The following is a 62,995-nucleotide window of genomic DNA, read 5'->3' on the forward strand; positions in this document are numbered from 1 at the left end:
AGATCAGTAACTCAGTACTTGAGTAGCTTTTAAACCAAATACATTTTTACTTGAGTAATTTCTTGGATGGCCACTTTTCACTTTTACTCGAGTAAAAATATGTTGCACTGATCTTGAGTAAAAACTTAATTCAGTTCAGTTTGTGTTTTTTTCTTTCTATGAACAATATGGTATTAAAAAGTCTTCTGTAACTTTAAAATATTGTCCAATTAAAACAGTATTTTAACTATATTGACAGGCAACAAAAGTTGTTTTGGGATTTATGCATTTGTTCAAAACTCTTAAACATCAGTATTATAAAATGTTAACATTTATTTAGATTTTGCACAGTACTCAAGATCTAATTCAAGTTGTGTACTTGACTGTTTTCTATTCAAAACTCTTCATTGCTTACATTTGATTTGTTGGTACAACTGAAAGTTTGGGCTATAACTCATTACTCTTCCAAAAGAAAAGAAAATACTTGTGTTATAATTGTTTTAATCAAAAATAAAGAGGCAGCTAGTAATGATCAACAGTCTTTATTTTTTTTGGACAGTACAAAAACAGTCAAGCGGGCAGAAGCACTGAATGAAACTAAAACAAAGCTAAGTGAAAATCTAAAATGAAACATCAACCGTCAGTAAAGTGGTTATAATATTATGTGTATTGACTTTAAATTAAATCTGAAAGATTTAATGATAATGTTTTCAAGCTTAGTTTCCCAAAAGACCATCAACCAACAAACATACAGAGACACAACTTAAAATATGTTAAAAAGTTTCCAAAGTGTTAAAAGTTAAAATATTGACTTAGAGTACAAGATGAGGATATTTTAAATAATCTCTTACATTCAAAAAAGCAGTAAATTCAGCCACTTGGTGGCACTGTAGAAAGATGTTACATATCCTCAACAATGGTTTGGTAAAAATTTTATTGCCCACATAACGGAAAATTGCTGGTTTACAGTGTCTGAGGTTTACAGTTCTTTGTTTAAAAAAATAGAAACATTACTACTTAAGACACAAGACAAGGGTTTCAAAAGCTTCCCACATCTACATCTGCAGATAAAATTACAGATTCTTTCTAATCATGAGATACCTAGGAAGGGAGTGACTTGATTTTAAAAGAGAAGATGTAAAAATGTAATCCCACAGTTTGTTTCTTGTTTTTTAATCCAGTGTTTTTGTCAGAGCTACAGAGGGAGCCCAGCGTTACACTGGACCCAAAACAATGATCATCCCTTGGCGTTACTAGTATTTAGAGTGAAGGACATACTGGTATCCTGCTGCTGTTAATCTCTGCACTGCTTTAAAAACACAGTACTAAAAAGAGGTAAAAGAATAAATAGAAAAATAAGGCAAATTAAAAATTATTACCACTTTCCCAGAGTTTTTCTGAAGGTGCCCCTTGAGAGGAAATCCTCCTCTAAAAGAGAACTCAGCCAGAGACACATTAGATATTCAAAAAAAGTGACAGGAATCCATAGATGCACTTTGTGTTTAACGAATTTAATTTCAGTTTTTAGAAACCTCACACTTCCAGGTGTTTTGTTCCTCTTCCATCAGAAGTCATTTCTAGTCCAGAGGACTTTGGAATATGAGTCTGACAAAACCAGTGTCTCCCCTGAGAGGATGGATGCAGAACGGGCAGGCGGCGTGGAACGCGTGGGTGCCGTGCGGCAGCGAGATCTGACTCCAGTACGCTGTCGTCTTCTCTGAACAGACGTGGCCGCAGGGGACGAAGGCGTGAGTGGGGCCCTCGGCGTCTACGTAGAAGGCCGGTTCGCAGCCCAGCCACAGCGGCACGTAGGGCCCCTGCGCTCGGCACATGGGACACTCCCTCTCCTGGCACTCCGCCTCCACCTCGGGCGCCCGCCGGCCTCCCCAGCAGTGGTAGCCGTGGACATGTCCGCAGCGCAAGTACGCCCACGGCTGCTTCTCATCCAACACGTCCTTGCGTCGCATGCTGGGGAAGGCCAGGGTGTTGAAGCCGACGGGGCACTGGGGCCGGCCGGCGTTGAACTCCTGCCGCAGCGCCTCCAGGTGTTTGACCGTGGGAGTGCGAGCGAGGCCCTCTGCTGTACGCCACAGGAGGGTGGCGCCGCAGAGGTCAATCAGAGAGCCATCGACAAGCTGGTTGCACTCAGAATCCACCTGCAAAACGCCAAGATGTAGACGTTCTTTATTGTTACACTGGAAGTCTGATAAATGTCCCTCAACCTTCCTGAAAGATAGTTTTTTTTAAAGCTTGAGAAAATTAAATACACTTCACCAGGATCGACACAAAGGTTTTACAAAAAATGGGAATGTTTTCTGTCCTGTTTCTCAAACTCCCTTCATGAAAAGAGTTACTGAAACAAACAAATATTCCAATAATATTGTAATAATATGGGTCTGTATGTTGAGAAATAAACCAGATTAATGTATGTTTAACGAAGCATTACCCACCATCTTGCCTCTCTGCTGAGCAGATCTGGTCTCTCGCAGTGTGAAGACGTTTCCGCAAACAGAGATTTCCCTCCACACACCCGGTCTGGAGTCCTGGGCGAAACCCTGCCGGGGATGCATGACCAGAACTCCGTTTGTGGTCAGCCCGTCCATATGACCGTCATGCATTCTCCACTTGGCTGCCTTCTCCTGTGACAAGAGCATTACGCAAGTCTTAGAAAATAAACAGTGAAGAATCGCAGCGCTAAAATAGACGTAGCTTTCGAGGTTCTTGAATCGTACCCCGAGGAAGATGTTTTTGGAGGAGTCGAACCCTGCAGCGTAGATCCGAGCAGAGAAAGGCGGGTTCCTCTGGCAGATGATGCGGCAGGCGAAGCGGGAGATTGTGCTCTGAATTGTCGGAGCGTCAGTGAGGCTCTGCCCGCCCGGTACAGTGTCTGTGACCACGAAGTCGATGGGATTCTCTGTGGAACGGCCGATCTGTAACCAAATGTACATTTACAGAGCAAAGAATTAGTAAGAATCTGAGATTAATCCTGTCCCATTTCGTTTTATTGTTAGGTCTGTCACAGTGATGTTTCGTTGGACGGTAAATCCAGTAATAGTGCAAATAAACATTCCAAAACATTAATAAACTTTAAATTCTAATGAACATTCAATACTGGAACTGGAAGATACTTTAAATATCCAAAATAAACAAACAGAACATAATAACTCAAATGAATTATGAAGAATCTAAACTAGAATGTTCTTCAAAATAAGAAGGTTTAGTTGAGACAAATGGACCAGAATGAAGACTTTTATCATCCGATTTTTGGTAGAAAGAGGAAAAACAAAAATGATAAATCATGCAAATCATGGGAATTGAGCTCATTTTAAATTGTCATGCGATTAAATGGTTTCTTGCTTATTGCGACAGGCCAATTAATTATTGATAAGTGGGTTGTTGAAATTCAAACCATTTTAAGTGCTTCTCATTTTGTAATGTTACAAGCTGTAGTCCATGATTATAAATTGGAAGGAAAATAATACATGATTTTAAACAGCTTAGAAGTGTGTTTGTGCATTTATATTTAGTTCAACAATTTGTAGAAACACCTGCTGCTGCCAAATCAATTGCTACTCTTTTGTGGTATGATATTACCAGCTTTGTATGGGGGAACTTTACTGCCATAAGTCAAGAGCACACATAGGTAGATATTTACCTACCTAGACAGATATGAAGTCATTCAAGCCTAAAGTAGCATTTCAATGCAAAACATGTTGCAGCAGCACAGACGTCCCCAACGCTAATTTCGGCGTCTACAGCCCACATTTCTACCAATTTATTATTTAAAATAAATTACATGGATGATCAGGGAAACATTTGAGATAAGTAGGTATAATAGAACTTTGCACCAATCAGATGATTGAATAACATAAATAGCAGATTAAAAACCAAAAAAGATTTTGTTGTTGAACAAATAACTTGACATCAAATCTTTACAGACTCTACAATTAACTCAATGATAACTTTTAATGGAGTTCCACTACTAGTTGTAATGTGACATACAGTTAAAAAGTTTAAAGTATGAATATTTTTCATCTTTCCATTGATGTCTGAAACATGCTGCAAATAAAAACAAATAAAACGTAGAAAATGTCCTGCGATTATAAGATTATACCCAACAATCATGGACATCTAACTTTGACAATCATTAATTGATGCACAATTTAATAACACTATTTTACATCCAAGATAAAAGCTAAAATAGCAAGCTATAAAAATAAAGTAAAACTTTAATCTTGATGTGCTGTGAAGGTGAAAATGGAGGCTACACACCTGAAACATGTCTGTGTTGCTGTCATGCGTGTACTCCACCACTACAGTATGCGCCCGAGACAGTGTGTATGATATACTGTGCTGCTCCTTGTTGCTGATAGCCTTTAAAAACACACAAAGGGTTACAAAATATTTAAAACATAAATAATTGAACATGTATAAAGCTTTCCTTGAGACTTAGAGACAGATGAGAAAATGTAGCAATAAGGATCTTCCAGCTGCCTTTTATTTCCATAGTCACAGTAGTAAAGGTTGTATCAGAGGCTCTAATCAGTGTGATGCAAATGGACTCGTGTGTTTGAGTTCTCACCTTGGCAGCCTGAGGAGTGCAGGATGTGTGCACGGTGCTGGGTTTCACGCCATTCGACTTGTTTCTGCGACACAGAGCAAAGCGGCTTTTCCTCCTCCCTCTTTCACCAGATGGCAGAGAGCCATTACACCTGAACACAGACAATAACAGCAGCTTATCTTATAACTCACTATGCCAGCAAATGTTTCCGGATGACATAATCAGACAAGAGGACTGGAAGATAAACCAATTTAATCAAATCTTTGGTTTTTGATTATTTAATTTCTGGAAAATGTGTTTGTTTTTGTTTTAGATACGTTCACCTCAGGTTTCCATAGATCAGAATAATGTTAGAACGCCCACGGCGGTGGCCATCTTGTTTGATAAGAGTGTTTTACAGCTTCTATTTATTTAAACTTTGAATCCAGGTAAATTAAGGTAAATATTCCACCAGACAATGGAATATCATTAAGTTGTAATAACACAAGATAAACATCGTTCAACAATAACTTCAAAATAATAACAAAAAGCATATTATTACAAGAATAAAGGCAATAATACGAGAATAAAGTTGAAATCATACAAGATCAGTTGTACAATAATAAAGTCATAATAATATGAGATCAAAGTCTTACAACAGGTTTAAATAATGAGGATAAAGTTGTAATATTACAAGAATACAGGCAATAAAGAATAAAGTTGTAATAAGATCAAAGTCGTACAACAATAAAGTTAAAATAATATCAGAATAAAGTCAATTTCATAAAATGTGAGAGTAAAGTCGTAATAATATGAAATCAAAGTCTTACAGAGTCGGAATAATATCAGAATAAAGTCATATTATACAAGAATAAAATCGTAATGATACTTAATTAAAGTTGTATAACAATAAAGCCAAATAATACGCGAAAAATTCACAAAACTGGGCGTGCCGTGGTGGCGTAGGGCATAGCGCGACCCATATTTGGAGGCCTTGAGTTCTCGACGCGGCCGTCGCGGGTTCGACTCCCGGACCCGACGACATTTGCCGCATGTCTTCCCCCCTCTCCTTCCCTGTTTCCTGTCAGCCCACTATCACATAAGGGACACTAGAGCCCACAAAAAAGACCCCCTGGAGGGGTAAAAAAATATATATACATAAAACAAAAAAAATTCACAAAACTGTCAGAATAGTCGTAACACTAGGAGTATAAAGTCGTAATTTTATCAACACTCATAAAACGTTACATTTAATTTTTTAAGGAAAAAATTAAAAGTGAAGTTAAACTTTGGTATCCGTTTTATAAATAGGGAAATACTTCCCCTTTAAACACATCAACATCAAATAAACTGCCTATTTGGAAGAAAAACCACACAGACTGAGCTGATTACATCAGATCTTGATAAATGTGATAAAAGCCACTTTTTGAAAACATTTTCTGTCATTTGTGATTTTGTTTTTAGAAAAACCGAGGGGAAAAAAAAGAGATTAATATCGGAAATTTATCTTGGCATGAAAAGATAAAATTAAATTCTTGACTGCAAGAATTTTATTTTATCGACTGCTTGTAGATATGCAGTCACATCTACAAGCTCTTTAAGATATGTTGAACTATTAGTGTTTCAGGGTTTTTATGTCTATATTTGTGGAAATCCCAAGGAAACTAATCTTCATGTACGGATTTAAAGATTTCCATAGCAACCATCCAATCATAAGGCATAAATAAAACTCTATCCTCTTTACAGTGTAAACACAACACAGGACTAAAGTTACAAAGTTGGGCTCTATAATGCTGCATAGAAGCGTTTCAACAAGTCTGGGCCTCTACTATACAGCAGAGGCCAAGGAGTGACATAAGGGCAGAAGATGGATTAGCCAACAGCGCATGGTGTCAGGACATGTTACTGTGGATATAGAGCAGATATCTAACATACAGATAAAGGTGTTAGTTCTGTGTCTGTCATACAGCGACAGTCTTCAGTCAGAGGCTTCTTCAGATTTGTTGCAGGACTGACTGCTTCCTTGAGCCATCCTGATCTCAGCATCAACATCCACAACCACTCTCTGAAGAGACTTGGACGGTAGAAGTTATGACAACATTTAATTTCCCTTTGAGATAAATATTTTTGAATCACATTTAGAGACATGCAGCACAACTAATACCAACACTCAAGTGGTGCAACAAAGCTGGCTCTGAATCCAGTAAGTCAACCCTACAGGATTACGGACTGAATATGTGCACACTGGTGAAGAGGGTGGAGTTGAAAATGGAAGAACAATCATAATGAAGGGGCAACCAAAACACCTGAACACTTTAGAGTAGGAATTAAATTCTTAAAGCATGCATTTCTGAGGGTGCATTCACACGGCCCTGTTTAGTCCGCTTCAAATCAAACTCTAGTTCATTTGTCTAGAAAGCCCGGTTCATTTGGGGAGGAGCAAATGCACAAACTCTGATGCGGACCAAACAAGTGAACTCTGGTCCACCTAAAAACTTAGGTCTCGGTTTGGTTAAAGTGAACTCTGGCGCGTTTTGAATGCCAATGTGAACGCCAAGTGGACCAGAGACCACTCCAAAAGCAGGAAGTGGACTATAGTGTAAAAGCATTCTGGGTAAATACAAACAAAACAATCGCACGGACGTGGTCTTTTACCAAAGGCAAAAGAGAAATCCTACAACCGCCAAAGTCTGCCGCCATTCTGTTTTTGTTTACATTTCATCATTTTCGTGTTTTGATTGTTGATTCTATGTTGCTTTGTGTTTCTGTGTTTGATATGACGTAAAGCACTTTGAAATGCCTTGCTGCTGAAATGTGCTATACAATAAAATTTGACTGATTGATTGATGAAGAAGGAAGTTGCACTCAGTGTCTTCTTCAGATGTTTTTGTGTTTTTCCTCCAGTGGTTCTTGGTGCAGCGCCACCACAGGTGAGGAGGTGAGCAGGTTTTTCAAAGGGTTTGGTTCATTTGACACGGTGTAGACACCGTCACCTGTAGCTGACGGTGCAGGTCAGCTACACCTGTAGCTGACCTGCACCAGCTGAAAATGTAGCAAATGTTGCTACACCGGTTGTGTTGGCATATCTCCCAGCACAACCAGTTGGTCTCTAGATGGCATCTAATAGTTGCTATGGAAACGATGAACCCAAGATGCCTCAGTTTGGACATTTTTCTTCCCTTTCCATCCTGTTCATTGTGTGTGGTGATAAGATGAACATGGCTGGCTCCTTGCCCAGTCTGGTGACCAGTAGGCAAAAGAGAGGGCCACATTTTCACGTCATATTTATTCCCCAAGAAAATAAAGTTATGGATTACTAATTAAAGGTTCCTAGAAACTCAGATGAGCTGAAAGTAAAATAAATTGAATAATTCAGTTCTATTCATTCGTCAATAGGTAACTTAAATCACGAGGTTTAGGATTATTACATAAATTAGCTAATCTTGAACAGAAAATGATCTCCAACAACTAGCAAATTATAGCTAAAACTATAACATATTTCATGCATTTGCAAAGCATCTTGGACATGCAGTTAATTTAACATGTTGTCTCTTTATAGGGTTTGGATCTGTTGGAGGAAATATCACATTCTTAAATGGATTTTACTCAGTAATCCTTCTCCTAATGTCAGTTGGTGCAAATTTTAACAAAGGTTTTCTCTTCTTTGTAGAAGAAGAACGAACACTTTCTATCCAGATTCAAGATGAGGCTGCAGAGATTTGCAGATTCATAATCGGTCCACTGAAACAACAAGGACAGCAAACAAATCTAACTTTAATTAGTTTGCTAAACACCACAAAGAAGATTATCAACTTATGAACTCTATGACATTTAAGATGACAGAAGCTTTAATTCAAAAGTCAGTTTAGTTGGAGGTTATCTTCAGAGCCAGACTTTAAGCCGCAGGTCAAGTAAACAGGAGCTCAGTTAAAAGCCAAGCTATTCTCTTAATGGATAATGCTCACTTCCTGCAATTCAGACCCAGAAACACCCCCTTCTTTTATAGACAAGGTCAGACCACCCCCACTTCCAATGTGGCTCCACTGAATCACACCAAACTCAGCTTCTGTTTGTATAAACTATATGGCTCTTTAAAATGAAGCCTTATGAGCAGAATAATTGCTGGGTTGCAAAGCCTCCCAGACTGTTTAATTTCATATGGGGACAGTACAATGCAAAAGCAAACAAAAAGTCTCACACCACAGTAGCCACAACTTTCCTGACGTCCTTTGACTTCCCTGAACCGCAGTGAATGGCTCCGAGTCAGGAAGTCAGCTGAATTCTTTGCTGTGGTCGGGTTTCTCAACACTTGACTGGCTTTAAGCTGAGTTACGCAGCAGCCAAACAATAAACCGATAGATTGAGCCAAGACCCAGCGTTATGATTACACGAGTGCTCGTTTTCATAAATACGAGTGTAACCAAAGCTTTTTTGGTCTGTGTGATGCTAGAAAAATAAGAGCGTTTCCATTAAACTTGTAATGAAAACACATTGCAAGCTTGATTGCTTGTGACAATCAAGCGGTTTTTCAGATGGGAAGATGCTCTTTATGCAACAGTACAAACTGTAAATTGTTTCTAATAAATTACTGGTTTCCAGTTCTCATCCAGATGTAGTATTTTGTAATAGTGCACCAATTTATCGGTGTCAATTTTCTTAATTCTGGGGGATCAGAGATCGGCCAATTTTTACATGTGAAGCCGATCTTATCCACCGATGCCGTCAACCTCGGCACAGGTCTAAAAATCAACCACTGTGCTTTTCTTTTCTCCCATGAGAGAGGTTTGACTGACAAACCGCCCGACCAGGTCATAACTGCGCATTTACAGTTAACAATAGTCACCCCATTGTTGCCAATTCAGCAACTTTCTTGATATAATGAGCAACACTTCAGACAAAAAAATGGTATCGGCCAAAATTGGAATCGGTAAGTTAGGTTTTTTAAAAGATGGGTAATTGGCGATCGGCCAGAAAACTGCAATCGGTGCACCCTAGTATTTTTCATAGTTTCTGTGTTTTCATTACATTGCAAAAATACAAAATCTCACCAAGTATTTTTGTCTAATGTCTAGTGCAAATATCTTGGACCATTTGAAGATAAAACTACTTTAGAAGTAACTTTTTAAAGCAAAATATTAGCTTATTTTAAGTAAGTAATCCTTTAGTATTGATTTTAAAAAGTACTAGTTCCACAAGCAAATTATTTCACTTGTAACAAGAAATACAAGTGAAACTAGAACTTTTTTATATTAAGGAATTATTGGTCTGAAACAAGCTCCTATATCTTGCTAAAAAGTTACTTGTAGGTTTGTTTAGTTTTATTTCAAGTGAACTAAGATATTGGCAGTAAAAACCAGACCAAAAATACAAGATAACATTTTTAGTTTTTGCATTGTAAAACCTGGAATTTCAATGAGTCCAAACAACAATCTAGTGCTGTCTCTTAAATTTATCCATGAATTTCTTAAGAGAGGAAACAATCTTTAACAGCCTATTTTTTTAACTCATAGCACCTGATGAGATCCATAGATGTTACTTTTTTTACACCATAACTCATCAGAACTCAGTTGCGAGTTTTAGCAGTGAGAAAAATGCTGATATTCTTGCAATGCGTCAAGTACGACAAAAGGGATGTTACGTTTTCTGTTGGCAGTACAAATACACATTTTTCTAATATGGGAACTAAACTGGAAACAGACTGAAAAAACCCCACATCATTCTTTTCTTGGGATTATGGCACATTTACCAATCTTTAAAAAAAAAGCTCATGTTTGATATCTTTTTATATTTAGTAAAGTTGTGACATCTGTTTTTCCCCTAACCAAGACTGAGACTTCTAGTGAAACAAAAAACCATATCTCAAAAAAGTTTACGTTTTTATCTCTGCTTGCTTGGACAACTTTTAATTCCTTGTATGCAAGTTTAAATTGAGTTTTTAATTGTTTCAACCATTTGTCTGCCAATTTATTTTTTTTATTTTTTTTAAACTGCTAAGTACTGTAAATTAAAATACTGTAGTTTTTCAAAAATCTAGAAAATGTATTAATTTACTGCAAATGAACATCCAACCTGGGAAAAAAAGATATGTGGCATAGTAACTTTCAAAAATGCAATGAAAGCAGGTTTTTGTTTGAGCATTTCAAGTCAACTTTAAGGTTTCTGTCCCACTTATTTTATTTTGTTCCACTTTAAAATACTTGCTTATATCTAAAACACAGTTATATTCAAAGTAAGCCTTACATACCTGGCGTATGCTGGCATAATGCAACACAAAAACTAAGCACATTTTTCTCGATTAAATCAGTTAATTTGTTAATTTTGAGAATGCTCGCTACAGCTTCAGTTTTCCTTTTCTTGCGGTGTCAAGTTTATTGAATTTTAAAAAAAAAATGTACTTCTTGTTTCCATTACTTTGTTAGTTTCACTCATAATAACAGCCTTGGTTCAGATCAGTCATCTCTTTGTTGTTTGTACCGAATGTTGCGTTCTGAATTGACCTTAGTGACAAAGTACTGAAGTTCTGGCCTTCCTCCACTTGGCATCCTGTTTGTTACAGGACAGATTTTAAGATTGTTTTAGTCATATATGGTTTGACTCCTGTTTACTTAAAGGAACTTTTACACCACTATAGTCCAGCCAAAGTACTTAGTGCCATTGCCCAGATGATCCTGGACGTCCTGCAAACCAAACATGAAACCTGGCTTTCTTTCATAGTGAAGTTTGACACCTTGATGTGTTTTATTCTGTATTTTAACCTAGACTTTACATTAGAACATTTGGATATTTTTCTTCCCATTTTAGCAATGCATGTTTCATTGTTTGTGCCATTTTAATTGACGTTTCTAAAACCCAAAACAGTCAGCATCTTACCCCAGGACGATGAGCTCTCCATATCTGACTGGTCCTTTGGTGGAAGCTGGGGAGGGCGAGATGTTTTCCTGACCCAGTGAAAACATCTGTGCAGCCTTTTGAGTGATCATGTGTGAGGACTTTCCCACTTTGAGTTATCCCTTCGAGGAATGTCAGAGCACCTCCATCTGATGATGAAAATCAATCATCAAGTTTATGAAAGACAATAATAATCAAGCAAGTTTCCCCAACCAACCATCATTCTACATTTTTCATTTAAAATTCAAAAAATCTTTTTACATATTTATGCAAAACACACAAAAAGAAAGGCTTCAACATGGCCCCACTCACAGCTTCAATACTCCTCGATACACCCACACTGTCTTTGTACTCGGGGCAACACTGGTAAACAATGTATGCATTCACCCCAGCACACTGAGTGGGGTTGTGAGGTGTAAAATGGAGGCGATTTACGTCTGCAGCAGGGTGACTCACTAAGCAGCACGCTGGTATTGATGTAAAAATGCTTTGTACCGAGAAAAAGAAAGAAACAAGCTCAGCATTCATGCAAAAGCTTATTTATGATGTCATGACCCGCAGAGGGTAGAAACGCAAGTTATGCTGCTGGCTTATATGACAAATTCTGCAGTAAATCTGTAACTCCGGTTCGTTCTCAACAGATGTCTATCATCTATTAACATCGTTATCTTCCCATTTTTGGACATGGAGACTGTTAGCAGGGAGAGATGCTTGGATTTTCAAGATATACTGTGAAAAATATTCCCAAGTCAGGTTCCCTTGGTCTGGAGCCCACTATGGAAGAACCACTGCGGTGTGTGAAAATGTTTTGTTTTTTAATATTATACAAAGTTTTTTATTCCATCCATTCATTCATTTTCTTACACCCTTATCCCTAGTGGAGTCGGGAGGTGCTGGTGCCTATCTCCACCAGCTTTCGTTCCGGGCGAGAGGCGGGGTTCACCCTGGACAGGTCGCCAGTCTGTCGTAGGCAAAGTTTTTTTTTGATAACTGCAATTATCAAAAGGTTAAAAAAAAAACACACAAAAAAATATCCAAACCAATTGACTATAAGGCCAGTTGTGACGGTTGCCAATTATCATAAGCAGCCCGAAAATTGGCAATATACAATGTTTAATTATGTTTGATATATTGATATTCATTTTATAGCTTTATTCTTTGAAAGGCACCTTCAAATAAAATTGTTATCAATATGTATTTTACTTTTCTGTGGAGGAATTCTGACCCTCTCTTAGCATGATTTTTTTAAATTTCATTTTATTTAACCAGGTAAGTTGATTAATATCAAATTATCATTTTCTACAGCAAGCTTTTCAAAAAACATTTTTAAAAAATAATACAACATATCATACACCAGAAAACAAAAAAATAACAGAAAAATAAAAATGCAACCGTTAATTCAGATTTATTGAAGTCTTCCAGCCTGAACAGCCCGTTTTTTGTCCCTCATTGACATTTCAGGCATATCGTATGGTTGCCTTCATGTGCCAGGGTAGTTCTGATCTATATGATATCCTGATTGTGTGACTTTATTAAATAAAGACATCCAGCATCAAAGTTCGCAGGTCGCATTGATGTAAAGGGCTACATTCACACAGCAGGCAAATACGACCAAAATCCTATTTTATTTCACCCAAAAATAAAAAAAACAAAAACAAATCTGATTTTTGCCACTTCCCTAAAAGGTATCCAATAGTTTTCAAAGAACCTGAACAGCCATGTGGCATTTTATCCATCTTTTACATTGTCGATGTGAGACAAGCGTCATAATTCTGCTTCAGAAGAAGCCAGGCACAGTAAATCTACACATAAAACAATGGCGGAAAAATTAACGTTTCATTACAATCCCACCACTTACGGTTCTGTCTATGCATCCAAACAGATTTATCTACTGCAGTCAATGCTCCACAAAAGACCATCGCTATTCTTTTTTTAGCATCTTTTATCTTGTTATCTAGTGACGATCCTGTCAACTTTAAAAATCAATCCATCAATTGCTACATCTATTATTACTTACACGGGCGTGAAATTGATCACTGTCCTGCTGAATAACTCAAATGTTGGTCAGTCAGTCATTCTTCTAGAGTTCCTGGATCCATTATTACGGCAACAAGTCATCCAAGTCTGAAGGAAGCAAACTATCAAACATTAAACATGGAGATGGCAGAGTGGATTAGAGCGATTGTGGCTAAAAATGTTTTTTTTTTCTGTAGGATTCTCTTTAATGAAAATGTATATGTTGAGCGACTGTACCCTTGGGTAATTGTTTTAAAATCAGAATGTTGTAGATTATATTCCAGCTTTCTTGCCGTCACATGTCGATGTGCAAGGCCAGGCACTTATCCAAGTTGAAATCTGTGAATTAGTGCATAAATGTGTGTGTGTAAATGTGGCTCCTGTGTAAAGTGAATTGAGTGGTCATTATGTCTGGAAAAGCCCCATCTAACCTTTCGCATTTAGTGAAAAGCTGCTAAAGATCAGAGAGTAGAAAACTGGTAATTTTATCCAAAAACCACAGCAAAGACTCTGAAGACATTTTTGCTGCAAATTATCTCAGAATACAGAGATGAAAAAATAAATAAAAAAACTTTGCTTTCACTAGAGCAAAGTGACAGGAAACACAAGATTACATCAGAAGATACTGAACGCAAAGCAAGTGAGAGAGAAAGATGATACGTGTGAAAAAGTAGCATGAGGGGGCTGAAAGATAAAAAAAAATCCTTTGAAGAAATCAGATGACTGTTTAAAAAAACACTACTACTATAAATACATTTTAAAAGAGCTTCCTGTCAATTCTTCCTTTTCAGAAAGTTATTTCACAATGTCAAGCAAGTAACTGAAACCTATTTAATTCAAATCAAAAAGTAAAAATTTGTGTATACATTCATTTAATCATTGACTGGAGCTTAAAATAAATTAATAATTTTGAAAAAACTTCTGTTTCTGACACATAACCAATAAAAAAAGGATTTTTAACAATAATTTGGGCCCTGGTAAAAACCATTGTTTGTGCAATAAATACAGTTAGTTGTGGCTCCTTTGCTATGAAATACAGAATCAATGCCTGTCCTGCAACGTATAGTAGGATGCAACTTGTATAAAAGTTTAGTTTTTTGCCCTCTTCATGATGCAATTTTACTGATCCGTTAAATGCAGGGGTGTACCAATTTATCAGAGCCAAATTTCTTAATTTTAGGAGATCGGTGATTGGCCAATAATTGCATTGGAAGCCGATTTATCGACCTCAGCAAAGGTCTAAAAATCAATGACTGTCCTCTTCTGTTCTCCCATGACAACGGTTTGACTGAGAGTTGTTTGCAGTTGATAGTCACACCAGTATTACCAACTCAGCAGCCTTACTACTACATTTAGCGACATTTCAGACAAATAAAATCGGTATCGGCCAAACTCGGAATCGGCAGGTCAGGCTTTGTAAAGATTGGTAGTCAGCAATTGGCCAGAAAACTGCAGTCGGTGCACCTCTAGATAAATGCAAATCGTGGGCTGAGAGCAAGATGACCATCTGGAGGAACGAGTCAAAAGATGGGCACATGAAGAATGCACAGTACAGTTACGCTTCTACACTACAGTTGAGGTCAAGCAGGTAATTAAAATAAAAAAGCAACCACTTCTTTATCACTCCGGATTTACACTGCATGCGTCTCTGCTCTGTTGTTTACTTTGCAAGAATTAAAAAAGAAAAGAAGAAAGACCAATGGAAACATGCAAAACATATTCACCAATTACATGGGTTTTATTGATGCAATGTTAGTACAGATCTTTTGGAAAGTTACAATACAACATGCCTGTTTTGTGTAAATAAAACATCTAAGAGTGACGTATTAGCATAAGCATGGCTTGTGATCATTTTTTAAGGTTTTTCTGAGGGAATTCTGCGTGAGTGTCGTCTGCTTTTGTGCAGAACTATTTAAACCAAAATGAGTTTCTTCCTTATAACAACACCTCTATCAGAGAAGATTTACTTACATTTCTGACTAAACAAAGTCAGAAATGGAATCAGGGAACAAGTGAGTTGTGCAGAAAAACACACTTAGTCACAGGCAGAATTGGCTCATCTAGTTTGCATTTACTGTTCTCTCTAAACCAACATGGGCAGGGAAAACTAGTTTACCAACGCAGCCTCAAAGTAAATCATACATCACACACGACAACACTAAACACAAAGTATGCAGGAACTGAACAGGCTGATGTCTACTAATTATCCTGCAAAGTACACTAAAAAGACAGAAATAAACACAGCAAAGGATACTGTTAAAGACTAAATTATAAAGTATTTAGTTTGTATAAAGTCAATCTGTACTGAAACGTAAAGCGAGTTTTAACCTATAAAGTTAAAAACACACAAAAACTCAATGCAATAAACATACTATTTACTTAAATGGTCAATTTTAAAGCAAAACTGTATTTGCAACAAGGAACTAAATAAAGAAAACTGCATCCATCTGTAAATTACAATATGTACAGTACAATGTGCGTGACGTTAAAACCTGCACTTTTTATTTTGTTAAGCGTCAAGTTTCAACATCTGCAAAATAAAAATAAATAAAAAGCTTATTTTAGGACTCTGTAACAGCTAACTCGACAGTTGCAAAGCGGTGGAAGGTTTCATCCTCTAAATTATTTATCCACAGAGGCAACAAACGACTCAGCAGGACTGAGTTCAGCCACAGCGAGGCCGCCGGACGGCTTTAGGCGTCATTCAGACCTGGATCCTTTTTCTGCATGACTATGTTGCAAAAAAGCTGAGTCATCCAAAATCCTGACAATGGTGATGATAAAAGTCATCGTAAATAGCATTAAGTACAATATTTGTCTTTTTGAATAACTTCTTGCACTAAAAATAATTTTATGACCAAAAAAAAAATGTTCATCAGTTCGTCTGTACTTGTATGAAACACAATTTCAAAGCTGGAATAAAAAACATCACACAAAATACATTGTTATTTCCCCTTTCTGCTTGAAATATGTAAAACTTATGCCTCCTGATACTCATTTTCAGTAGGCAAATAAGCAAGAAATTTGTTTAAAGACCCCGTTACAACATGCATCGAATAGAGGCCAATCTAAAGTAAATCAAATTTTATGCATATTAGACCATTTTTACTGGGTTAATAATTTATTTTATTTTTTACACATGGATATATTTGTTTCTTTAAACGAAAACAACCAAATCTCTTCTGGTCAGATCACAATATAACTCAGAAGCAGGAGGGATAGAGATGTTTTTAATAAGACAACCAAATCTTTGTAACATCCGTCTCAGGAGCCCAGATTGGCAAAACTATGTCTTCATAGTTTCATAGTGTTTTAAATTAGTTGTTTTTATTTGTGTAATAAATTACATTACTTGCATATAACCTTAAATGTTTCCTTGTTTTTAAATCTTAGCTGTTTATTGCAAATTTACTTAGCAGTCAACTTTACTTCTTCCAATGTGGGCTACAAAAATAAAAAATAACAATCATTCAATGTCATTCCTCAGTTGCAATCGTTCACACTGGACAGGTATTAGTGAAAATTTTAAAAAATTATTAAAATCAGCAAAGCAGCAGCTACAAAACCCAGAAAACACAGCGAGAACAGCTCCAATTCAACGCAGTTTCAAAACAACAGGATTTACCGTGACGACTATCTGTTGATGAAAGGCAGAGCAGGCGGACGTTGGTGCATGACTATGTGGGGACACAATCAGCCTCTCTTTTCATGAATTCTGCTATCAGAACAAGTTGTATGATCTGTTCTTCGGCTACAAAATGTTTTTGGGAATGGAAAAATAGAGCAATCCACAGGTCATTGCACACAAACACTTTCATATCAGCGCATTTATGAGCGTCATTAACCCGTTTCTGAGAGCCATTCTTCCCAGTATCACAAACAACATTATTATCAAGAGCAAAGGCTCTGAAAAAGCTCTGACTTCTTTATGAAGAAAGGTCGCTTCTGGCTGCTACACACACATTTCCGCTTTTCTGATATGCAGCCTCTAATCTTGAGTGTTATACGAGTCAAATTAAGCAGAGTTTCTGCACCCTGGTTCTGTTATTAGTTAGTGCGAGAGTACTGCAGGCAGGGAGAGAGTCCAGCTGTGGGTTTGTGGGTTCAGCAGCGACAGGCAGAAGAATGAAGCTGCAGCTGTCACGTCTAGACATTCTGTCCGACAACTGAAAAAGTAACAGCAACTCCACTCGATTCTTATTGACCGTCAACGCACCGTCTGGACTTTCTCCCGTTGACCTGGATTTCTCCGGTAGATTTTCTACTGGGCTAATCAGCGAACAGAAGAAAGAATTGTGAACAATGATATTGATTTTCCGAGTTGCTTTAGATTTGTAGTCTGGCTGTAGTTTTAGCAATGGCAGCGGAGGAAGTGAATACTTCCAATACTGAATTACGGCCATCTTGTTCGGCTTGGCACCTCTCTCTCTGTACTTGTTGGTCGTTTACGGCGCACACAGTTTCTGGTAAACTTCGTAGCATTGAACTGGCGAATTACACACATAATGGCCAAACGTTAGCGATTGGATAAAATATAAAACTTCAAGAGTGCAATTGTTTCTCAATAGCTGAGAGTCAAGATCCTCTGGACGAAGCGACGTGTAGTACAAGGAGATGATTACCGTCAGACTAGTGTTGATCCAGCCAACTTTAGCTTTAATTAGAATCTGGATTTTAGCATACAAATCTCATTTTTAATTCAGGCATTTATCTGTTGCAGTTTACAAGCGTAGTCTCAACCTAGCGTCCGACAAATAAAGCAGAAAGACATATAAATGAGAACAACATTATTGTGATCAAAATAAAGCTTGTATGAGCAAATAGAATAGAAATGAAAGTGCAAATGGCACATGACATAATGGTCTAAATATCCCTTACTTTGATTTACAAGAAGAACAATTACTGAGAGTATTTCTGAATTGAACTGAATTCAAAAGGAAAATATTTAGCTAGTAACTAAGCATTTGAAATATAAGGTTAGAGCCCCTGATTTATCTATTTTTTGTTAAAAAGGAGACTGATATGAATGTTAGAGGACGTGGTAGGCTGAACTGTGACCGTCACTTTTATTCCCCCTTAACTGAGCATCAATTCATGCTCACTAAGGTTAACCGTTGTTTAGGTTTCAGGTCAACCTTTGCCCGTGGAGAGGGGTCGACCCGTCCATGGGCTTTTGATGCGTTGGGGGGACAGTTGGAACAAAAAGGGCACAGACCCAAGTTTTAAATGGGGAACAAAAGCAGCGTCTGCCGGGACAGATGCAGTGGTAGTGGGATGGTGCATGCTAATCAGTATGTGGTGCTGAACAAAGAAAGGCCAGCTGGTCAGTTTGGATGTGACAGACCAGTGGTGTCAACTACAACAACTGAAGAGGAGACAAAAATAAAAAATATTAAGTTCAGGCATTGCCAGGGGCAACTTTCAAGGATCCGTTGAGAGTTTAAATTCAGTGCAACCTAAAGGAGTGTTTGCTGTACCCTGTAATTAAAGGATAGGACCAGCATTTCTAATTATTCACTGCTGTATAAATAAGCAGAACACAAAATTTTAAACTAAAAGTACAAGAAGAAGACGTGTAAGGTCTTTTAAAAACAAAGAGTAACTAAAGATTTATATTTGAAGATACGTCAACACAAAAATAAATAAACTATAAGTCAAGACAGGAGCAAACTTTTATCCCACAAGACTGGTTTTTAACGTTTAAGGACAAATGTTAGGACTAACAATGAGCCAACTATTAAAGCTAGGGGGAAAATACAGTAGTTTAACATTTACCATAACTACTACAAACTATTTTAAGTCGTTTGGTCGGTTTAGTCAAAAGTAACTCTTTGTTGTTAGCTTTTAATATGACTCGACGGCAACACTGAGGAAAACTAGGTGGTTAAAGGGAATGAGGAAAAGCTATATCATAAACAAACTCACCGAAGTTGCAGTCGTGTATTATCTCTCCCGGGCGGCTTTGTTCGGAAACTGAAATAGCTTGGGGTTTTATTTTCTAAAAAAAACAACAACGATGAGCTTAAATATATAAACGTTGCCCTTATTGCAATATCCGCTGGTAGTTTAATGAGTTTGTAATCTTCGGAGAACTCGGAGGAAAAGACAGAAACTTGCTTCGTCTGTAAACTGACGCTGGGCTCCGACGAAACAGCAGTCGTTATAAACGGTTCCCACATCCGGGAAGATTTCAAAATAAAACTAAACCGGAAGCTTGTATAGGGCCCTCAGCAGAATTTATTAACCACTGTTCAATTGATATCTCCTTTAATATTACTAAGTAACATTTATTTGAGTAAATTAATATGTATTAGTTTTATATTTTAAATGTAAAATACACTAATTTGTACATAACTTGATATTTTTGTCTTTTTAATGTTTTCAGTATCAAAGCAAATGAGACCATTTGTTAAAAAGGAGACTGATATGATTGTTAGAGGACGTGTTAGGCTGAACAGAGACCGTCACTTTTATTCCACCTTAACTGAGCATCAGTTCATGTTAACCGTTGTTTAGGTTTCAGGTCAACCTTTGTGGAGATGGGTCGACCCGTCCACGGGCTTTTGATGCTTGGGGGCGACAGTTGGAATTACTAAGTTAGTAAATCAGTAATTGATTAAATAGCCTTGTTGCAAAGTACGTCTTAAAACTTACTTGAGTAATTTTTTTGGAAAGCTACGTTTTACTTTTCCTTGAGTAAAAATATGTAGAAGTAGTGCTACTCTTACTTGAGCAAACTTTTTGCCTAACTTTGGTTCAACCGTGCGTATAAAACCAATTCAAAAATTGACAATCGACTTGGCCTGAATGTCTTTATTTTGGAGTAAAAATATATGAATCATCTTACCTAATACCTAGTTTAAGAATTTTTTAAGATTTTATTTAATTGCCATGGGAAGAACTTTCAGAATTTTTATTCACTTCAAGACTACTTTAGGCAATAGTTTAATTGCCATGAACTTTTTTCTCCTCAGACTATTTGTACATTTCACCAGGCCTTACAGAGAACTTGGAAGAAAAAGAACAATAATAACGATGAAAACACGCCTTGGGGCAACACACAGGTATTTAGAGCAGGACAAACCTGTACAGACTTCAGTCGTATGAGTCATAGTCTGTACTCCTGAGGAGGGTTCTGTTCTTCTACTGCATTTGTTGCCTAAATGTTCCTGACAGAAGTGGGTGGAGAAACCAAAAATTGTACTCAAACTACTTCAACGTATTTCTATTAAAGTAAAAGTAAAATATAGCCAGTCAAGAAATTACATAAAAGTAAAAATGCATTTGGTAAAAAGGCTACTTCAGTACTAATTGATGAAAAAATTTGGTTTGTTACTGAAAAATGATGTCATTAGACAAGCAAAAATATTAAGTTATGTGCAAATTAAATTACTCTACCCACTTCAGCTTGTTTTGTATAATTTTATCCAACAGCCAAGTGTCTTTTTTCAAGGCTTAAATTTTTACTTATTTCAAAACCTAAAATTAGAAATTAATGTTAAAAAAAAAAGTTCTTAGATATTCATAAAATTTTTTACATCCCCCCCAAAAGGCCATGCAGCATGCATATATATATATATGGGAATATATTTGGGACATCAACCAAATCAATTAAATAATCAAATAAAAATATTTCATATACTGCACCAAAAAATATTGAAATGTTTTTTGGTGCAGTTACATTTCTTTTGTTATGTACACTTGGAGCAAGTGGTATATATATATTGTCATGATGGGTGCGTTTTTCAAGCCCACATGCAGAACACCACACAGGAGAGCAATGTGAAATAAAAGATAAATTTATTGAAAACACTGCTGGCAGGAATAGTTGGCTCGGGTCGGGTCCAGGGAGAGAGGCTGGTTCAGGGAATCAAACAGTTCACTAGAGAGGCAGAGGGAGGTGATGAGTTCAGGTTTGTAGGAAATGACAATGTTAAGAGTGAAGGGGCAGATCTTACTTGTGATCGGCAGGTTAGAGAAGTGAGAGGGTAACTGCAGCGTCCGGGGTTTTAGTTCTCAGAGGTTCCAGGTGGTCGTCTTGTCCGACAGCGGGGATCCAGGAGGCAAAGGGAGTACGTCGGAGGGCGGACAGGTAGGCTCAGGATCAGCGGATGTAGAGGAGCCAGGAGGAAACACCTGGAGGCAGGAGAAGCAACAAAGAAAACTTTCACTAGGAGCAGATCAACAAGGCAAACCAGAAGCAAGCTTCTAGGGCAGGGGTGGGCAATCCTGGTCCTCGAGGGCCGGTGTCCTGCAACTCTTAGATGTCTCCCTGGTCCAACACACCTGAATCCAACAGCTGAATCACCTCCTAAGTGCAGTCAAGTTCTCCAGAGTCCTGCTAACGACCTCATTATTTGACTCAAGTGTGTTGAAGTAGAGATGCATCTAAAAGTTGCAGGACACCGGCCCTCGAGGACCAGGAGTGCCCACCCCTGTTCTAGGGGCTCAGAGGTACCGTGACTGGCTAACACTCAGGCGCCGAAGGACTGGCAGTCAGCTCCTCTTGAACATCTCGCTGATGAGCCAAACTCACGTCAGGTGTGGGATGACGTCATCCACGCCCTCCGACGGAATGGTAAAGGCGCCATCTAGTGGTGGAGAAAAACGAGTGCATGCACAAAAACTCCACAAAGGAGCTAAAAGACCCCGGAACATGACATATATATATATATATATATATATATATATATATATATATATATATATATATATATATATATATATATATATATATATATAGACATTGTCGTAGTGGATAAACAACAGAGGAAAGCCGTTGTGATAGATGTAGCAATACCAAGCGACTGCAACATCAGGAAAAAGGAGCACGAGAAACTAGAGAAATACCAGGGCCTCAGGGAGGAACTGGAGAGGGCCTGGAAGGTGAAGACCACAGTGGTGCCTGTGGTCATCGGGGCCCTCGGGGCAGTCACCCCCAAACTGGACCAATGGCTACAACAGATCCCAGGAACAACATCAGACATCTCAGTCCAGAAATGTGCAGTCCTTGGCACAGCCAAGATACTGCGCAGAACCCTCAAGCTCCCAGGCCTCTGGTAGAGGACCCGAGCTCAGAGGATAAGAACCACCCGCGGTGGGTGAGAAGGGAATTTTTTTATATATATATATATATATATATATATATATGTACGCACCACTTACGCACCACTTATGTACAAATCGAGAAGGACCTCGCTGCAGCAAACAGAAAGGGGCGGGGACGGACCTTTCCGTCAGTCCCATACCTTATTTGGAAATGGGACGATTGCATTCCGGAAATGAAGGGGGCGCTATTTTCATAATCACTAGTATAAATACCTTAAGACGCGGGGTTAAGAGGAAAGGAAGAAGAAAGAAAGAAGTTTGAGAGGTTCTTCCACTGGTGTTCGGCACACGATCACGGATCAATGCAAAACTCACAAAGTCAACAAAAGGTATTTTTACCTTCTTAAAATTTTTTCACATAGTAAATCAATACGCTTTTCTAGATTAGGTTGAAAATACAATTAACTGCTGTAAACTAGTGAAATTCGTAATTCATACAGGGGAAGGCTAATTTTAGCATGTAGCATAGCTAATTATTATCCCGCAGGGCACCATTAGATAAAAATAGAAAAGTAGATAACATGTATAATTGAGAAATGTATTTTATTCTCAAACTTTATTTTTTATCTTAATTATTCAGATCGACGTATCTATTTGCAACATTCGGAACGGAGAGAAGATTCTTCCGTATTGCATGAAAGATAAATATTTCTGTCCCCTTTGCTAATACAAGCTACAGAACCATTTAGCACAAACTGCTATGGTTCAACATAACGGTATGTATAACTACACTTGAAAAATATAAAATATTTTTTACATACTTACCAGTTTTCTAGTGTTTTTCTTTTATTTTTAAAGGTTAATCTTTTTAAATATGTTTTGTACACCAATGTTAAATTTCTGGAAAGTCTAATATATTTTATAAACTAACAGCAGCCATTATAGTTGGGTGTAGTACCCAGATGTGATACTCTAATGACGAGTAGCACTACTTCAATATATTTTTAGTAAGTAACTGCAATAAACTACACAAGTAAGAGTAACAAAGTATTTGGTGAAATGGCTATTATTAACTACTGTTTTACTGATCATAATGTGCAATGTGATTTTTTATTTTGTTTGGTTTTTTGTTTTTTTCAGATGCCTCTGAATGTTCTTGAAGCTGTTCTCCAGGAGGTGATACCAGCACAGGGAGACTCAGCTTACCTCACCTTGGCATTGACCTGCAAGTGCTTTGAAGCCGTTGTGTCTGACCCAGTTTTCAGGAAGAAGACTCACTTTGCTTGGCTGGATGGTTAGGACCTTTGACTTTTTTCATCTAAAACATGTGAAATTAGATTTCAACTACATGAAATCGATTTTTCATTAACAGGTGAGATCAACTGGGGCAAATTTTCAAAAACATTCAAGGCAGAAAACCGGATTCCTTTTGCGGTTGTAACGTGTTTTTCCTGCCACCGGTAATATAAAGACTGTGGGCTTCACCGGCGATGGAAGACGAGGAGAGTACCCTGGTTACAGCCAGTGCAGTGGACACTGCACTGGCTGTCAATACTGAATGCAAGGAGAACATTAGTTAAAGACTGAGGTCTTTCACACATTTCAGTTGTCACACATTGTTCGTTTTTTTTGTGACATGCCATTTTAAATCATTTCTGCTAAAGAATATTTGCCTTTTGACTTGTGCAGTCATCCTTTTTAATAATGTGTTCGTTCAATATCATTTACATTTTTGAATGTTCCTTTTGTTGTAGCTCAGTTGATTTGCATTATTTAGTTTTCATAGAAATGGTGCCGTTTCCACACAAAGTTACTTTGTGGCTGTAATTTGTTGGAGAGAGTAGAACCAATAAAGTAGTTGTAAATATATTGTAACAGCGTTGTTTAACAATAGGATAACCTTGTTTTAAAAAATTTTAAATGCAAGCAAAGCTAATAACTTGCAATATTTTATATGTGTAAATACAATGTTTCCTATACTTTTTGAACAATGACTGCAATCAATACAAATTTTCTTTACAAACCTGACATACAGCTAAGTTGTTTATGTTTTAACAGTCAGAATCAACTGTTGGGGTTTTTTGTAATAAAGTAAGCACATACAGAAACATATTGTTCAGTTACAAAGTCATAATACAAACATAAGATTAAAGGTATGCTGAGCCGGACTTTATGAAGAGAGATGAGCCCGGCGCCGTTAGGCTGGGATGGAGACACATGATCAGGTGATTGGCTGAGCAGCTGAGATGAAGACAGTTATAGTTAGAAATTACACATTGGTTTAATTTATGTAACCAGTGACTTTATTCAAAAAGGTTTTCATATAGAAAAAAGATCATTTTCTCTGGCAGTTACCAGCGCAGTGTCTACTGCCGGGGTCCGAGCCCCAAAGATTATTTCTTGTCAAATAAACTTTCTAAAACCTACTTTCTGTGTGAGTCTTTCCAGGTTGAAGCTGCATTTAAAGTTTTAAATGAATCCCTTTGGGTTTTGCAACAATTGGATATTTAAGGTCTTTATTTTATGAATCGATTGCAATTGATAGAATTGATATGGAATTTCTAAATGGAATAGTGGGACACCAATCAGTTTACTGGTTGAACTGGAGTCCTTATAGCAAAAGTTTCCAATGAGACATTATGGTAAACAATGATAATAGCTGAGCCAGGTCACCTGCAACCAAAATATTCTAGTTTTCAGAATGGCACTTGTTAGAAGTTCAGAAGTCCTTTGGTTTGTTTGTAAATTATATTCACAATGTGAATAATAAGAAAAATATTTGGCAAATAAACAACAAAAGTGCTCTGTGAATGGACATACTAAGTTGGCCAAAATTGTTGACTAAATGTTTTACCGACCAAACCTCTTTTCCATCTAGTTCTTACTTAATAAGCCAGAGGCTATTATATTTTAGATTTTAACTTATTTATTTTAAGAATACCATTCACAACATCAAAATATATTATTTGAACTTTATTTGTTTATATCTCTTTTCTTAATCTGCGACGGACTGGCGATCTGTCCAGGGTCAGCAGCCCTCATGACCCAACTATAGGGATCAATCATGATAATTAATGGATGGATAAATATGCTCTTAATGTAATGTACATTTGTCTCCAAAATATTGATTTGATTCATGTTTTATTACTTTTGTTTGAGATAGATTGGGTGTAAGGATAGATAAATACATCTCCATAATGTTTCCTTATTGTTGCTTATTCTAGATTGTTTGTTACTAATATAATTTTAAATAAAGATTTAATAAAGATTTGAAAATAAAAAAAAGTGACTTACCACGTGACAGACATACCACATGACATATCACGTTTTGTAGCCATTTCTTTACTATTTAATTTGTATTTTTAATGTTGAAAGTGTTCTTGGGTGTTTTAAAAGGCGATGTCACATAAAATACGTTATTATTAGTATAATTATTATAACACGATCGGTACAGGAAATAGTGTCACTAGCGCCCCCTTCATTTCCGGAATGAAATAGTCCCATTTCCATATAAGGTATGAGACTGACAGTTGTCCGTCCCCGCCCCTTTCTGTTTGCTGCAGCGAGGTGTACTTGCTAGTGATGGGATTTTCGGCTCCTTTTCGAGATGCGGCTCTAATGGCTCTTCTTACTGTGGAGAGCCGGCTCTTTCGGCTCCCAAACGGCTCCCCATATATATTTTTGACATTATTAATTAATTAATAGCTTAAACCTAATTTTATAATATTTTGTTTCATTATTGACACTGTTAAGCACTTATGATGAGTAAAAATGCCGCATAACAATGCTATAGCAATACCGATGCGTGTGATGTCCGCATGTGCCTGTGCAGGTTGTTTGTCGAGCCTGCACGATAGGAAATGCTGACTTTGCACAGTCTGCACTCTGCCCTGGAGCTTGATGTAGCATTAAAATGAGTCCAAATCTTGCTCCGTTTTCTGTCACTCATTTATTTTCACCTATTCAGTTCTCACACTGACTCCCCTTATTTCTGTCGTGCTTCTTGACCGCTGAGTGAGTGTCTGTGCATAAACACCTGCCGACGAACGCTATACAGCTTGGCCAATTGCCTGCCGTTTCCACAAAAAAAGTGGAGATAAACTTTTTTTTCAGTGTTTTCCCGCCACATTATTAATTGAAACTGTGTGTGATTGGTCAGATGTGTGGAGCACACGCTTGACATGAGGGCAGTGGACCGACCAAGGGAAAAAAACTCTCCGCTCTAGCACTGGCAGAAGAGCAAAACGCGCAAGGAGAGGGAGAAGTACGGTGGCCGACAGGTGCAAATGCGCAGCAAAAGATAAACATGCAAACAAAAAAAAAAACACGCGCACAAATTAAATGCGGCAAGCAAAAAGCGAATAAAATGCAGCAAACAAAAAGAGAGACGCAAACAAAAAAGAAGACACCCCCGAATGAAATGCAGCAAACAAAAAGTGAGACGCAAACAAAAAAGAAGACACCCCCGAATGAAATGCAGCAAACAAAAAGTGTTGAAAACGGAAATGCTCCAGACCACTAGGGGGAGTCAAAGAAAATAGTATTCATTTCTATGGGACCAGATGCAAGATTCAGAGAAAGAAATTTGAAAGAAAGTAAAGGTATCTCTCTGAATCTTGCATCTGGTCCCATAGAAATGAATACTATTTTCTTTGACTCCCCCTAGTGGTCTGGAGCACTTCCGTTTTCAACACTTTTTGTTTGCTGCATTTCATTCGGGGGTGTCTTCTTTTTTGTTTGCGTCTCTCTTTTTGTTTGCTGCATTTTATTCGCTTTTTGCTTGCCGCATTTAATTTGTGCGCGTGTTTTTTTTTTGTTTGCATGTTTCTCTTTTGCTGCGCATTTGCACCTGTCGGCCACCGTAGAGAAGAGGGCGGAGAGACGGCGAGGCACCGCAGGACAAAAAAAAAACGATGTGGGGAAAAACTATCGGCTCTGGTACTTGCAGAGCACAAGCACAACGACAGGGAGGCGGAGAGACAGCGATATACTGTAGAAAAAAACCCGGCTCCCAAATATAATCCTAAAACGGCTCCCATTGTGGAGCCGGTTCCAATCGTTCACTTCAAAGAGCCGGCTCTTAGAGCCGGATCGTTCGCGACCGACACATCACTAGTACTTGCACAAATCTGGAGAAGCACGTCGCTGCAGCAGGCTGTCATTGGTCCTTCCCCTCCGCTTTCTGTTTGCTGCGAGGTGTGCTTAAATTTGTGGCGGGTTTTTTAAAAATAAAAAATAAAACCCGCCACAAATTCCCTCTTCTCATTCATTCACCCCCTCTTCTCACTCACTGAGCCCGGGTTAGTTGTCCTAGACGTCCGAAAGGTCACATCAGGTGAGATTTCTCTGTATTTATCTGTGCTGTTGTCTGTTAAAATGATTTTCTTTCAGGTATTAGAAATGGTCACCCAAAAGGTGGAGTCTTTTTAGCGCCACAATTGAAACACAAATTTTACATAAAGTTAAGTAAAGTGTTATCTAAAAGTAAAATACTCAGTTTAATTACAATAAAACTATTTGCATGTGTAAAGAGGCTTACAGTCTAAGTTGGATTATACTTTAAGACTATATTTACTAATTATTTACTTTGTTGTTAAAAGAAAATACACGTGTCTGGTTATCAGAAAACGTACTTTATTTCAGTCAGGGAGTTTTTACTACTTTCTGATAGGAATTAATGTCACTTAGATAATTTAGCCCCATATAGAGATGAGTCGGTGCTTCCTTATTTTATGGCGGCAAATTGAACTGAAAGTGCGCTATTATTATATTTTGTAGAGAAAATGTGAATTCATTAAAAGCAAATAATCCTCGTGAAATCGATGGACTTTACTGAGCTCTGAATGGAAACAGCGGTAGAAAACCTGAATAATTACATCGTGTTTATTATTGCCGTCACATTTTTCAACAACACATCCATGCATACAATATATTAAATCCATTTCAGCTATACAGAAACAATTTCTGTAAGATACATTTAAAAAATATGACAGAACTAATGATTTATGACAAAATCTCATGAAAAAATGCCTTCCTTATGTTATTTAGAACATTTGCATGATTAAGGACAGCATTCTCTTTTGTAAAATCAAATTAGTGTGCCGTTTTTTTAGTTTTCAGATATTAAATATAACAAACTTTTACTACTAAGGAAGGAAAAAAGTGCTGCAGGTTGATAGAAGTTTTGACTTCAACAAAAAAAGAGAGAAAATGTTAACGGACGCTTTCATTTCCTTTGGTCCATATTATAAACTAAAAAAAACACATGCATACAAGAAAACTGAGAGGCTTTAGTTTTGATTCTTTTAATGAACAGAAGAAAGAAAAATGTAATTTTCAGTTGTTGAACTGATCAGGTGTAAAATACTGATTGTTAATACTTTCCTTATTGATTTGCAACATATTGTAAATTAAATATAGTTGATTTTGGGGCAACTTCATACTGTCAACTGGCAACGATTGTTTTTATGAGTAGAAGATTTATAATGAGCAAATGTCCTCTAAATGCACGTTAATATCTTATTTAGGACTTGCCCGTTTGCAGAGGAGCGACAGAAGCAGCAAAATGTGGAATGAAAAGAAACAGAGTTCACCTTCTGATCGGTGAGTTTGGCATCTTGTTGCATTTGTAGATAAATAAAACAAAAAAGTGTTTTTTGTGTAAAACACTTAGAGATGTTTTTTTTTTATACTCAGTGGTCAGATTGTTGCCATCATCATCTTTATTCTCGGTCTGGAAACTTTGCTGCCCTGGAACTTCTTCATCACCGCCTCACAGGTTTTTATATATATATACATGTAAAAATTCTTTCATTTTCCGCTGTCTTTGAAAATGCATTTAAATGATTCTTTTATGTTTTTCTGTCTTCAAGTACTTTAACATGCGGCTGAATGAGAGCGTCTCCTCTAACGGTACGTCAGGCCCGGTGCAGAGAAAGTACAACTACGACAGCTGGATGGTTTTGCTCTCCCAGCTTCCTCTGCTCCTCTTCACTCTGCTCAACTCGTTGCTCTACCAGTGGTGAGTGCAGCTGCAGCTAAAATTTGGATAATTTATTATTCGTCTCATTTTTCGTTTAGTGTTTTCGTAATCTGGCATTATTTTAAGAAAATCTTCCTCTGGCGTCTGCAGGGTGAAGGAGCGTCTCCGCGTGGCCTTCAGCCTAGTCGTCATCTTCCTCCTCTTCGCCCTCACTGCCGCCCTGGTCCAGGTCGACATGCAGCCCGACAACTTCTTTTCGGTCACTATGGCAACCATTTGGTTCTTCAACGGTACGTTCCTGGACATTATTTCTGAAATCCTCTGGTTTCAGAATGTAGATCTTTTTGATGCAGTCCGTAAACTCGATTTCATTCTCGAGGAAACGTTGGATTGTCAAGCAGATATTTATCACATAAAATGTCTGCCTGGCTGTGCAATATTTTAAGGAGCGCTTTGATTCTCCCGTCGTTTCATAACGCCTGATGTGATCAATCTGAGCTGATTGTTTTAACCTGTGTGTGTTAATGTGTGTGTGTGCAGTGTTCAGTGCAGTGCTGCAGGGCAGCCTCTTCGGGATGGTCGGCCTGTTTCCCCCTCGTTACAGCACCGTGTTCATGAGCGGTCAGGGTCTGGCTGGGATCTTCGCAGGCGTCGCCATGCTGTGCTCCATCATGAGTAAGAACCTTAAGGACACCTGCATTATTATTTTTTTTTTAAAGGTTTTATTGGCTAGGGGCCTTTATTTGATAGTGAATTGACAGGAAAGTGGGTAATGAGAGAAGGGGGAAGACATGCGGCAAAGGTTGCCAGGCTGGGAATCGAACCTGCGACGTCCGCGTCGAGGACTAAGGCCTCCTTATGTGGGTTGTGCTTCACCCCTGCACCACCACAACACCTGCATACACTCACTAAATCCGTTTGTTGATACTTCAAGAAGAAAAGGAAAGTGCAGTAGATAAACTACTATTTCCCAGAGCAAGATTGGTATGCTGCGTTCAGTTCCTGACAAATTAATCGCTTCTTAAGTGAAAGTTGTCTGATTTCTCCATGCATTTCTAGTTATATTTATTGGTGTTATAAGAGTGCATAACTATTTATCATGCTCATCATTAGGCCTGTCGCGATAAACGATAAATCAATTAATCGTAGGATAAATTAAAACTATCGACGTCATTTTAATTATCGGCATTATCGTCTCTTCCAGCCTTTTTCTCTTTCTGTTAATGGCACTGAATGAAAAAAGGCTCAACTCCGGTGCTCTCCACTGACCCTCCCTTCCTCATTTCCTTAGTGTAAAGCCCAGCGCACACGACACGATTTTAGAGCTGTTGGCCGATTGTCGGCCCATTTTCAAAACCTGACAGGCCACACATTAGCCGACAGAAATCCTAGGTATAACGGTTCAGGACCGGGGTCGGTCCGGCCGTGTGGTGTCCAACAATGGGCACAAAATAATGGCTACAAGTCCAGTTAACTAATTTTAAAACCAGGAATTAATCAATGCTTTACTACAGTCTACCTGCAATGCATGTGGCTAGTGTCAGCGTAAAGTCCTGACTGAATGAAAATCATTATAACCTATTTACGTCACGTTAACGAAGAACAGCTGAAAAGTTACCGGGTTTATCAACTGCGGTAGCAATTTCGCTCCAACTCCTCCTCTTGTCATTTCTATATTCTTTGCATGTTGAATAAACATTAATGTTGTTTCCACATATCATCTCCAATGTCCGCTGGACTTCGGGTTGCGCCGTTTCAGCTGTTTGGGATTCCCCTCTGTAATTTCCCCTCACAAAGCAATCCGAGCTTTCTGATTGGCTGCCTGTCACATTCAACAGGCTGCGTTAACGATCCCAGTCGGGGAAAAACCCTGATTTGGATCGGAGCGGCAACGATGATCTACCGTAACACACCACACAATCTTAGAAAGACCAACGTTTTAAGATTGTTGTAAGGGGAAAAATAGCAGCAAAAATCATGTAGTGTGAACTATTGCATCAGGTAGTCGATGTGCCCATCTTCTCTATTTAAATCTAATTATTACTGAAGGGCAACATAATATACAGACTTCATAATCTGCACTCTTTTGGTTGAATGCAGTATTTATTTCCACTTTGGCTTTATGTTGTTCAGTTTCTTTTCAAGTACATTTTTTGTTAATGGAGACTGAGAATGCATTTTATTTTTGTTTTTGTTTATTTTGTTTATCAGTTCCAGTGTTTAGTGCTCTTTTGAAAATAAAGTGTATCTATCTTTGGCAGGAAATCGCATGCATTATTACGTCATTTTCAGTGTAAAAAGGTCTTCAAACAATATTATCGTTTATCGCAATAATTTTTGAGACAATTAATCGTTCAGCAAAATTTGTTATCGTGACAGGCCTACTCATCAAGGATCATTTTGCTAATTCCAGATCACACTGAGGTGTCACACTGCAAAAACACAAAACCTTAATTTTTGTCTAGTTTCTAGTGCAAATATCTTAGTACACTTGAAATAAAACAAAACTAACTTACAACTTAACTTACTTTTTAGCAAGATGTAGAGGATTGTTTTGAGTAAACAATTCCCTAATAATAATGAAAAAGTACTAGTTCCATTGGCAGATTATTTATAAGACATTTTTCCCATGTTGCAAGTTAATTTATCTGCCAATGGAACAAGTACTTTTTCATCAATATTAAGGAATTATTGACTTAAAACAAGCCTCCATATTTCAAGTGATTTTGTGTTTTTGCAGTGCAGCTGTAGTGCTGACAGTCATAAGAGACTGACCCTACAATAAACTGAAAATCTGTTTCTCTGCAGGTAAAAGTGACCCAAAGTCAGCTGCATTGGGATACTTTGTCACTCCATGTTTGGTCACGTTAGGGGCTCTACTCTGCTACCTGCTGCTGCCACACGTGGTGAGCTGAGTCTCCAAAATAAAAGAAAAATTAATCAGGAAGCCTGGTAGTTCTGGAAAACATTTTAAAAAATAAGAGACTAGAGATCAGTTTCTCTGGCTTTACTTTTTATAGGTTTATGTTTGAGTAAAATGAACATTGTTATTTTATTTTATGAAATACTGACAGCATGTCTCTGAAATTCCAAGCAAAAAACTTTGAATTTATTTGCTAAATTGAGAAATGGTCAAAATAACAACAAAGATGCATCGCTTTCAGACCTCAAATAATGCAAAGAAAACAAGTTGATAGTCATTTAGAAGCAACAAAGTTTTAACTCAGGAAGAGTTCAGAAATCAATATTTGGTGGAATAACCAGGAGGTTTTCAATGCAGTTCAGTGGAGCGGACTCTTCATTTTATCCAGAGCTGTATATGTGTGAAATTGTGTCATTTTCTATTTGTACAGCCTCCTGATGTTGTTGGCTTCCCTTGCAGGAATTTGCTCATTATTATCTGAACAGAAATCAGGCTGTCAAACTGGACACATCTAATAAGCTCCTCAGCAACACAGGTTGGTTTTATGTAGTAAACTTAAGATGACATCAGCGGATTTAATGCAATTAAGTATTTCGGTAATCTTTGACTTACCTGCCTTTTTTTTCTTCTTATTTCTGAAGACAAAATAGCCTCAAATGACAACGTAAAAGACCTGGAGGCGAGAGGAGTCCCAGAGGAGAGTAGAGAGCGCTCTTCTGTCTTTGCTGTCTTTAAAAAGGTAAATTCATCCTCACATTTCTTTCTCTGTGATGAGAGATAGTTAAAGTTGTAAAAATAAAGTCAGGTCCAGCTAAAGATGAAACAAATCTTTAGCTGGATTTGTTTCCAGCTAAAGAAACAAGCTGAGAAAGCTTCTTTCTCAGCTTAAAGTCGTCTGTTGTTGTCATCTGACAGATCTGGCTGATGGCTCTGTGTGTGACGTTTGTGTTCGCCGTCACGCTGTCGGTGTTTCCTGTCATCACAGTCCGAGTGAAGACGGTCTACACGAAGAACGCTGACTGGGGTGAGACACTGACAAACTGCAGCGCCGGAGGGAACGCATTATTTCATGCCTCATTCATTTATTTTTAAACCCTGTAAATAAAAATAGATATTTCAGAGAGAAAAAGAAAATCATATTTGTCGTTCATTTGCCTCATAATGGAGCCAATAGTTATTTAATATTTTCAGTTTTTAATGATTTAAAGTAGAATAATCTCTGCATTTTCTATTTGTGCATTTAATATGTAATTAATTTACTATTTTTAAGCAATAAAACAAATGTTATGTTTTGTTTTAATGCTGATTCGTACTTAGCCTGGTCTGTTTTCTGTGTCCTTCAGACAAAGTGTTTACCTGTGTGTGCTGCATTCTTGTTTTTAACATCATGGATTTGGCCGGCCGCAGCGCCCCGTCTCTCTTTCAGTGGGTGAGTCTGCAGACACGCTTCCAGAATATTCCTCACTTCTAAAGTTAAACGATCAACAACTTAAAGGAAAACTGGATTTTCTTCATTGTACTGAGCTTTTCTAAGAAGATTTTTGTGAAATTTCTGATTAAATTAATTGAAATCATCTATCTTTCCAGGTAAAATCATAAAATTAAAAAGCAAGACGAAAGGTTTAGTCTTAACTTGTATTTTGAATTTAAAAAATGCTTTTTTGCATAAGCTTCCCAGTTGACTAAAAGGAGAAATTCACATTTTGCACCTTTTTATACGCTTAAAAAACAACAACACTCAGCCTGTTTTTTGGCAATAAGTTGATGTTTTTTGGTGTCTAGAAAAAGGGCAATTTCAAAAACCTTTGGTATGTAACGTCACAAATCAGCAGGCACTGCCCGTTACCTAGCAACCCTAGGGAAGCACAGCCCTGTTACCTAGCAACCCAAGCAGAGTTCCAGCTGGTTTTACTGCTGCAGACATTTGTCTGCTAGAAAAGATTATTGTTTTGTTGTTGACTTACTATCCAGAAACTATGTGCTACATTCTTGTTGTTTGTGCAGGAGGCTCTACTGCTGCTTTTCAAAGATGTACGGTTGTAAAATTGCGCATCTGTTTGCAGCCATTTTCATGTGCGAGTGTAAACGTTTAGCTGGGGGCGCAGCCAGCAGCCACTTATTGACATTTAAAGAGACAAGAGCTCATTCTGAAAAGAGCTCAAATAGGCAGAGCCGATCAAACTAAAATCTCATTATCTAAAAATAATTTTGTGCAAAAAAATGTAGTAAGCATGTTTTGTATAGGATAGGTTAGCATAGACCTATCCTAACCTGTTCAAGGCTGAAGAGCTTTAAAGTTTCGACATGATTTCTGACTTCCTCTGCTGATGTTTGTGCAGCCGTCCAAACAGAGCCGTCTGTTTCCCGTCGCTGTTCTGTCCCGTCTCGTCTTCATCCCTCTGCTCATGATGTGCAACATTCCCAACTCGAAGCTCGCCGTCCTCTTCAGACACGACAGCGCCTTTGTTGTCATCATGGCTCTGTTCTCCTTCTCTAACGGCTACCTGGCGACCCTCTGCATGGCCTACGCTCCACAGTAAGTACTAAACCAGAACCATGCAACATTAGACTCTACATTTTAGGCTCGTTTACTGTTTCACCTGTTAGTGAAATAATAAACAGCCTCATTTCTTTACAGCAAGATATTTTCCCCATGTTTTTAGTGAAATAATCTCCCAATAAAACTGGAACTTTTTCATAAACTGACTAAAAACGAGCTTATGTGTCTTATTGAAAAATTATTTGTAAGTTAATTATGTCTTATTTCAAGTGCACTAGAAACCAAACCAAAAATACTTGGTATGATTTTGTGCTTTGCAGTGATATAATTCAAGATGACTGAATATAAATAAATAACTCTGAGTTTCCTGCAGTGTATTATGAGCCTGGCGGGCTACCAGGCTTAGCATTGTTTATTTAGTTTAGTTTAAAAAAATTGTTTTTTTAAATTATTGCCTTTTTTTTAAGACTTTGTAGTTGGTGTTTAGGTATTAATCTTCCAGTCTTCCAGTAACGCAAAACTATCAAGTGATATTTACAAATTTTCTGTCAACTTTAAAAAATTTTTTTACTTAAAAACAGGACAGGCTGCTGGAATAAATGTCTGTCCGAGCACCGAGCTTAGCAAGTTTTCTGGGGGAAAACCCTGTAACTAATATGCTGAGTATAAATGTATTTGTAATTTTCAGCAGTGAAAATAATTTTTATGTAGTAAATATGGCATCAAAACTGGCTCCACTCCAGCCCAGGGCCCCACATCTTTGTAAATCCGGCCCTGTCTTCAGTAATCGATCAAACATTCAGCACAAAAATAAAAATTTGATTTTAGTTTCCATCCAAACTACAGAGCTGTTGAAACATTCATCAGTCCAAACTGTTTAAAATATTTTCATGTTTCGCTTGTTTGGAACTAAATTTGCTAAATTACCAGCGCCACCTGCTGTCCAACATGAAAAGAATCAACATTCAAAGCGATCAAGCTGATGGTTAAAGCGGAATCAGCTTCATTTTGGGTTTGGTGGCTCTAATAGTTACTTTTCTGCAGGTTGGTGAGGAGCAGAGACTGTGAGACGGCCGGCTCTCTGATGACCTTCTTCCTCGTTCTGGGTCTGGCTGTGGGAGCCTCCTTCTCATTCCTACTGGGAAATCTGGTTTAGACAAAGTCCACGTAAAAACCCAACATAAAGCACGTAGATCAGGACTCTTGTATTTCTTTTTGCTCATGTTTGCATTTAGCATTATCACTTTTTTTATACTGTTTGTAATTATTTTACCATTTTTAAAGATATTTTTAACTTTTTCAAAACAACTTAAACATTTGGAGCACTAAAGCCTTGTATTAGTAACACAAAAAATTAATTAAAATTAGCACTCACTATCGCCCCCTGTGAGGTGAATGCATAAAAGTTTAAAGCTTGTGTTTAGAAGTAAAGAAAGGTCAATGCAGCTAATAAGAATTTCTTTCTAACTGTAACACAAACAACCACATAAATCAGTCTTTGTTAATCTGTAGATATTTTTTTAAACATATTTTGATGCACTAAATTGACATTTTATGGTTTTTAAAGGGATTTTTGTCTGAAGTGACTTTATTGTTTGATCTTGTATGCTGCTTATTTATATTTTCTGTGGCTTTTTTGTAATGTAAGATTCTTGTTTTCTATATATTTATAAAACCGGTTTTGTAAAACTGATCCTTTTTCATTAAAGTTGCTTAAAAAGTTGTGTGTGAGGCAAAGTAGTTTTTGTATGATTGTCTGTTTTTAATCTCCTGGAATGGAGTTCTTTTCTTTGTGGGTTTTTTTTTTTGTACTTCCTCAATTAAAGTATAAATAATAAAATGGTAGTTTTACAAAGGCTCATGTTCGTTTCTGAATATTAACATTTCATTTCTAAATTGTGCTGAGCACTGTTTGGTTTGAGCCTGAGTGGAGTAAGGGCGCCACCTAGTGGTGAGATTTTCGTCCCTCTTAGAAGGCTGGTGTTCCTTTACAGCGTCACTGCCATCGTTAATTAATTCTTTATTTGTTCATTATATTCAGGTAGTTTTCATCTTGTTGATGTTGATATTTAGACATAAGAAAAACAAAAGAAATATATATATATATATTTATTTATTAACGGAATAATTATTGGCTAGAAAGCGAAAGAGCTGCTTAGAGTTTTTTGGGTTTTTTTACATAATTTGAACAAGACAAAATTAAAAATGCTAAGAGAGGAATTTTGGGTAGAACATATTTACAGAAAAAAATTGTTAATTTTTTCTTAAATGCAAAACGCGGTGTTTTTTTTTTTTTTTATTTAGCAGTTTTTGCTTAATAACTTTTCTGACTTTGCTGTTAAAGGAAAAAAAAGTAAGAGCAAATATCCTTTCATTTGCACAGTACCCCAAACCAGAGAGAACAATTGTTCAAGCATGCAAAGCATAAGTCGACAAAAGCAACTAACAAAATAGAGCAACTCCACCATGTTGCCAAAATGAGCAACGTAGTTCTAGGATCACCTTTAGTTGCGTCACCGTTGATCTGAGCAGCACTTTGCCTCCACTGACCGTGTTTCCTCTCCCACAGGCTCGGCCCTTTCCTTTAGCCAACAGACCTCTGGCTTCCTCCCATTCTTCCACTCTGTGGAAAATAAAAATAAAATTCGGAGAGTGCTTCTGACTTTCACTAAATCACAGAAAGTAAGAGTGAAGCCTTACCATCAGAAGAATTTCTTTTATTCTATTTCCTGCACAGTTGGTGAATACTTCTGGGACGTAAGTCACGCTTGTTTTTTAGACTTATGGAAAGGAAGTTCTTATCAGATTTCTTAATATTCCTGCTGACACGATTACTAAATATATTATTCACCTTCCATTGAAATGACCGCAGATTGCTGAGTTTAATGTACAGATCCAAGCTGTTGTACTGTTTCCTTTGTTATTCACATTGTTTCTTTTTGTTTTTCCATACAAACCCCTCTGAACATTTAGTAAAGTTTTACGGTGAGTTTAGTTCAGTGTCAAGTACTGTTTATAAAATGTTTTATTGCTTGGATTTTTCGACTAGATAAATCTTAAAACCAGACTGAAGATTAATTATATAGTCTGCAGATGAGTTCGCTGCTTTCCATCCATCCTTGTCCCTAGTGGGGTCAGGAGGGGTTCTGGTGCCTATCTCCAGTGTGACATTTCAGGCGAGAGGCGGGGTTCACCCTGGACAGGACACCAGTCCATGGCAGGGCAACACAGAGACAGACAGGACAAACAACCACACACACAAATCAAGGAAGAATTTAGAGACCAATTAACCTGACAGTCATGTGGGAGGAAGCCAGAGTACCCAGAGAGAACCCACGCATGCACAGAGAGAACATGCAAATTCCATGCAGAATGACCCTGGGCCGGGAACCTTCTTGCTGCAAGGCAACAGTGCTGCCAACTGCGCCACTGTGCAGCCCGCAGTTTGCTGCTTTAGGAACATAAATTCAGTTCCTGTGTGAAAAATTCTGACAAACTTCCATGTTAAAAACAGTTTTAATTCTCACCATACAGCAAAATAGATACTTGTAGATGGATAATTTGAGTTGTCACAAGATGCTCCAGTTGTCATGATGAGTTGTCAAATCCTCAAGAAAATTTTTATTGCAAGTAAATCTATGGTTATATTTAACACTCACCAAATTTAGAATAATCTTCAGTTATATATATATATATTCCATCACTTGAATGAATTTAACCACTTAGTTTTAAATGACCAACATTCTGATAGCAATATATTTTACTTTTTCAGTATTAAAGCCTTTCATAGTTAATTTACTTGTTTATTTAGTGTTTTTGTAATTTCTTAAGCAACAGCTGAAATGTTTTGATCTATAAATTCATTCCAGCAGGACCAGCGTATAAACAAAAGTTAAGTGTACATTTTTAAAACCCTTTTTTTCTGCCAAAGTGAAGCTCACATGTTCTTACTTTTTATTTGTTTTGGTCTTCATGAAACCAGATATTTACATTTCTCACCTTTTGAAGTTGAAAACGACCAATTTTTTCTTGGTTAGAATTACAAAAATTATTTCTATTTGCTAAATGCCAAGAAGCTTAGAGAGAATATTTTCTAGAAATTTTTTTTTTTGCTTCTCAAATTCAAAAATTTACATTAGGTCAGAATGAGGGACAACTGTCTGTCAAAATATATGATTTGAATCAAATCTTTTCCCACCAATAATTTTGATAATTCTAACTAAGCTAAAACAAGAAAAGTTTGGACGGATTTAACTTCAGACAGTGAGAAAGAAACGTGTTCTTGTCTTTTTATTCTGTGTATGTAAATATCTAGTTTTAACTTTATAAAAGTTCATAAACAAATGAACTCTCTTGTAAATGTTACAATGTTTCTTATCCCAAGAGTTAGTGTCAGACTGCTGCATCCTTGGTGCACAAAGGAGCGTTATCGCAGGTCCTTCCTCCCAGCAGCAACTTTATAGCAGAAAAACGGAAAAAACACTCCAACTGCATCTTTAAAAGCTCAAAAATGAGCATAAGATTCATGTCCATGATTATACTTTTAATCAAAAGTTTGAGTTTTTAATGTGCTGCCTGTGAATTATCCACAGCTTCTTTTTTCATGAATCTGAGAAACAAATGAAGCTGTGAAACTTAATTTGCGGGAGACTGAGGAGGAGTTAGCGCCTAACAATGAGCGCATTTCTTATTGACCTGGCAGAGAAAGGCATGTGGGGGCAGCTGATTATCAGAGCTGCGCTGTGTGCTGGAGGGTAATCAGGAAGGTTGAAGCTTTCCGTCAGTGTTGATTCAGTCCTAAGCGACGTCACAGCCAGTCAAACTGGAGCTGCAGCTTATTGCTCTGCTGTTTGCTTCCTGCAGATGAAAATGGCTGAATCGCACAGGGTGACAGCGCAGGGCAGGAAGGTAAGTTTGCACACCTGACGACAAGCAAGTAGGAGTTAACAATTAACCAGAACATTAAAAAAGTGTCTAAAAACTTGCTTCCATATTCTGAATGTAGCTGGAGTTCTCTGGTGACAGCTAATATCTGAACTTTTTACTTGTTTGAGTTTTCTAAAGCGATATGAACTTGCTTTTGTCCCAAGTAACAAGTCATCAAGAATATGCAAAAGATCCTTTTGAAAACTATCAAAATAAAAGCTTCTTTTTAACTTTGCAGGTTAGAAAAGCCCCTTTTGAACTACTAACATTAAAAATCCATCCATCCATTTTCTAACACCCTTGTCCCTTAGAGGGGTCGGGAGGGCAAGAGGTGGGGTCACCCTGGACAGGTCGCCAGTCTGTCCAGGGCAACACAGAGACAGAGGGGACACACAACTATGCACACACACTCACATCTAGGGAGAATTTAGAGAGACCAATTAACCTAACAGTCATGTTTTTGGACTGTGGGAGGAAGCCGGAGTACCCGGAGAGAACCCAGCATGCACAGGGAGAACATGCAGAAAGACCCCCGGCCGGGAATCGAACCCAGGACCTTCTTGCTGCAAGGCAACAGCTCTAAGAACTGCGCCACTGTGCAGCCCTAACATGAAAAATAACGATCTAATATTATTTATTTATCTGTATATTTATACTATTTTCCCGTCTTTATTATTTAAAAAAATTTTAGCTAAATTTTATACCCTCTTTATTTATTTGGATGGAAATTTTCCGTTTCATATTTTCATAAACTCAATAAATATATTGGGAGAAAAAACAGCGGTCTAGTTAAAGGCAATTGTGTCTCACAAGATTTGAAAGCGGTCAAATTAACTTCATGACACTGTTGAGAAAAGAGGCCTGGATTGTCCAAATTGTTGACATTAAAGAGATTTTCTTGTCAGTGAATATTAAGAACACTCACTGATAAAAACATTAAAATAAAAACACCCAGAAGGATTTTTGATTTTAATGTAATTTTTAAAACTAGTCGTATGATCTAATTCCCAAAGAGAACAGGCATCGGAGGACACCAGCTGTTTGCACAGTGAATGTACTGTTGCAGGCAGTCGCTGAAGCACCTGACAGTTGGTCAAAACAACAAAGTAATCGGATTATAACTTGATAATTCAGTCAAGAAAATTCCAACACTTTCATGCAAACACAAAATGCGACCGCTATCAAACTCCTCCAAGGCTGTGAAATGAGGAATCTTCTGTTTCAACTGACTGTTGGTTGCTCCAGCAACTGCCTGAGAATCACTTTACCTCTAACTACACCATGTAAGGCCTCTGGTGATTGTTCTAAACAGCTCTGCAGAAATCTAATCCTTTTAATACCTTTTGTTGATTCTACATTAACATCCATATCCAGAGGAAGGTAGAGTATACAAAATATTACTCAAGTAAGAGTAGCATTACTTTAACATATTTTTACTCAAATAAAAAGCCTTCCAAGAAATGACTCAAGTCAGAGTAAAAACGTCTTTTGTAAAACATCTACTCAAGTTATGACTAATTAATCAAATGATCAATCATTTAATATTTTAAAAATATAAAGTTATGTGGAAATTTTGGTATTTTGTAGATTGAAATTACAATAAGTCATGTAAAAAACATCATTACAAAACAAAAAAATCAGGCAAAATATTTTATTTCTTCAAATTATTTTCTTTCAATAAAAAACTTATGAAACTAACAAAAACTGCATGTCTGTGTCTGGTGAATGTTTGGGTAAAACATGTTTATTTTTCACTCAATGGGTCAATCCAGAAGTGTTACTAAAGTAAGAGTAGCGATTAGTGGTGCACGATATATCGGCACAACATCAGTATTGACAGATATTAGCTATTTTTTTAACATCGGGATCGGTCTGGTAAATAAAACCACACCGATATTAACAAACAATATTTATTTTTATTTATATATATATTAGTTATCGGCCATAACAGCATATTGGTGCATCCCTAGTAGTGATACTTCATAAAATATTACTCAAATAATTGTATTATTTAAAAAAATTACTCAAATAAAAGTAAAAAGTAAAGTGTAGTAAATTACTCCTAAAAGTATTTTTTCTCTAAAATGTTATTCAACTTGTTCCTACCCTAATCTCTTCATAGTGTTTTATTTTGTTCCACATTTTTCCTTGTTTCAGACGTAACAAGACAAAATCTTCACTGAAGATTGACGATCTTTAAATACATTTTAAAAATCCTTTTTTAAACGTATTCCCTCTTGTTATCAAAACTGAAAATGTAGATTAGATTCTAAATAAAAGCATCCATCCTTTTCAAAATAAATCTCTAACAAAGTTGACACTAAAAGCTTTTATTTTGAATTCTAAGCTAATGTAATCAAACTTCCTGCTTCTCTGGAGCTGCAGTTCAGCACATGGCAGTCACAGGACCAGCCTTGTTACATCACCTTGTGAACTTAGTACCCGGCACACAAAAACAGATTAAAATGTTTTCTCCACACATAGAAACATATCTGTAATTAAATACAACAGTTTAAAAAAATTAACTATATTGGAGCTCTTTAGAAGAAGCCCAGAGAAGTTATGATGCATTATTTCCTTTCTTTCAGAAATGGAGTTTACCACAGAGAGACGAGACGGAGCCGAACAAATTGGTCTCTCGATGTCCGGATGGAGAAGCTGAAAGAAAACTGGTAAAAAATAATAATAATGAAAGCAACACATGCAAACCCAGGAGACAAACAATCTCTTGAAAAATACCTTCTTCATAAAGAGTAATGTTCTGAAAGAATATTTCATAATTTTTCTTTTCATAATACATCAGTTTACACTACAAAAACACTAAATCTTACTAAGTATTTTTGGTTAAGTTTCTAGTACAAATATCTTAGTTCACTTGAAATAAGACAAAACTAACTTATAAATGTCCTTTCAGCAAGAAATACAAGCTTGTTTTAAGTTAATAATTCTTTCATATTGATAGAAAAAATACCTGCAGAAACACAAAATCTTACCAAGCAATTTTGGTCTCATTTCTAGTGTAGATTTCTTAGTACACTTGAAATATGACAAACTAACTTAAAAATAACTTTTTAGCAAGATGTAGAGGCTTGTTTTAAGTAAATAATTCTTTATTATTGACGAAAAAGTGCTTGTTCCAGTGGCAGATAAATTAACTTATAACAAGGAAAAAATGTTGTTTTATAAGTGAAATAATCTACCAATGAAACAAGTACATTTTTATCAATAATAAGAAATTATTTACTTAAAATAAGGCTCTGTATCTTACTGTAAAGTTACTTGTAAGTTTGTTTTGTCTTATTTCAGGTGTGGTAAGATATGTATTGTATTAGAAACCAAAAATACTTGGTAAGATTTTGTGTTTTTGTGTAAACGCCCTGAAGAAAGAGAATATTTTAATAAAAGAGCCGGAGATGGTGCTTCTGCTCCAGCGATTATTATTATCTAATATTATTATTATCGATTCTTAACTCAGTTAGCTTACAAACATACACGTTGTTAGCAGTATGGTAGCTAACAACGGTGCTAACAATGGAGCTAACAACGGAGTTTGTTAACATTCGGAGAGTCAAAAAAAAAAACAATTCACAAGCTTTCTGAAAGTTAATAAACTAATTTACAACCTACAGGTGTGTTTATATATACTCATACCTGAAGAAGGGGAATATTTAAAAAAAAAGAACCGGACACGGCGCTTGTGCTCCAGCGATCTAAGGAGGAAGTTCCGGTGCTCTTCACTGGCGTTAGACTCCCCCTGCTGGTTGAATCTGACCACTGCATCAGCCAAATCAGACTAGATATTAAGATCTTCAGCCCAAACTGGTGGCAAAGCGTGCAACTTTTTAACATCAAAAAGAGTAAAAGTACCTCTGAATGGTAAATAACGAAATTTCAATCCATCAAATTTGCAGTGTAAACTGTGGGAGCATTAATGATTGTTTCTATGAGCTTATTGCTGATACTTTCCTTCTTGGCATTGTTTTAACACTCTTAAATATCACATGGTCAACAAAATGTGAAAACCTCCGCTTCTTTTAAACGCATTATTAGTTGTTGGTGATGAGTAATACAGTGTGTTTGTTATCAACTTAGTATATTATAGTGTATGTCAGAGGCAATATGGACTTAACCTTTAACCACAATATTTGTTTGGTACTATTTTGGTAACAATAAAAGTGAATAAGAACTGTTTTCTCTCTCTTTTAGGAGCACAGCAATCATGGACCCACAAATACAAATACTGCTTTTGGAAAGCATTCCCATTTCTGTTTAGGACACCAAGACTTATTCACAAAATAAGTGTGATTTTTATCACTAAACTCCACACAGTAATTGCATTTAATCACATTTTCACATTTATTTAATGATGGAGAACAGTAAAAACAGCAACTCCAACAATATGGAAGGTTTTGAGGCGTTTTAAACATCATTAATGACTATTATAAATTATAAACAATTCACTAAATACCCATAACATGAGATTCTGACGATATTGTGAAAAATTTGCTGTTTTATCAAAAGCTAAGATGAATTAAAGATAAAGATAAATCTGTAAATCTGGTTTTTCTGCTGGTCTCTTTGATAAATTCAACCTGAATTTAATTTATGTCCGTTCTAGTTCAAATCTTACTTAAAGAAATTTGAACCACACCAACATGTTTCAATGAAACTGTTCATATTTTAAAAATTATTAAAACTATTATATTGTTCATTCATTTAATTTTCCTTCAGGATTGATAAATTACTGCTGATTTAACACCTTGAAGTGCCACGCCCAGTCCAAAGAGATGCACAACTTAATTTTAAAGCATATTAAATTGTCTCTCTGTTGTCATGGAAACACTTTGTGCTTCCAGGAAGTTCCTTTCAGAGGTCACATCACCGGTGGGCTGCAGCCAGGGAAAAAGGTGATCTTGGTTGGGGTTGTGGATCCGAGTCCTGATCGGTAAAAGTCTGGTTATTTAAACTTTATCTTGTTTGTTACTAAATAGTTATTTAAGTGAGATATTTTTAATGTGTAGCACTTTTTATTTCATTGGTAGTAGAGGTGTAAAGAGCCTCTGCACAAATCGGGAGTTTTATGTATTTTTACTACGAAGGGAAAATTTAAAACACACCAAAATTTCTTATCACACTGTAAAACATTTGAAGTTGGTTTAACTTGAAAATGAAAGTCCACCTGCTGTCTTGGAAATGCAATTTAAGTCGACAAGAAAATTGTTTTGGTTTTAACTCAGAAATTAAAGTTCATGAAGCTGATTTAACAAGAGACAAGTTGTCTAAACATTGTTTTTTTTAAATGTATTAATCTTGAATTGTTTTAACTTAATTCTGCAATTTAAATCAAATAATTATTTCACAATATGTAAGAAAAAAACTGCCCTCACCTGGTTAAAGAGCCACATTTCTCTATTATTTTACTCACAATTTCAAGTTTAAATAACAACTTATTTCACTTTAGAATAATTTAAATTCTTGTTTCAAATTGCATGAACAAAATTGATATGATAATGAATTTTATTAAACATCACAATGAATTCAGCTCAGAAACATTTAGTGTGAACAGGACATTATCCTCAAGCTTTAAAATAAACTTTTGCCTTAATAAAACACAAGAGTCAGATCAATGTAACGCTCTTCCATCTCAGGATACAGAAACAAGCCGCTAAGCATTCTGGGAAATAGTTCCCACTCCTGTGTTTTTCTTCTTTCAGTTTTTTTTAAGTGCTAACCTAAAAACTCTAGTTTATTCAACTCTTGGAGGTTTGACAAAATTAATAAAAATGTTACCACAACTTACTGCTGTAAGTTTATCTTTCACAAACTCACATTCAGGTTCAAAATATTAAACCCGCTAGATGTATTCGACTTAAATAGTAGAAGATAGAAGACACAACTAAATGCAGCTCAAATGTTTTACAGTGCAGGATTGAATTAAAACCAAAGCTTCAACATAAAGCACTACACCTCCTCTGCAGGCGTAAATCTACTGTATTATTGCCACTGGAATTAGATGTTCTGTCTGCTTAATGGCCGCCATACGTCTTCTGTTCTCCAGGTTCTACATTGCTCTGACATGCGGCCGTGGGTCCAGGGAACCGCCACCTAACGTGGCGCTGGAGCTCTGTGTCCGATTTAAAGACAGACAGATCCTGCGGAGAGCCTGCATGTCGGGATCCTGGGGCGAAGTGGAGAGAGCGGTTCCTTTTTTCCCTTTTATCAAGGATCAGCCCTTTAAGGTACCAGAATCTCTGCAGAAATCCGAAGATGTCTTTTGCAGTACTTGTGGCAGACATTTTGTAACTTTCATAAAATATATTTTTTATATATTTGTTCAATCTGTCACCATGTTGCAATATGAGACAGATAATCTAAAAAGATCGATCTCTTTGGCCTTCTCCTATGTTACTGGAAACAACCAATCAGAGCTAGGAGAAGGAGGGTCTTAGTGCTGTCAATCATGTTTGTGTATGTGCTGCTCACATCCTCCTCCTGTCTCTCTGGTTCACCACAACGGTGTATGTGATGAATGCTCAAGCTAGTTAGGTGGTTTTTCTGGAACGGTAAGTTGTTTCTCTGCCTGTAGCACATTGAGCAGCATGCACATGAGGGTCATTGACAGCACCAAGTCACTCTTCCTGGCCCTGATTGGTTGTTTTTGAGCGGGAGCAGTGCATAGTTGCACTGAAATCAATTTTTCCACAGATTATCTGTTTCATATTAACCTGTCACAACATGGTTAATGGCTTCAACAAATATGTAAAAACATATTTTGTAAAAGTTAAATGAAGAAAAACTCTTTAACACGCAGTTAAAATATTGTAACGATAAAAAGACAACATGAAGCACAGAATCCTACTGTTATAGATAGTGAATTTAGAGAAATTAGTTATTTAATGCAGATATAAAATGTCTGAAGTGAAGCTAATAAGCTGCTTATTGTTTTTTTTTTGTCTGAATTATTTCTATAAATTGGATATTTAAAATCATCAGGGTACATATTACCTAATGACAGTTTTTCTTGAGTTTAAACGATTAATCAATTATTGAAATAATTGTCAACTGATTTAGTAGCTGATCATTTGATAACTGGAGTATACAGGCTCAAAAGAAAAATAAACAAGAAAAAACACGTCAAGCTGTTTTGAGTCGATTGTTGCTGCTGTGTTCAGGTTTTATAGGGAACTGAACTGAACTGGTTCTGTCTCCAGGTTGAGATCCGCTGCGAACACGGCAGATTTCAAGCGCTTGTGGACGGACAGCAGCTGTTTAGCTTTCAGCACAGAGTTCTGCCGCTCAGCCACGTCGACACTTTATGGATCAAAGGCAGCTTAAAAATCACAAAACTTGCCTAAAACAAAAGACTTTTAGACTTTTACACTTCAGAAGATCACAGACGTTTATATTTATCCAAAAATGCTTTTATGTTTAAAATTGTTCTACTTTCGGCTTACTTTGTTGGTACAGTTTTCTTTTTTTAGTTGTGAACCTCATCATCACTATTGACTTCAATCTGATTTTTATTTTAAAAATCTAATAATTAGCTCATGTTTTCTCTCAAAATTACAGTTTCATTGCTTTTTGTTACTTTACGTTCTACTTTGGCTACAAACATTATTCTTTTATTTATTATTCTTCCAATCATAATTCATGAACACTACATACTTTCTGACTTTACAAATTAAACTTTCTCTACTACATTGAAACTTGACTGCTAATATGAAGATACTGTTGGGTTTACTACCTCAGTCCAGTTATTCACTACCAAATTAGATTTATTTACTTTTAAAATGTAACCTCTTTGTTTTATTTTATGCAATTGCACAATAAAACTAGTTTTGATGTTTGCATTATAGGAGATTCAGGTGAAAATTATCATTCTTTGCACAGATTTCAATGTGTGTCATGGCTTTTTATGTTTTGTAAAATAAATAAATGATTAAATGTCTGTTTTTGGGTGGATGAAAGATTGTTATTATAATATATTCAGTTTATTTTTTTTAAAACAAAAGTTGTAATACATGTAACAACGTGTTCGGCTTCAACATTAATGATGCCCAAATTCATCGGTGGTATTCTGAGCTGATAGGTCTCTTTTTTGGACATGGGACAAACTAAACGAAACAGAAAATTAAATGTTGAATAGAATAATAATATACAACCTTCAAATATGCTCAAAATCTAAATATTTTTTTGTTTTTCTATTTTTCACTGTGCTGCAGTTTGCAGCAGAATCTTTTATATTTTCCTCGTGATGTAACATTTTCAGGGTTTTGCAGGCTGCATGTCTTTGTAATGTAAAGCACACAACAGGAAATGTGTAATTGCAACAGAGAAACTGGTGTGTAATTACGGCGGCATGGTAGGCTATTGTAGATAGGGGAAAAAAATGCACATTTTTGCCAAAACCTCTTGATTAATTTCAAGATTGATCTCAGAATTTCAGAGTTCTTTGGTGGAGATTTACTCATTTTTTTCTATCTGCAATGACCCAAATACGGCGTCGTAGCGGAACAAAAATATTAACATGAAATAATTTTCTGATAAACTGGAAATACACCGTACACCGGTTTGGCCAGCAGGTGGCAGTAGACAGCTTCCGCACTTGTAAATTGATATTTGAACTAATATTTAGGAGATAGCATTACAACTTTAACCCTTTGAAATCTCAAGACATAGTCATTATAAATAAAATCTATAGTATTTTTTGTCTCTTCCTATTTTCATCAACTTATTCTGTTGTGTTATCGTTTTTGTAAAGCACTCACTATGGTGCAATTTGTCAAATTTATTGGCATAGCACTTTTAAAAACAGGTTTAAAATTTGACATTAAAGCATACAAAGATATTTTGAATAGAAACTAGATAAAATACTTGGTAAGTTTTTGAGATTTGTGGCTCCGTCAATATATTAAGCAATGAAATATTGCTTTGTTTTATGTTCTGTACCTCAAAAAAAAAAAGCATAGGGAGCTCCCCTGGTTATTGAATAATTTCATTCTAGAATATGTGTAGTTTTGCCTTTTTCAACACCCCTGCCTCCAAAAAATAAATAAATAAATAATGACACACGCTTTAAGAAAACATGCAGTACCAAATAAAAATTAAAGTCCACAGTCTGTGAAGTATTCTCATGTAAAATGTCTGATTGGGGTGAAGAAGACGCCCTGCAGCCTCATCTTCAGTTTCATGGAGATGCTCCTCTATTATCACCTCCTGTCTTCCTCTCATCCATAATACAGCACAGTCACAGTTCACCGACCTGCTTTACACTCCCATCAGCCCTGCCTGCATCATCACACTGTGTGTGTGTGTGTGTGTGTGTGTGTGTGTGTGTGTGTGTGGGTGTGTGGGCGTGTGTGTGTGTGTGTGTGGGATCATACTTGTATTACTTGCTCCACAAGAGTGTGGGTTTGTTTACACAGGCACAATTTAGGGGGTCCTCTTCATTTCAGAGGACACTGAGGTGCATTCACTGTTCAGTGGGAAAAGTTGGTTAAGCTTCAGGGGAGCGGATTGGTAAACTGATGTCAGGTCTGTTGAAATGTTCACTTGCTTTAATAAAACACAAGAGTCAGATCAATGTAACGCTCTTCCATCTCAAGATACAAAAACAAGCCGCTAAGCATTCTGGGAAATAGTTCCCACTCCTGTTTTTTTCTACTTTCAGTTTTTTAAGTGTTAACCTAAAAAGTCCAGTTTATTCAACTCTTGGGGGTTTGACAAAATTAATAAAAAGTTAACACAACTTACTGCTGTAAGTTTATCTTTCACAAACTCACATTTAGGTCCAAAATCTAAAACTTGATACATTTATTTGACTTAAAGGGTGGAAGATAGTAGGCATAACTAAATGCGGCTCAAATGTTTTACAGTGTAGTGCCATTTCAGGTGGGTACATCTGCATGTAAAAACCTGTTATGTATCATCAGTTATGTATTTGTAGTGGTTTTGGGATGGGTATTCATTAAGTCTTGTACCCAGCAGGTTTTTACCCGGTGAGCTCTGAGCAGATGGAGACCAACGTTGACAGGACTGGGTTTGTTTTGATAATTTACTAAATAGAGAAAATCAGAGCAATTTGAGCAACAAAAATTCAACTAGTCCCTGTGAGGGTTAAAGCAGTTCATTAAGACCTTGCTAATTGTTCCCTATACCTTTTGTAGTGTGTTAAGCAGGGTGTGACCTCTTCACACCCTCAAGGTTTTACCTGATATCTTAACTAATGAAATATTCAAATGTCAACACATCTTGTCTCATTTTGTGTCTCTTCTGCAGTTGTTTTGTGTTTCCTTCACTGAAATGAAGGAAGCAGAAAATGTTTCAGCATAGTGATACATTCACGTCAGTAATGTATATAAAAACGCTATAAATAAAATAAACATTAAAGTATGAAACAGGAGAAAAAAACAAGTCTCAAAATAAAAAAGTTTTATTTTAAATGAGCTCCTCAATTTTAAGTTACAAAAAAATCTACAAAAAACCCCAAATCACCATACGATATTATAATATACACCAAATTTTACATAATTTTAAAGGTTATATTGAAAACTGCTATAACAGTATACATATAAAAAATCTTTAAAAAACTACAGCACTGTATTACCATGAAGAATTCCCAAATTATTGTGTTTTAGTTAGAGAAAATGAGTGAAAACGTAAATATATAAATTTTTAATTGACATGTTGGGCAGTAAAAAGAAGCATCTGGCAAAAATTAAACCTTATATTTAACGTACTTGCATATGTATAAATATAACAAACGTTATATTTAACATTAAGCAAGTTAACTTACTCGTATTTCTAGACTGTATAAAAAAACCCATCATAATTCAATCATATAGTATAACTTTAACCTTACCATTAGGGAACTTTGATCAAAAGTTTAAAATATTTTGGAAATGTTTTTGAAGTAAATATTTGAACAAATTGGGTTACGGTTAATAGTCACATCTGTTTAAATGAGTCAGTTTATGTTTATAAAGTAACTGTGTGGAACCAGCCATCTGGGTCAGCTGGGCGCTCACGTTGTTCATCTCCAAGCTCAGAAGCTGCAATTAAACAGATGTTGCTTCAAGGCTTCTGCAGAAAAACTGTAAATTGGCGACCTCCAGCACTCCCATCATGTCAGCAGGCCACAGTTTTATATTCAGCAATAAAAAAAGTCAGTTCTGTCCGTTCACATCTCGTGAGGCTGAGTCAGGAGGAAAAGTTTAGAAAGATTTCCATCGAATAGCCGACAGTATTGTGTGGACGAAGTAGAGCAGAGTTGCTACATACGAGAAAACCTGAAAAGAAGAAAAATAGTTCAGACAGTTCAGATTTATTATCACCTGTAGAAAAAAAACGGTTCATCATCGTGATGTTGTTTTCGTAGATGCTAAGCTAATTTTATCACTTCAAACAACATAAACATTCACGTAGGTGGATTGACAAAACGTAAATCTTTTTAGCTTCTTAGTTTTCCTTCAAATGTAAGGATTTATTTATTTTCCACCAAGCTCACTGTTGTTTTTCTACAACATGTAAAGAAACTGTTTCCAATAGCAACTTAACAGAACTTCAAAACATCCATGCTAATCCTTAAGCTAATGTTTAGCTAGTTGTTCACTACTTCTGTGTCATCATCCTAAAGCTGAAAGTGTTTCAAATATAAACATCTTAGAAATGTTTATATTTTTAAAATGTAAAATTTTCTTAATTATTTTACATTTTAAAATATTTTAAATGAAACTATTTTTAAAATTGTTCATTTTAAAAATGAAAAAAAAAGTAAAATGTCACTTTTAGAAAATTAAAATTTTTTTCATTTTTATATTTTTAAAAATATTTTTAAAATTGTACGTTTTCTGACATGAATTGCACACTTCATTTAGCTATCTAACAACAACATGAACACATTTAATAAAAGGTGAACAAGTAGGCTTTACTCCAGAACAGATTTCTTCTATAACAGATTTTCTTTGGTCAACATTAATTATTTTCCAAGTCAAGTTTTCCAGAAATAGTTTAATTTCGCTTATGTACCACAATGTCCTCCATAAATACAGCATACTTACAACCGCAGAGATATCCAGCTTGTACTCTTTAATGAGGGGATCAGATTTGAAGTCCATGGTCACTTTAGCCAGAGCAACTGAGGCGCTGAGGTAGAAGGCAGTGGCAATGAAGTGATAGATAAAGTCCTGATGGAGGAAGATGGAAGAGAAGAGCACAGAATGAGAGAAATGTTTCTTATAGAAAATCAAATAAACATAAAATGTGATGATATGTTTACATTTGAGAAAGTTCATAATAAAAAAAAATTACAAATGCCAAAAGCTTGTCTGAATACACATAGCTGCCAGTTTATTAGCTATGACTTGCTATTATATTTTGCTTTCAAGATTTCCTTAATTCATCTTTCCACAGATGCAAAAGGTGAAGCGTGTTTTATTGTTGTTTTGTTTTATTTTGGTTCAGATCTCCATGAGTTCTCATCCTAACATTTTCAAAAGTCACTCCACTGCATTGAGATCTGGTGACTTTGGAAGTTTATTTATTTTTGTGTTCAAGAATCCAGATCAGCAGTTTCTAACATCTCAGACCAGCAACAATACCAAGTTCAGAGTCGCTATAAACCCTTTTATGTCACCAATCTGAGGCTTTGTTTGATCTCCAGCAAGTCTGGACTTGGAGATAAGTTTGATGTCACACCCGATTTAACACGTTCCAGTTCACATACTCTGAAAAGTCAGGATTTCAACATGGCAACGCCCAAGTAGACACTGTTCATCATCATATCATCATAGCTTTACTAATGTTAATGCGAGAAGCGGCCATATTGAAACACAAAGTCGGAGTGAAGGTCCGACTTCCCACTGAGAAAATCCAGTTGATTTTTCCTACTGGGAAGTTTCCAAGTTCACATTGAACGCACCATAGATGTGGCGATTTATTGTTTGTGTTAACAAGCAGTTGAACAGGTGTGCATCATAAAGTGGCCGTTAAGTGAATGTCCTGGATTTATACGCTGCAAAAACACAAAATCTCACCAAGTATTTTTATCTAGCTTCTGCTGAAAATATCTTAGTACAGTAGAAACAAGACAAAACTGATTTATGAGTAACTTTTCAGCAAGATATATGAGCTTATTGTAAGGAAACAATTCTTATAAATTGATGAAAAAGTTGTAGTTCCACTGGCAGATTATTTTTCTTATAACAAGACATTTATCTTAAGTTAAAAGTGAAATAATCTAGTATTTTCTTCATCAATATTAAAAAACTATTTACTTAAAGCAAGCTGATATGTCTTGCTGAAAAGCTACTTGTAAGTTAGTTTTGTCTTGCACTAAAATCTAGACACAAAATACTTTTTGTGTGATTTTATGTTGAATGCAACATCAAATGTTAAAGCTAAAGTTTTTTTTAACTTTACCAGATGTTGGAATACTTTTATAAAATAAAACTGTTTTTAATGTAATTTAGTGCTAGAAAAATCTTCAAAAGCAGTTTTTGCCTGCAGCATATTAATTGAAATGAACGACTGACTGGCTGATAACTTCTCAAAAAGTAAGTGAGTTTGTACAGGTCACTAAAAAAAAGAGTTTGCTGTGTTGTTTTTTCTGTCAGTGATTACTTACTGCAGTTGCCCAGCCACTGGAGTTGCCGTGGGAACCGCAGGCGAACACCACCAACCAGATGAAGGTCATGACGAAGCAGAAGACTGAGACAAACATGACCCAGCCCTGAGGGTTGTATGGTACCACATACGTGCACGCCACCAGGATCCACACCAGACCTCCGAAGATCTGCAGGCACACCAGGGAGACATTAGACAGCACTGAACACAACGCTTTCTGCAGAAAGACCTCTTCATTTCCTCATTCGTGGGTTGTTGTTGTAAAAGATGGAATGTGGTCTGACTAATGGACGCAAACCACAGAAGACTAATGAAGGTTTATCTTTAGCATGGAAAACATTGTAAGAAACCCTGTCATGTTCTTGAAGGTATTAACACGTTCAGTTGGTGATTACAGTGCAGTGGTGTCAGAGAGAAGGATCCTGTCCAAGGTGCAGGACATCTTGGACGACGAGTCTCATCCACTCCATGACTTGCTGGCCTGATACAAGCAGCTTCAGCCAGAGACTCATTTTGACAAAGTGCACCACAGAGCGCCACAGAAAGTCATTTCTGCCTGTAGCCATCAGGCTTTACGATGCCCAAGTCTGTGCTAATTGATTACATTTTTTTCTGTGCTCATTTATAGCTTATTTATTGATTAATATATTGCATGTGATTGCTTGTTATTTATTTATTTGCTTATATCTAGTCATTTTGACCTATTCACTCTTTCTTATTCACTCTTAGGTATATAAATATATTTTACAAACTTTGTATTTATCACCTACGATGGAGTAGCTTTCAACAAATAAGCAATTTCCCCTGGGGGACCAATAAAGTATATTCTATTCTATTCTATTCTATTCTATTCTATTCTGTTCTAAAACAGAAAATCTTACCAAGTATTTTTGTCTAGTTTCTGTCACAAATATCGTAGTACACTCAACAAAACAGAACTAACTTATCAATAACTTTTCAGCAAGATGGCTTATTTTGAGTGAATAAATTCTTGATATTGATGAAAAAGTTCTAGATCCACAGGCAGATTTTTTCACTTATAACAGGGGAAAATGTCTTGTTATAAGAAAAATAATCTGCCAGTGAAACTAGAACTTTTTCATCAATATTAAGGAATTATTTACTTAAAACAAGTTCCTATATCTTGCTGAAAAGTTACTTGTAAGTTAGTTTTGTCTTATTTCAAGTGATCTAATATATTTGCAACAGAAACTAGACAAAAATTCTTGGTAGGATTTTATGTTTTTGCAGTGTACTCACTGAACTCTGACAAAACTTTAAAGCATGCACTGCAAAAACCCAAAATCTTACTGAGTATTTTTGGTTTAGCTTCTAGTTCAAATATCTTAGTTCACTTGAAATAAGACAAAACTAACTTATAAACAAATTTTCAACAAGAAATCTGAGCTTTTTTAAAAGTAAATAATTCCTTAATATTGACCAAAAAAAGTTCTAGTTTCAATGGCAGATTGTTTCACTTATAACAAGATATTTTTCAGATATTTTTTGTGAAATAATCTGTCAGTGGAACTAAAACTTTTTCATCAATATTATGGAATTACTTACTTAAAACAAGCAGATATATCTTATCAAAAGTTACTTGTAAGTTAGTTTTGTCTTATTTCAAGCAGAGTGAGATATGCTTGAAATATCTCACTAAACCAAAAATACTTGGTAAGATTTTGTGTTTTTGCAGTGTGGTGCCTTTTTTCCAAACTGTTTTTATATTTTCCGCTCATATTGTTAAGCTAATCCATGTGTGCGTCTCTTTTTATAATTCTTTTGGGATGAGAAGGAATGTCTTTCTCTGAAAACGATGAACATAAACATCAGCGCTCAGTTAAGTTCAGTCTTTCAAGGCCTCTGTTTCAGGATGCACAGCTTGAGTTTCCATCATTTTGTCCATCCTGTATTTGCAGCTCGCTCCGCAGCAGGGAGCCGGATGCCTCTGCCTTCGTTTATTCAACACCACTAATGATTGACGGGCTGCATTATTCATGGGCGCCGACCCTCCTCCACCTGCTGCCGTTACAGTCCAACTCCACCTGCATGTTTGCTCTTTTTCTCTGTAGGTCCTTTTCAGTTCAACCTCCAGCTAAACGCAAAGGCATCAGCAGCATTCCTCAACCTTACTTCCTTCTTACTAAAGTTAGAAGAGCTGGGTGGACATTTTTGTGGATGTTTGCTGACTCTCTTCCGTCTAACAGGGTTGATTGAGGAATTAAATCTTCTCTAACTGTTTTTGACCTCTAACCCTTGATTTGATTAGCTCACTAATTTTCCTTCTAACATTCCTCTGAGCGTTGACCTTCACTGTAAAACATCTGAGCTGCATTTAGTTGTGTCTACTATCTTCTACTCTTTAAGTCGAATACATTTAAAGTTTTAGATTTTGAACCTAAATGTGAGTTTGTGAAAGATAAACTTACTTTTTATTAATTTTGGCAAACCTCCAAGAGTTGAACAAACTAGAGTTTTTAGGTTAGCACTTAAAAAAACTGAAAGAAGAAAAAGACAGGAGTGGGAACTATTTCCCAGAATGCTTAGCGGCTTGTTTCTGTATCCTGAGGTGGAAGAGCGTTACGTTGATCTGACTCTTGTGTTTTATTAAGGCAAAAGTTTATTTTAAAGCTTGAGGAAAATGTCCTGTTCACACTAAATGTTTCTGAGCTGAATTCATTGAGATGTTTAATAAAATTTATCATCAGGTCAGAAATTTTGTTCATGCAATTTGAAACAAGAATTTGTAAAGTAAAATAAGAAGTTATTTAAACTTGATATTGTGAGTAAAATAATAGAGAAATGTGACTCTTTAGTTTTTTTCTTGCATATTGTGAAATAATTATTTAGATTAAATTACAACATTAAGTTAAAACTCACAATTCAAGATTAATGAACTTAAAAAACAATGTTTAGACAACTTGTCTCTTGTTAAATCAACTTCATGAACTTTAGTTTCTGAGTTAAAACCAAAACAATTTTCTTGTCGACTTAAATTGCATTTTCAAGGCAGCAGGTGGACTTTCATTTTCACGTTAAATCACCTTTAGACCACCTGGCAGATTTGCAGGACAATCACAATCAGAGACTGGCTACATTTAAAAAGTTTACACTATTAAAACTGATCAAATCTTTACACGGCCCTTTTAATGAGAAGTCAGAACAGGTTCTGCAGTGACTTCATGCAGCTCCCTCTCCTCCAGATGTCACTGCTGATCAGGTGGACAAAAATCTCTCAAAGTGTTCCTCCGTCGCGCCCCAAACACACTGATACATTATATTAATCGACTTGGCTGTACGTTTGTTGCCTGTGAGAAGAAAGCTGGATCCAAACACACAACTTTCCAACTGCAAATCAACTGATCTTCCTGTTCAGAGTGCAACTGACTAAACTTGTGGCCTTCATCAGCATCATTTGAAGGATGAAGGCTGCAAACCGAAATGTGTTGGTCCGCATATTAAGTTGTTTCCTAGTCCTTCAAGTGTTGTTAATGTCTTTTGGGAGTCAATAGAGTTGTTGCAGACACTTTTTTGGACTTTAATTGAGCCGCAGAAGGCTTTTATACATTCCCCCTCACTAACAAAACGAGAGAAATATGCCTGTCTGGAGAATTTTTCTGTTTTCTGTTTGTTTTTTTTTACTGTTTCCTGTCCGGCAGTGTTGTTATCTGAGTGTCCAACATATAAGAAACTTTTTTTGAAATTATTATTTCTAATAAACTTCATTAGAAATTACTTAAAATGTAATGGACACAGAAACGGAAAAAAAAGGGAGAAAGTTTGGGGAAAAGGTTTGAAGGAGCGTAGAAGTGAGACGTCCTCACCACAGGGTGGCTACCTCAGCAGAAAGCCTGACTAATATCAGCTTATTATTCTCTCACTACTCTTTAAGTAGTAGAACTGCAAAAATAACAATATAAAAATATTTTAGGTAAGAAGCTCAACCCAATAGGTTAATTTTGAAAATATTGCTACACCTCTTTATTCCATGGTAGCACTTCCTAATAATCAGTTTAATGTAATATCCATATTAAGCTTTCACAAGTGAGTGACAGACTGCAAAATGGAAGATTATTCACTCTACCACTTTTAAATTATGGTTTAAAATTTTAGTTTTTTGTTTTTGTTGGGTCTTTCTTCTTTACGTTCTGTGAGACTCAATTTGGCTCAAGTTAATATATTTATCTCCCCGTTTTCTTCCTTTTTTGCTTTGAAACCATAAAAATAGAAATCAGGATGACTCAGATTTACACACAGATTTACTATGTAGTATACATATGAGAAATATTTTTAAAGGCTAAGCCGGTTTTATGTCTCCTGTTATTCAGGAAGGGTGAGAAGAAGAAAAACAAATTGTGGTTAAATGCGTAAAAGTGATGGAGGAAAACTGCTTCCGGCTTCACAAGAACAAATGCACCTCTTTACTGTCCCATCCTATATAATCTACATTAACCGTTAATTTTTTTTTTACCTTCACAAAGGATTTTTACTTCTAACTTTATATTCGTTCAGCTTGTAAGCAAACTTTAAGGAAGTAAAAATAGCCACTGGAAAAACTGACCGGACTTGTTTAGAGGAATGGCATTAAACGTGATTTTATTTTTAAACTTAAGACTGATAAAACTAACAAACGGAGAGTTCGGCTCAGTTTGTCAAGTTCTGCAACTTTCTATAAAGTTTTGTAGGAGGCAGTTTGATCCGTGCGTAAACGTTAATTTTGCGCACATGGAGGCGCCAAATTCTTCTTTATGGGGGAAAAGTGAAATAAAATAACAAAAATAAACTCTTACTCTGTTGTAAGTTGCTGTTAAACCCCCAGCAGACGCCATTTCTTACCAATTCAGGCACGTAGAGGATGTCCGGAATGGTGGTGCAAACCCCCACGCCGTTGGGCAGGTGGCCCATCATTGCAGTGTTGGAAGCCATTTCCGCGGATCTGCTGCTTAAGCTGAAGCTGCTGCTGAAGAGAGACTGGGGAGGATTCACACCTGCAGCGCTTTAAGCCAGAAGGAGCCGACTGGAAAAACCGGAATCCCCATCAACCGAGCGCAGACACGCCCGGCGGCCCGCACGGCGCAGTGTGGATCTGAGGTCGTGATACAGACCGACGTGGAGATCTGGGAGACACGCACTAATTAATCTTTGACCAGAGGCTACTTTATCACCATGGCAACTCGAGGCAGAGCTGCTGCCAACAACAAAACAACAACAACAACAACAACAACACAAGAGGGACAACAAAAAACTGCTCCTCTAATTTCTACCATAAATGACAAGTTTATTTAAAATTGGCGTAAAAATTAGTCACATTTGTAAACTTGTTTATCTTAACAAATTATGGATAGATTTCTGTTCACACCCAGTGAGTGAAAACCTTAGAAAACATTTTTTGGTAAAATTATAGCTAAAAGTCTCACCAGGTTTGTAAAGAAATTGACACTTTGTCCATTGTTTTAAGGCACATGTGTCAAACTCAAGGCCCGTGGGCCAAATCCGGCCCGCCACAACTTTTATGTGGCCCTCTAGATTCTTGACTAAACACTAAATGTGCTTAAATATTATGTTATCAATCAAATCAATGTAGTTTTTATCTGTTTACTGTCAAATTATATCAATCAGTCTCTCCAGTGTCTTAAGAATTATTGTGAAAATTCACACTAAATCTCCCCACTTTTTTGCATCATACATAGTTGGAGTTTACAGCAGATTTTTTTCTCAAAAACTGTCAAAAACTTTCTTACTTGTACTAAACAGTTGCCTCAGCTTTAATTGAACTGAGATTATAGGCCATGATCTATAGCGAGTAATAAAATTTGCATTTAGCATCATAAATAAGTGCAAATATTTCCAAATTAGTAACACAAACACTAAATCCTGGAGGGACTGAAAAGATGTTCAATAATATTATTTAATTTTAGTAATTAATTGATTTTTTAACAGTTTGTGGGCTGCACAGTGGTGCAGTTGATAGCACTGTTGCCTTGCAGCACGAAGGTCCTGGGTTCGATTCCTGGCCCGGAGTCTTTCTGCACAGAGTTTGCATGTTCTCCCTGTGCATGCTGGGTTCTCTCCAGGTACTCCGGCTTCCTCCCACAGTCCAAAAACATGACTGTTAGGTAAATTGGTCTCTCTAAATTCTCCCTAGGTGTGAGTGTGTGTGTGAGTGTGTGTGTGGGGGTGCGCGTGGGTGTGTGTGTGTGTGTGTGTGGTTGTTTGTCCAGTCTGTCTCTGTGTTGCCCTGGCCCAGGACCTTCTTGCTGCAAGGCAACAATGCTACCAACTGTGCAGCCCACTTTATTTACAACAGAAATTGTTGTTGACGTGCTGCAGTTGTACATACACCTCAGTCTGTAAACAGCAGAGCCATGGAGATGTAGAGCATCTTATTTGGCAGGACCGGGCTGCCGGGCAGCTGAGCTGTCGAACAAACACCTCGGATAATCGACTTGCTGGATCCGGTTTCCTGCCACTGTCATCCTATCCTACAGCCTGGGAAACCTGCTCCTGAGGATGAAAACACTCCATCCCAAAACAAAAACAACACCACATACCTCACCTACATGGTGGCAAAAGCAGCAAAACTCTGTTCCTCCATCTGTGATGAAACGTTAAGCTGAATGTTACACTGTAAAACATTTGAAGGTGGTTTAACTTGAAAATGAAAGTCCACCTGCTGCCTTGAAAATATAATTTAAGTCGACAAGAAAATTGTTTTGGTTTTAACTCAGAAATGAAAGTTTATGGAGTTGATTTAACAACAAGAGACAAGTTGTCTAAACATTGTTTTTTTAAATTCATTAATCTTGAATTGTGAGTTTTAACTTAATGCTGCAATTTAAAACAATTATTTCACAATATGAAAGGAATAAACTGCCCTCACCTGGTTAAAGAGCCACATTTCTCTATTATTTTACTCATAAAATAACAACTTACTTTACTTTAGAATAATTTAAATTCTTGTTTCGAATTGCACAAACAAAATTTCTGATCTGATGATGAATTTTATTAAACATCACAATGAATTCAGCTCAGAAACATTTAGTGTGAACAGAACATTATCCTCAAGCTTTAAAATAAACATTTGCCTTAATAAAACACAAGAGTCAGATCAATGTAACGCTCTTCCATCTCAGGATACAGAAACAAGCCGCTAAGCATTCTGGGAAATAGTTCCCACTCCTGTCTTTTTCTTCTTTCAGTTTTTTTAAGTGCTAACCTAAAAACTCTAGTTTATTCAACTGTTGGAGATTTGACAAAATTAATAAGACGTTAACACAACTTACTGCTGTAAGTTTATCTTTCACAAACTCACATTTAGGTTCAAAATCTAGAACTTTAAATTTATTTGACTTAAAGACTAGAAGATAGTAGACACAACTCAAGTGTTTTACAGTGTGGGTTCTTAATATAATCAGAGTAAATGCTGTAAATTTATCCTTTTCATATTTTTATGAAATGAAGTGACATCACTCTTATAAAGCGTTTTTCTGGACGCTTAACAATTAAATGAAATCAGTCATTCCCATTGACCTGCATCACTGCAAAAGCAGAAAATCTTACCAAGTATTTTTATCTTGTCTCTAGTGCAAATATCTCAATGCACTTGAAATAAGACGAGTGTCTTTTCAGCATAATATAGAGTAAATAATTTTTTGTGTTTTTGCAGTGTATCTGATCTACCTGACAGATACGTTGCATGAATTGGGAGTGGAAACAAAGCCAACCCTGTGCATGAATTACTCACTGGGTGACAAACGGTGCACACCCAGTGAAAGAAACTACTGGACGAGAACTGTTGAACAAAACAAATAAAAATGAATCACAGTGAAGCAATAACAAAACAGAACAAGAAGAAAATAATCTCAAAAAAAAAAAAAAAAGCTACACCCAAGTGCAGCAGATCATGACAACAAGCGAAAAACGGTTATGATAGTTGTCAGTTTTCCCAGGAGTGTATATCCCAGAAAAGTCAGCAGTAATGAATGACGCATGGAAAAAAAACAATTTAAATGCATTGCAATTGTTTATACTCTATACTTCATATGATGGTTGATCCGGTTAACTTTAGCATCAGCAAAAACATCCAGACAATGGTTCATGTTGACGCAATTCCTTTAGAAAAATGCAGAAACTTGAAATTCCTCAGTTATCTCTTTGCTCTGCAGGCCTGTTAGTAGATAGCAGAGGCTCCTTTAGTATAATCTTCAACTAAATCAGTAAAATGATAAGATCATAAGTGCAACAACTCCTAAAAGGCAGGATTACGTCATTGGTCATTATTCATGAATGGATTACATAATTATAGTTTGAAACTTCAGGTGAATAAAAATCTTCTAGAGGAACATAAGCAAACTATCGAGCTCCTTTTAATTTATCATGCTATTAATTGATGTATTGCTTATTGCAGGAGTGTCAAACTCATTTTAATTTTGGGCCATATCAAAAATCTGAATGTTCTTAAAGGGCCAGTTGTGTATGATGTTAAATGTGACTTTTTGTTACAGACCATAACACGCAATCAAGTAAGCCTGAGGCTGCAGTCGCTTAAACTCAACATTTTTGACAGTAAAATCAGAAAAGAAAAATGTGGGGATCTGTTGATTTTGTGTAAATTTTGCCGATTTGTGAATAACTGGAATAACTTATTGATGTAATTTGGAGTCTAGAGGGTCACATAAAAAGCTACGGAGGACCAGATTTGGCACCTGGGCCTTGAGTTTGACACCTGTGGCTTATTGAGTCAGACTTAGTTCATGTTTCTCCATGTGTGGATAAAACGGGCTTAATGTGGTTCACCAGAGTCCCACAGCTTTAGAAACTGCTTTGTAACCTGTTCCAGTCTAACATATCTCAATAACCTTCTTTCTCTTTTGTTCCTGAATTTTTATGATCTGGACAAAGGTGAGATTCCAGACACTGCAAAATATTTTGGTGCTGCATTGCATGTAAGAGGGAAAACAAAGCATTGTAGGCGACAAGTTATCCGTTTATTTTTCATTTTATATCATTCAAATAGTTTTTTCGTACTTTGCTTTGTTTTTCGCTGACTGAGAAACTTCCACAATGTTGTCTAAACCGGTTTAATAGCAGCCGGTCTTTATCGCCTGTTAATCTGCTTCTCTTCCTCCTGTAAGAATGCACATGTTATCTTTACTCTTGTCAAACAAACGTCTTCTCTCCAAACCATCTGATGGATGTGTTTGATAAGTTGTGTCTTTTTCAAAGAGCACGTGGATTATTAGTTGTGCAAACTCCTAGTTTTGAAAAGTCCTCATATCAATATCTACTGTTCATTACGCTCAAATTTCTGGAGTTCAGCTTAAGCAGAAGATCAGATTCCAAATTAAGGAATTTCTGCAACCAATTAAAAAGAAATAGTATTAGTTTGATCATGAAATCAGCTAAACAGTTCATCTATGGACTGATTCAGATCATTTTAACTGCATTAACTTCCTTCTGCTCAGTTTTGGAGAAACTGATATTTTCATGTTGTTAGCGCGGAGAATCTCACCTGATGCTGAGGTGATGTTCTGTGACACGTGACGTTCTTGTTTCTGGAGTACGGCCAGA

General features: G+C 36.6%; 4 protein-coding genes and 2 long non-coding RNA genes across 11 annotated transcripts; 3 read left to right on the top strand and 3 right to left on the bottom strand.

The window, feature by feature from the left end:
• Positions 1 to 505: 505 nt before the first annotated feature.
• Positions 506 to 19,592, bottom strand: LOC116720414 (E3 ubiquitin-protein ligase pellino homolog 1-like). Of its 3 annotated transcripts, XM_032563668.1 has the most exons (8): positions 19,349 to 19,592; positions 13,425 to 13,531; positions 11,390 to 11,556; positions 4,562 to 4,691; positions 4,252 to 4,353; positions 2,712 to 2,909; positions 2,430 to 2,618; positions 506 to 2,135 (listed from the first exon to the last, which is right to left on the bottom strand). In XM_032563668.1, exons 3-8 carry the CDS (start codon positions 11,497 to 11,499, stop codon positions 1,557 to 1,559), a joined length of 1,308 nt encoding a protein of 435 aa, XP_032419559.1. In that variant the 5' UTR covers positions 11,500 to 11,556; positions 13,425 to 13,531; positions 19,349 to 19,592; the 3' UTR covers positions 506 to 1,556. The 3 variants fall into 3 exon arrangements, with proteins under 3 accessions (XP_032419559.1, XP_032419558.1, XP_032419560.1); XM_032563667.1 differs by lacking the exon at positions 13,425 to 13,531; XM_032563669.1 differs by lacking the exons at positions 13,425 to 13,531; positions 19,349 to 19,592 and adding an exon at positions 12,274 to 12,293.
• A 1,614-nt stretch (positions 19,593 to 21,206) lies between these two features.
• LOC116720429 (uncharacterized) lies at positions 21,207 to 22,081 on the bottom strand. Its single transcript, XR_004339385.1, has 3 exons — positions 21,882 to 22,081; positions 21,382 to 21,559; positions 21,207 to 21,305 (listed from the first exon to the last, which is right to left on the bottom strand). It is a non-coding gene; the product is annotated as an uncharacterized LOC116720429 (long non-coding RNA).
• Positions 22,082 to 22,673: 592 nt separating this feature from the next.
• LOC116720434 (uncharacterized) lies at positions 22,674 to 24,156 on the top strand. Its single transcript, XR_004339386.1, has 4 exons — positions 22,674 to 22,860; positions 23,112 to 23,247; positions 23,612 to 23,765; positions 23,844 to 24,156. It is a non-coding gene; the product is annotated as an uncharacterized LOC116720434 (long non-coding RNA).
• A 3,486-nt stretch (positions 24,157 to 27,642) lies between these two features.
• Positions 27,643 to 36,600, top strand: LOC116720807 (equilibrative nucleoside transporter 2-like). Its single transcript, XM_032564231.1, has 13 exons — positions 27,643 to 27,806; positions 28,999 to 29,074; positions 29,168 to 29,249; positions 29,344 to 29,492; positions 29,604 to 29,743; positions 29,994 to 30,128; positions 32,262 to 32,359; positions 32,836 to 32,911; positions 33,018 to 33,115; positions 33,292 to 33,400; positions 33,720 to 33,805; positions 34,716 to 34,912; positions 35,921 to 36,600. The coding sequence occupies exons 2-13, from the start codon at positions 29,037 to 29,039 to the stop codon at positions 36,030 to 36,032; spliced, it is 1,320 nt and encodes a 439-aa protein (XP_032420122.1). The 5' UTR covers positions 27,643 to 27,806; positions 28,999 to 29,036; the 3' UTR covers positions 36,033 to 36,600.
• An 893-nt stretch (positions 36,601 to 37,493) lies between these two features.
• lgalsla (lectin, galactoside-binding-like a) lies at positions 37,494 to 47,750 on the top strand. Of its 4 annotated transcripts, none has more exons than XM_032563697.1 (6): positions 37,494 to 37,616; positions 39,740 to 39,784; positions 42,391 to 42,474; positions 44,659 to 44,747; positions 45,861 to 46,041; positions 47,014 to 47,750. In XM_032563697.1, the coding sequence occupies exons 2-6, from the start codon at positions 39,740 to 39,742 to the stop codon at positions 47,155 to 47,157; spliced, it is 543 nt and encodes a 180-aa protein (XP_032419588.1). In that variant the 5' UTR covers positions 37,494 to 37,616; the 3' UTR covers positions 47,158 to 47,750. The 4 variants fall into 4 exon arrangements, with proteins under 4 accessions (XP_032419588.1, XP_032419589.1, XP_032419591.1 ...); XM_032563698.1 differs by having other exon boundaries at positions 37,498 to 37,633; XM_032563700.1 differs by lacking the exon at positions 37,494 to 37,616 and having other exon boundaries at positions 39,620 to 39,784; positions 44,009 to 44,747.
• Positions 47,751 to 50,461: 2,711 nt separating this feature from the next.
• On the bottom strand, positions 50,462 to 58,413 carry LOC116720433 (myelin and lymphocyte protein). Its single transcript, XM_032563702.1, has 4 exons — positions 58,262 to 58,413; positions 53,427 to 53,594; positions 51,862 to 51,987; positions 50,462 to 51,090 (listed from the first exon to the last, which is right to left on the bottom strand). Exons 1-4 carry the CDS (start codon positions 58,349 to 58,351, stop codon positions 51,016 to 51,018), a joined length of 459 nt encoding a protein of 152 aa, XP_032419593.1. The 5' UTR covers positions 58,352 to 58,413; the 3' UTR covers positions 50,462 to 51,015.
• Between the last annotated feature and the right edge of the window lie 4,582 nt (positions 58,414 to 62,995).

This window comes from Xiphophorus hellerii, chromosome 5 (assembly GCF_003331165.1).
Source record: "Xiphophorus hellerii strain 12219 chromosome 5, Xiphophorus_hellerii-4.1, whole genome shotgun sequence".
Classification (NCBI taxonomy): domain Eukaryota; kingdom Metazoa; phylum Chordata; class Actinopteri; order Cyprinodontiformes; family Poeciliidae; genus Xiphophorus; species Xiphophorus hellerii.

Coding starts and splice junctions, on each gene's coding strand:
- LOC116720414 (XM_032563667.1), bottom strand. CDS start 11,499: ATGATCACTCAAAAGGCTGCACAGATGTTTTCACTGGGTCAGGAAAAC. Junction 4,354..4,561: donor GCACTCCTCAGGCTGCCAAG/GTGAGAACTCAA, acceptor GTGTTTTTAAAG/GCTATCAGCAACAAGGAGCA. Junction 2,619..2,711: donor CCAAAAACATCTTCCTCGGG/GTACGATTCAAG, acceptor CTCTTGTCACAG/GAGAAGGCAGCCAAGTGGAG.
- LOC116720433 (XM_032563702.1), bottom strand. CDS start 58,351: ATGGCTTCCAACACTGCAATGATGGGCCACCTGCCCAACGGCGTGGGG. Junction 53,595..58,261: donor TCCTCTACGTGCCTGAATTG/GTAAGAAATGGC, acceptor GTGTGCCTGCAG/ATCTTCGGAGGTCTGGTGTG. Junction 51,988..53,426: donor CCAGTGGCTGGGCAACTGCA/GTAAGTAATCAC, acceptor TTCCTCCATCAG/GACTTTATCTATCACTTCAT.
- LOC116720807 (XM_032564231.1), top strand. CDS start 29,037: ATGTGGAATGAAAAGAAACAGAGTTCACCTTCTGATCG. Junction 29,493..29,603: donor AACTCGTTGCTCTACCAGTG/GTGAGTGCAGCT, acceptor TGGCGTCTGCAG/GGTGAAGGAGCGTCTCCGCG. Junction 29,744..29,993: donor AACCATTTGGTTCTTCAACG/GTACGTTCCTGG, acceptor GTGTGTGTGCAG/TGTTCAGTGCAGTGCTGCAG.
- lgalsla (XM_032563697.1), top strand. CDS start 39,740: ATGAAAATGGCTGAATCGCACAGGGTGACAGCGCAGGGCAGGAAG. Junction 42,475..44,658: donor GAGAAGCTGAAAGAAAACTG/GTAAAAAATAAT, acceptor TTGTGCTTCCAG/GAAGTTCCTTTCAGAGGTCA. Junction 46,042..47,013: donor TCAAGGATCAGCCCTTTAAG/GTACCAGAATCT, acceptor TTCTGTCTCCAG/GTTGAGATCCGCTGCGAACA.